The sequence below is a fragment of the Sorex fumeus genome, unplaced genomic scaffold (assembly GCF_029834395.1).
Source record: "Sorex fumeus unplaced genomic scaffold, SorFum_2.1 ptg000086l, whole genome shotgun sequence".
Classification (NCBI taxonomy): Eukaryota; Metazoa; Chordata; class Mammalia; order Eulipotyphla; family Soricidae; genus Sorex; species Sorex fumeus.
The window spans coordinates 35,896,816-35,968,904 of record NW_026606143.1 but is presented as its reverse complement, the minus strand read 5'-3'; the positions used below and the strand labels follow the sequence as shown (position 1 = coordinate 35,968,904).

The following is a 72,089-nucleotide window of genomic DNA, read 5'->3' as shown; positions in this document are numbered from 1 at the left end:
GGAGCTTGCTTAAAGTGCTTTACATATGGGAGCCTTGGGTTTGATCCCCCAGTCCAACACCACTGGGAGGGATCCCCAAGATCTGAATTGAAAGTAGCCCCCAAGCACTGCTGTGTGTGACCCTCCAAACCGAAAAAGAGAAACCAAGGTGGAACACCCATGATTGGGAAAGGGCTGCTCAAGTATATGCAGGACAGGGTAGAGGGAGTGAAATGAGGAAATGGAAATTGAATATCAAGCCTTGTTCGGATCCTACAACCACAGTCATGTCGTTGGCCGGGGAGGGAACCTCCCCAATAGCTCTGGGGACTTCTCCTAGCAAGAGTTCAATGCTGGAACCCAAGAAATGTGGTGCTGTTTGTGTCTTGCTGATGTAGGCAGGCAGATAGGGAAGGCCCCCTCCCAAGGCAATGGCAGTAAATCTCCTGGGAAGTTAATAGTCCTGAGCTCATGGAGAACTGGTGCCAGTCCATAACAGACCCTGAGGTGGCTGGACCAACGCCCTCCAACAGAAGCTCCTGCAGAAACAAAAGGCCAGGAAAGGAATTTCAATGAAGACCATCACCACTCCCAGCCCCCTTGGTAACCTCCCTAGCAACAGGCTTTTACCTAGTAGAAGCCCCACGTGGGGGCAGGTTGGAGAAACCCTATAAAGGCCACCTTGAACAAAGGAAGGGCACACATATGCTGCCCAAGCCCATGTGCTGCTTGCACCCACGTGCCGAGCACACGTGTCACCCACATCCCCCCTCTTGAGATGTGGACTTTCATGCTTTCGTGTCTAATGCTGGCATGTGTGTAGGGGCTCTCTCTGCCCTTGGAGAAGCCCAGGTTCTCACCTGACCGCGTTACATTCTCCCACTTTCTCTTCCTCCTTCCCTGCAAAACCTCCAAATAAAAAACGTACTTTTCCCTGTCCGTCTACTCCTGAAATTTCTTTCTGCGAGGCACAACAAGAACCCAGTAACCGTGGGTCCCGGGTGGCAGAGGCGCATCGGGAGTAACAGTCTTTCTCCACCCCACTTCACAGAAGCCACCCATGAGGCCCACCGACATCACTGCGGTACTGAGGACCACCAGCGCCATCCAGCAGTGCTGGGGGATGGGGGGGGGAATGAGGTGCCAGGCACTGATCCTGGCCCCAAAGCAGTATTTGGCCACCAGACACAATATGCGAGGTATTGTTTTTGATCACCGGGAAGCCTAGCAGCTTTCAGCGAAATGTGAATGATTTGCTGCGTGTTTCCTTAAGAAGGTTCATCTCATGGAAAACGGGAGAACGCTGGACACCTGTCACCTTCCGGAACCACTGAGTTTCTTCTGTTTACTCAACGGCAGACCCGAGACAGGAACTAAGCATCCTGTTTATTCCCCCAAGGGCAACACAATAAAACCCCTACAAGCAACCCTCGCAGGAAGTCACTGCTGAGAAAGAAAGAAATCGAAATAAATATCTCCTGGACTCGCTGTTTTCTTTCTGCCAGTTTTTCTGCTTCCAGATTATTTATCCTACTGTCTACTTGCTTGTGTCTCTGTACACGTTTCCTCTTGTCCATTTTATAGCAAACCTCCCAGTTCTCGTTCTAGTCCCTGTCCCCTGAGAGGCCCTGTGGTCCAGATGCTGATAGGCATGTACTTATTAAGTCATTTAAGCTCAGTTGCTTTAGCTGCCTGGACCTCAGCTCATCTGTAAAAGGGGACTAAGTGAACCTGTGCTACAAGGGCTTAAAGAACATCATTGGGGAACACAGGTAGAAGCAGCTAGAATCTAGGTTGCTTCGTTCTAGTTTTATGTTTCTGTCCTGACCCCATCCCATAGATCCTGTTCTCCTCAGTGTCTAGCCATTTAAAGGAAAAGGAAAAGACGACTAAAAGAAACAAAAAAGAGTTGGGCCAGAGAAATACTACAGTGGGTAGGGCGTTTGCCTTGCACACGGCCCAACCAGGTTTGATCTCTGGCATCCCCAGCCAGTCTCCTGAGCACTGCCAGGAGTGATGCCTGAGCACAGAGAGTGCGACTTTCAGCCCTCTGTGGTCAGGTATGTGCAAGCACCACAACTAAAAACTGTGTAAAACCTGGATGGGAGCATCCAGGTCCTCAGTCAAGTGTGTAAGCACCGCAGCCAAGAGAGTTCAGCCACGCTCATCACAACAGACAGAAACGAAAGGGGAAGGAAGAGGGAAAAAACTTGTTTTTGTGTGGGAGCTACCCCTGGCAATGCTTAGGGGTTACTCTTAGCTCTGCACACAGGAATTACTCGTGGTGGTGCGCGGGGGACCATATGGGATGCCGGGGATCGAACCCGGGTTGGCAGTGAGTAAAGTAAATGTTCTACCTGCTGTGCTATAGCTCAGGCCCAGGGAAAAATCTTTGATTTTGGGGGGGTTGGGAGGTTTTAGGGTCACACCTGGCATTGCACAGGGGTTACTCCTGGTTCATGCACTTAGGAATTACTCCTGGTGGTGCTTGGGGGACCATATGGGATGCTGGGAATTGAACCCAGGTCGGCCGCATGCAAGGCAAATACCCTACCCGCTGTGTTATTGCTCCAGTCCCAGTAAAAACGTTTGAAAAGTTCTCACATCTGGTATCTCATTCTAATCTCACAGCAATATAAGGCCTTAAGAAAACCTTAGCCCAAACATGATTGCCACTCAATGCCTCTTTTGCAAACCACAACACCCAAAAGGAGAGAGAGAACAAAAGGGAATGCCCTGCCACAGAAGCAGAGTGAGCTGGGGGCTGGGGGGTGGGAAGGATACTGGGACCCGTGGTGGTGGAAAATGGGCACTGGTGGAGGGATGGGTACTTGATCATTGTATAACTGAAACCCAAGCACAAAAATTTGTAAGTCTACAACTGTACCCCATTGTGTTTCACTAATAAAAATTAAAAAATTAAAACAAGAAAACCTTAAGATGTTTCTGTCATGACATAGACAGATTGCACTCATCTATGGAATATAAAGTAACAGAATGTCTTAGTCAACACCCAAGAATAGCAGATATAAATACCAGGAGGTTTGCTCCACAGCTAGGAAGCCAGTCTCACATGCTGGGGGAAAGGGCAGCTCAGATAGAGAAGGGAACACCAAGTAAATTGTGGTTGGAGGACCCACTCCGGATGGGAGATGCGTGCTGAAAGTAGACTATAGATTGAACACAATGGCCACTCAATACCTCTATTGCAAACCACAACACCCAAAGGGAGAGAAAGAACAAAAGGGAATGAAGGGAATGCCCTGCCGCAGAGGCTGGGAGTGGGGGGGGGAATGGGAGGGATGCTGGGTTCATCAGTGGTGGAGGGTGGGCACTGGTGGAAGAATGGGTACTTGAGCATTGTGTGACTGAAACACAAGCATGAAAGTATGTAAGTCTGTAACTGTACCTCATGGTGATTCACTAATAAAAATTTTTTTAAAAAAAAGACATTTCTGTCATTTAACAAGGAGGATTTAGACCCGTGATCACTTCCTTGCTGTGGGGCTCTGAGCGAAGCATTGCTCAGGATTATGGAGCTTAGAGGCTGATGAAGGCGTCACTTTCAGGCCCTTTTTATCATGGGTGCTGAGGGTATCCTTGGCAGATCACTCTCAAGTGCCTCTCTCGTGGCTGCTCTCGGGATGAGACTCTGAGTCTAGTTAGGCCCTCCTAACTCACTGATAAACACAGTTAAGGGTGCCCATCGTGCTGTAAGCCTGGGAGCGATTCTGTCACATCTGATGTCTAGGAGAGCAAAGACTATTTCTCTAAGCACAAGTGAGACCTAGGGCCAGGCATGGCAGAATGATAGGACAGCAGGTAGGGTTTGCCTTACACACTGCTGGTAGGCGTTCGATCCCTGGAACTCCTGATGGTCCCCCAGCACTGCCAGGATTAACCCCTGAGAACTGCTGGGTGTGACCCCAAAACAAAACAAAACAAACAAGCAAAAAGAGCAAAACCGGGCTGGAGCTAAAGTATAGCGGGTAGGACATTTGCTTTGCATGCAGCTGACCCGAGTTTGATTCCCAGCATCCCATATGGTCCCCCAAGCACCACCAGGAATAATTCCTGAATGCAGAGCCAGGAGTAACCCCTGTGCATTTCCGGGTGTGACCCAAATAGAAAAAAAAACACAGACTCAGGCCAGATGTAATGAGATTGAAACAGCTTCTCCTGTGGGGATTGGCAGGGGCCCGTCTTGCTTCCCTAGAGAAAATAGCAGCTTCAGTCATACCGTGGGGCAGTAGTACATCACCTCTACCTTTTGTAGTTCTTATCTTGAATGGTGACTGTTTTTTAAAACCGGGGGGGGGGGGAGGTTATATCATTTAAATTTCTTTATGTGTAAAAAACTGTTGTAAGCAGAGGGTTTTTAAATGATCTTATGAAAGGTAGGCAACTGAAAAGCATTTTGAACAGTTCTGTCTCTGATATGGTGTGGTAGGACAAGGGGACTCTGAATTCAGTGGCATGTGAAAGATAAATTCCCTGTGTGTTTCTCAAATCCATTTCAAGTGTGTTTGACTAGAAGAACTTGGTCTGGGATCTATATTTCAGACATGACTTGGAGTTAATTTAAGGTGAGTCTCCTTGAAGCAGTAAAAAAAAAGTAGAGTTTTTATATGGAGTGAGAAATCTATGGGTAATCCTGTTTCTAGCATCTTCCTTAGAGAAGAACATGGTGTATTATTTTACAGGCCAAAGAAAAGGGGTGTAATGTGAGGTGTGAAGCTTCACTTTAGTTATTATGAACACCTAGAGTCTCAGGTGTATTTCAGCTTTTTTTTTGTCTCATAAAACTGGTTGGAAAGAAAATAAACGTCAGACTTTCTCAAGAAACCTGATGCCATTTTTATTGGTTTTCCCATGAGATAATACTCCACTGTTGGGAAGAAAATCCAAGAGACATAAAAAATTGGAAAATAGTTACAGAAGTTCCAATCTTACACTTCCAAAACTTTAAGAAATTTGAATTTAATTTTTTTCTGAGCTGAAACTCTATCCAACCCAACACTGTGGCAGCCTCTGGGTTGTATGAAAGGAAAGGATGTTTATGTTTCCAGACTAGCTTTCTTTAAATTGAAAATATGCTCCTAATTAAGCAACAAGCTCCTTGATGGTAGAGACCATTGCTTGTTATCTTTCGGATATCCAGGGCCTAGAATTGAATCTAGCAGGGAGTGATACTTCATATAAATGGTCTTGGCTATGTTACATCAAGACCATACCTTATTTAGATGTGAATACAATTATATTTCTGGTCATTAAAAAGAATATATTCCCCTCCCCCCAGTTAATAAGTTTACAGCGTACAATCCTGGCATATATCATTTTAAGATGATCAAGGTTAACATCACCACTGATGAATCATGATGGTAACATCGAGCCTGTGGTAGGCTGAATAATGGTTCCCAAAGATATCCAGGTCCTAATCTGAACTTAATGGCAAATGACATGCGGGAAGGGGGGATTTTGCTGATGCAGTTGTGATGGGTGAGATTATTTTGAGTTATCTGGGTGGGCCCAGTGAAATCACAAGAGTCTCTATAAGAAGGAGCAGAAGGCAATGTGATGCCAAGTACTCATATAGCCACCAGCCAAAGGAACATTGAGAGTCTTCAGAAGCTATAATTAACAATTCTTCCTGAAGCCTTCAGAAGGAACCAGGTCTTGATTTTATCCCCCAAGACTAATTTCAGACTTCTGTCTCTTCTGAATTGCAAGAGAATAAATTTCTGGATTTTTTTAAGCCCATGGGTTTCCCTGCCCCCATTTAGCCACAGGATGCAGAGATGACCCCAGATACTGCGCCAGGCTGAACTTCATCTGGGATAACTGGAGGGGAGAGGACAATTCCGTCTGCTTGCCTCAACAGAAGCCCAGCACCCAAAACCCTCCAAAACCCAATCCCCCCCATGCTCATGGCCAATCTCCAGAGGCTCGGGTCAAGCCCCTCAATCATCCAGAATGATTCATTCTCAAGCATGAGAATGAATCCACTGAAAACCTCAGGCATGCAGCTTTTGTAACCGGAACTTCCAGGTTCTTGTGGTTTGGGGAATACCAACCTTCACCCATATCCCTGTCTTCCCGGGAGCCCAGCGGCCATACCCACAAACCACATCCGGCACCATTTAAACTCATTAATGGCCATGATCCAGAGACTTACCAATAAATCTCGCAAGAGAGCTGAAAGTTGTATCACCCTATCTAATATCTCAGAATCCCTAGAGTGTGCGGCCACAAAAGCGACCACACAAGTTTTTATACTCTACTCCACATGACAGGCTTGGGTGGTGGTGGTGGGGTAACTAAAGGGAGTGGGAAGGTGTTATGGTCGTGGGATTGATGTTGGAATACTGAATGTGGTAAATTACTGTGAACTACTTTATTAAAATAAAATAAAATCGCTGGGGGAAATAATGGAGGTGATATCAGTTTATGACACTATATTTTAGGGCTAACATTTTACCCATCATACATTTCTGTTGCTTTAGATCACCCGTCACTATAATTTATTATGGCAGCAAGTAATATATACCCTTGAACATGGTATGATGAGAACAACACCTCACCTCTCTGAATTTTTATCCAAATTCCCTAGTCTTGTAGTAAAAAGATACTGATAATCCCAAATGTAGGAACATTCTACAAAATTTCTGACCAGTATTCTTTGAAAAGTGCTGAGGTCATATAAAGAAATGTCTGAGAAACTGTCACAGTGAGAGGAGACTTTGAAATCATAATGACTAACTGAAGTGTGGTATTTTAAATTGGATTCTGGAATTGAAAATGACAAGCAGAAATAGTAGTAGAATCCAAATAAAGTCAGTAATTTCAGTCATAATATTGTACCTATCCTCATTTCTTACTTTTGTAGATGTTATTCATAAGGGGTCCCAGGTGAAGGGTATATGAAAACTTTTCTGTAAATGTAAAGATAATTCAAAAGAAAATGTTTAAGAAGAAATCTATGCTTGTAAGATGTTTTCTTGTCAGGCATCTGTTATTGGAGGGAGAACTAATTCAGGGATGTCTTTCAGGCTATCTAGGGTCTCATTGGTTGTATTCTCGCAGGAGAGAGAAAGAAAGGACTGGAAAGAAATAACTGATGTTAGAGGGAAGGTGCCACTGGGTAATGCTGTCTTTATGTTGTCTTGGAGGATAGGAGGGGGAGAAATGCCTCTATATTTTAAGGAGGCAGAATCACGGCACAGAACAATTCAGTAGCAAATAGTATTCATTGAAGTATTTTGGCTTCCTCAACCTTACAAAGAGTAGAATATAAAGAATTTCAACAGAAATTGTCTAATACTCAGGTGACTGATCAAGAAAGTTTAGTTAATTCATCATGTTTTTTAAATACACATATTTTAGGCCTGGAGTGATAGTATAGCAGGTAGGTGTTAGCCTTGCACTTGGCAAGCCATGTTCAATCCTCAGCATTCCAGCACTCCCAAGCACTGCCAGGAGTAATCCCTGAGAGCAGAGACAGAAGTAAGTCCTGAACACCCCTGGGTGTGACCCCGAAACAAAACAAAATAAAAATGAAAATAAACCCTTATATTTTAATTCAGATAAGAAGTTTTGGTGTTACTGAGTAACAGATAGATTTTAGTCTTCATAACTTTTCTAATTTTGAGCACACTTTTTTCTCACTCATACACCACTAAGGTTGAACTCAGGTTTAGAGCATTTGCCTTTTCTAGGGTTTTCTATTTTAGTTTGCCTTTCTAATGGTCTTGTCTTCTTTTTATTTGTTCGACTTCCCATGTGTTATCTGTTGCTGATTATGAATTGCCATAAGATAGTGGATTAAAGCAAAACAATTTTATTCAAAATATTTGTGAATTAAAATTGGAGTGATAGCACAGCGGTAGGGTGTTTACCTTACACGCAGCCAACATGGCTGACCCGAGTTCGATTCCTCTGCCCCTCTTGGAGAGCCCGGCAAGCTACCGAGAGTATCTCGCCCGCACGGCAGAGCCTGGCAAGCTACCCTATTTTGTTACTTTATGTTCCCCAGATGAATGCGATCTTTCTATGTCTATCCCTCTCTTTCTGATTCATTTCTCTTAGCATGATACTTTCCATGTAGTACCACTTGTATGTAAATTTCATGACTTCATCTCCAGGTGTTTTCTTAGACTTGGGTCTGACTTATGACTTGGCGTTTTATTCTACTGGTAACTTCCAGTGGCACAAAACAAAACTTGACTTTCAGAAGACTGCCCCTCACCTCTCTCCTAAGTTTCCAAGTTCCACGGAAACTCACAGAATGTTACAAAAAGAGAAGGGAACTTGAAATGATCCCAGCATAACAGGATCTGGATATAGTCATCTGTCTTTTTCCTGCTTTAGTACTAAAATTGAACATCTCTGATTCTTCTCAAGCAAGGGTTGCTGCATTATTTTCAGCAGCTTCTCCATGGTGGTGTCACAACTAAAGTATTAAAGTCAGCCAGTACCCGCTGACTTTCACCAAAGGACCTTTAAAAATATAGCTTCACCTGATTCTTTGTGAATTCTATACATTCCAACTATTGGGGATTCATCATCTTAGTTCTCATCCAGTCCTCTTAATGATTTCCCTCTCTGCCTCCAGGATTGAGCTTTCATTTTCATTGACTTTCTTACTCTCCCTATAGCGAAGTCAATATGCCCAAACCAGATAGAACCTTTCCCTCTAGATTGGCTTTTGTCTGGCCTTAGTCCTTTATTTTCTAAGTTACAAGCCTACAAAAAGCCAGAAAGCCCCATCTCACCCCACCTCACTTGCCATCTTGGATTTTTCCACTGCCTGTATCCACTGCCTACATTTGTAATGGGATTCTTGCCCTGTGTTGTTGCAAAATCATTTACCTGCCATGTGATCTGGGACAACACCCAACTGTTGTCATGGATATCAAAAAGCCGTAATTAATTGCCTTTCATTCAGCTTCAGGTTGGTCCAATTGCTGCTTTGATTCCAAACTTGAGATTTCAGCCTTTCTTTCTTTCTTTCTTTCTTTCTTTCTTTCTTTCTTTCTTTCTTTTTTCTTTCTTTCCTTTCTTTCTTTCTTTCTTTCTTTCTTTTCTTTCTTTCCCACAAATTAATTTTTTAAGTCACCATGAAATTTCACATTTATCCATGATTAGGTTTCAGGCATACAACGCTACAACACCAATCTGTTCATCAGGTCCACTTCCTTCTACCAATGCCACTCCACCCCATTTGCCTCTCTCCCACCACTCTGCTTCTGAGACTTGTGTGTGCACATGCGTGTATGCACTGTGATTTATAACATTGTTGCTAATAGGATTTCATATATTACAATTTATCACATTTAAGCACCACCTCCTCCTTCCTTCCCTCCACTATAGATGTTGCCCTAGCCCCCACAACTGGCATGTTTCTTGCTGAATACCAGTTCTCATATTCTTTGCTTCCATTGTCTCTGGGTATCATTATTCCATCATTATGTTTCTTTACATCCTGAGCCCGGCAAGCTACCGAGAGTATTCGATATGCCAGACACAGTAACAACAAAGTCTCCAATGGAGACGTTACTGGGCCCGCTCGAGCAAATCGACGATCAACAGGAGGGCCTTTATGAAAGAGTTTATTCTGTTTCATGCTAAGTTAGCGAGAAGAAGAGAGAGTGGCGCAGAATGATCCAGGCTTCTTTCTGTTTCCATTTCCTCCCTGGTTTCTTAACTTTTTCTGCCAGATGATCCTGATACCTAGATCAGCATTTCTCAGACATGTGTGTATGAATACCTGGGGTTCTTGTTAAAATGCGGATTATGATTCAGAAAGTCTGAAGTGGGGCCTGATTTCTGATTTCTTGCAAGTTCTTGGTGTTGACTCTGCTAAGGCTCATAGACCACTCTCTGGACAGCAAGGAGCCGTGCAACAGTCTCCTACCTGTTTCCTTGCCCCACCTCCCTCTGGAGAAGGGAATGCCCAAGTACTCCCATGTTACCATAACCTGCACTAGTCACTGCTGTACTGTTGGTCCCAGCACAGCAGAGCAGTGGAACACCCCATTCACTTCATAAAAAACACCAAATCTTGGGTTCTGTCCCCAGGTTCAGATTCATATGCTCAGGGTATTACAGGCAGCACCTAGTATAGCTCAGTTGCCCCTAAGAACTGCTGATAAGGGGCTTGAATACCCTCCCCAATACCCCTGGACCCAAGCACAAAACTGTCAGGGGGAGTGTCCCCTAGAGTGGGCACAGGGTCCCCCAGCACCACTGGAGAAGAACTCAGTTAAAGAAAAGAGAAGAATCTCAGGCAATTTTAGGTTATAAGAAGCAGTGTTTTATAGGCTTCAGTCCAGGATGAAATCTTACACATAACCTCCGAAGCCGATTCAATCATCCTCATTTCTTATTTATTACTCCCCTTCCAAACTTTTGCTCCAGGCAGACTGTCTGTCAGACAGACCCAGAGCGTCCTCTTCTCTTTGCTCGTGTTTCACTTATGGATTCTACTCACACTACACTTAAGTTATTGTCTGTGTGCATGTACATCCCTCTCCCCAGGATGCCTGCTACTGGCAGGTGTGCTACCCACAGCAGGCTGGAAAGTAACTTGGTCCCCACTTTCCTTGATCTGGTCACACCCACTTTCCTCCCAAATCGACCAGTCACAACCTCACTCAGAATAAAATCACACAGAAAGCCCACTTTGGGGACAGAACAGAAATTGTGAATCTCGTCCTTGAAATGGATGTTGGAGTGGTGCCCTGCCCTGACACACCCGAAAGGCTGCTGAGTCACACCCCAATTCTATTCGGGAATTGAAGTCCTGCGGATGGGGACTGTGTATTATACTTGTCCCTTGTCACCTCATCTTCTCTATGAAATAAGAAGCCAAGCACGTGTCAGTGTTTGGTGATCTGCCGGAAGGTGACACATAATGGCAGGGATGGAAAGAGTCATTACAGCTAATTAGTTGAGGCTACATCAAAATTCTCTAATTAGCTTTTTAAGAGATCTTGGCTCACAGAAAATATCAAAGCTCAATATATCTTCACTCCTACAAGAGCCTTAGGACAGTCTGTAGTGCTGTGGATATCACGGAACGCTAAGGGCAGTCATGAGAAATCAGTGTCTATCAGCACTGACTTCACTTCCTGGGAAAGAAGCTTTTATTACCCAGTGGGATTTAAGGAACCTGATTGATTCTGTGCATAGGGATGTCTAAAGAAATAAAGAGAAAGAACAGCAAAAGCTGTCTTTGTGAACCAAATATATGACCTCTAGTCTAAATTTCACCAGAAAACAAGACCCATTACGATCTCCCCAAACCTGCCTCTTGATACAATTTCCAACCCTCTTTCCCCACATCCTCTTCAGACCTGAAAGTCCTTTCTGGCCTTGGAGATGTTCCTGATCAATGCCACCTTTCCTTTGTTATGCTTCTGTTCTAAGTATACAATTTTCTATACTCCAAAAGTCATGTCAAACACTCACTCAACCCGTAAGATTAAATGTCACCTTCCCTCAAGAAAAGTTAGTTGTTTTGTTCCAGGGAAGGGACAAAGTCTAAACTGCTATGACTAATTTTTAGAATTTCTATTTAAATAAACTCAAGCAACTTTTAGAAGGGTGACAAGGCCCAAAGATCTTTAGATCTATTATAAAATTATAGCTCAGTGCTGGCTCTTACTGTTTAAAAAAACTCAGACAATTGAATGACTTACTAAGAAAGTGTTGAATTTTTGTGAGTTTTGACCCAACTCATACAAGGTATTTCTCCTAAAAATTGCTCAAGAAGGGATTTCATGTGGATTCTGCAAATGCTTCTGTCTAGGCTAGATTAATAATTTTGCTTCTCAAAATTGCTGTGACTGGGTGTTGGAAATGTGAGATCTGGATTTTACTTAACTTCATAAATTATCCCTACTTTAAAGATCCCATTAAACTCAAGAGACCAAATAACTGAGACTCAGACTCAGATAAGAATGGAGGAAGAAAGACTTACTACAGAGGGGGATTAGTGACGACAAAAATCAATGCCAGAAGCAATCATTGTCATTGAAAGAAAAGTAAATCACCAGTGAAGAAAGTCACAGCAATTTCGTGTTTGTTTTGGGGCCACATCAGGGCTTACTCCTGGCTCTATGCTCAGTAATCACTCCTGGTGGTTCTCAGGGAACTATATGGGATTCTGGGGAATCGAACCCAAGTGGGTCACATGGGAGGCAAGTGCAGTACCTGTTGTCTCTTCAACCCCCCAGTCACAGCAAGTTTGAGAAGCAAAATTTTTCCTCTAGTCTGGACAAAAGCATTTGCAGAATCCACATGAAATTTCTTCTTGCACTATCTTTAAAAACAGACCTCTGACTATGTTTGAAGCAGTGAGGACCATGAAGGTCTTATACAGCCATTGTACCCTTTTGGCGTGTTTCTCTGGCTCTTTCACTGTGCCTGGTAGATATTCACCAAAGGCCTTTCAAGTAGCTGGTTCTCTCATAGGAGTAGAACTCTTTGAATACCAATTTGTGGTCACTCTTCTGAACTTACTGCACTTTTCCAAGGGGAAATCACCAGAATATTGTCCCTCAATCACAAGAGCAATAATATAGCAATAGAAGCTAATACTAATTAAGCATGTAAGATGTATCAACAACTCTGAAGTCTTAATATGGATAATTTTAACTTCACAAATGATCCTCGCTCTGTAGATGAGGAGCTTTAAACTCAAGGGATCAAGTCACTGGCCAAGGTAATAAAAGAAGGAGGCAAGATGTAAGCACGAAGTTCAAGTACAGGACTCAATCTAGCACCTACGGTCACGGTCACGGTCACGGTCCTCCCGTTATTCATCAATTTGCTCGAGCAGGCCCAGTAACATCTCCATCGTGAGACTTGTTACTGTGTTTGGCATATCGAATACGTCACGGGGAGCTTGCCAGGCTCTGCCGTGCGGGCGAGATAAATCTCGGTAGGTTGCCGGGCTCTCCGAGAGGGGCGGAGGAATCGAACTCGGGTCGGCCTTGCTGGCCACTTGTAAGGCAAACGCCTTACCTGCTGTGCTATCGCTCCAGCCCAATCTAGCACCTAACAGGTACCTAATCAGCTGCTAGCACCTAGTCAACACCACTAAGCTTATGGTTATTGACCCATTGCTGGTAAGAGCTCCAATGAGCAGCTCTTCCTCTCCATAATGGCAGTGTTAGATACTACAGCTCCTAATGTACAAGCCCATCGTAGTCATGGAAGAAACGTGGCACTCAGTGTTGTAAGCTGTCACTGAAAATTGCCATGACAACGTACTTGGAGGATTTCTGGGTGAACCTTGGCAGGGTGACAAGTGCAAGCACTTTATCCCTTACACATCCTCACAAACTAAAGCTTCCGTGCAAGCCTCTGTTAGTTACTAGATTCCCGTGATGACCACGGAAATGCTGGCGCCACAAAAGTGTTGAAGATACATCACTGCAGCATGTAATTGCTGGCTAAAAATCTAAGTTCAGTCTTCATACTTCTTTCTCAATAGAGTCTTTCCCGGCACCTCATCACTGTTAAAACACCTCATCAAGTGTTAAAAGATTTTGAGATAACAGGAAGAGACCACTCTGCCATGCAAAAGCAGGGAATTTTATTGCTAGCTTGAGCTAGGGTCCGAGTCTCATCCAACGCAGTGGAGTCTTGACAAGAACCCCGACTCTAATTTTTGTCAGTATTTTATACCATAGGGTTACACAAGCTTCCATTCTTTGCTTATATACTGGTTTATTTTTAGTATTAACCCTCCTGATTTGGTGCTTGTTGATTGGTTGAGCCGTCCTGCTGGGTCCTGGGACTTTTCAAGGGGGGGGGTCTGGTTGGCTAGTTTCATTAGTTCCCCTTTCCCAGAAATGGAAATTTAACTCAGTTTCAGGAACTGGGCTTGCGGCCTAGCTGGATTTGCTTCACTTTTGCCGCCTGTCATAGCGTTGTTGTTGCTTACTGTGTTTCTCGTTTCATCATAAGTTATTTCTTTTAACTCAGGATTCTGTCTGTAACTCTTTACAATTCATTTTCCTTCTGGCGTAAGAAAATTTGCCAGGAAACATGGCAAACATAGCATCGAAATGCCAATTCGTGTAATTTTGAGATCCACGGGGCTCTGGAAAAGACTACTGATCTTTGAGCTGCCCTTGGCTCTTGATTTCCTTGATTTCCTCTATCCCTGGTAAAGGAAGTAGGGTTGGCTGTAGAAATCTGCAGCAAAGATCAGGTGTGCCTTCTGCTTCAGTTTTTCCCAGGTTCGACTGAATAGAAGGTCGAGACAAGAGGTCTATGCCTTTTCCCCCTTTGTTCACCAAAAAAGTCACTATCCTAAGAGGTAGTGGTAGGAGAACTGAGTGAGTGGGAGCGTTCACACATGGACAGCTGTGCATCTGGGCACATTTAATTCACAGGGAGTTGCCCCACAAGTCCTTTCACCAATTTTAGCATGTCCTAAAGTACTGAGAAAGAAGAGAAAATGGGGCTGCGAGTCCCAACTCGATTCAAGGGCATGGTAGCAGAGAGCTCTCCGGTGCCTTTTACACACATGTCTCTTCTTAAATACCTCTGAGAGCTTCTGCATCTTCAATGGGAAGCCAAAGTCACTACAAAGCCACCGGGACACCGCAGAAGCCACAGTTGGCGGGGTTCACATCTGGGGAGAGCAGGAGACTGGGCAGTGATCGAAGCGTCCAGCAGGGGGCTGGCATTCTCTGTCTATGAGTCGTCCAGCTTCCTCTTCAGAGTCTCAGCTCCGCAGAGCTGCCGTTTGCTGGTGTGGCGATGACGCGGGAAGCCGTCTGCCTATAGGATCAGAGGCCTCCTCTGTGCTGTTTTTTCCTACCCACTTTAAACCTTCAGATTCTAACTATCAGGAAAGGCAGGAAAGGCTGTGTGGAAAGAGCTGACCAAAAGTTCTTAGTGAACTGCAGCCAGGCCGACTCGGCTGAGAATGGAGCTAGAAAGACTGACTACAGGGAGGGATTAACTTGAAGCCTTGGGGGGTCTGGGGGGACGAGGGCTGAGTTTGGGATGCTGTCGGGCTGTGAGCTGACTGGACTCAGAGATGTGTTGCATTGGTCACTGGAAGGCCAGAGCAGCGCCAGCCTCAGTAGAGTGACAGTCGTGCCCGAACCCCATCATCTCCATGGACTCTGAGCATTTGTGTAGAAGAGCAGGAAGATCCCGGCATAGACCTTGTGCTCACCTTCAGCCAACTGCAGAATCGAAAGTTCAAGAACCAGCAACTCAAGACACCTCTTGGGTTAGCCAAGAGTCGAGAGGATGGCTCTGAATGAATCCTTCCTCTGGCACTTGAAATCGGACGCCTGGGTGGCCTACAATGACTCCAATCACAGCACGGACGTCCTGGAAAATGATGACTGGTTCCACCCGGAGATCCTCTATGTCATCCCTGCCGTGTACGGGGTCATCATCCTCATAGGCCTCGTGGGCAACATCACCCTGATCAAGGTCTTCTGCACGGTCAAGTCTATGCGCAGTGTGCCCAACCTCTTCATCTCCAGCCTGGCTCTGGGAGACCTGCTCCTCCTGGTTACCTGCGCGCCGGTGGATGCCAGCAGGTACCTGGCCGACAGATGGCTATTTGGCAGGATCGGGTGCAAGCTGATCCCCTTTATCCAGCTCACCTCTGTGGGGGTGTCAGTCTTCACACTCACAGCTCTCTCGGCAGACAGGTAAGCACTGGTGCATGCGAGGGACCGGCCCTTTGAGGATGGGACAGCCGAGTTGCCCATGGGACAGACGGTGCTGTTGACACACAGGAAAGTTTGACTCAAACTCAGATTCCCTTTCAGGCTTGTTCTTGCTTCAGGGAAGACTTCTGGTGTTTGGCGTGTTGGGTTAAGAATAAAAAGTGAGTGCCTGGCAGGGACACAGACAGAAGGGTGGCAGGCAGAGGACCCCTGGAACCCAGGGCATCATTGCCTTTTCAGGGGACGAATTGATTTAGCATTGCCTTTTTACTAACTTTTTCTCCCAGCAAAATTAATTGACCAGAGAGAAAAACAAGCACCTCACCCCCATTGAGTTTCAACCCGAGGCAAATGCTTTTCAGAAGCAATTGGGAATCGCCAGAGAACAGGGAAGTTCCCCTGTATTGCTTCTTCAAAATAGCCCTTCAGCAATCCAGGAGACATGCGACTTTTCCTTGAAATTCATTTTCCTCGGATGGTTTCAGTATTGTCACTGCTGATGTTTGTCTTTGACTGCCTGTAACTCAGCGCTTTGCATTTCAGACTTCCCAAATATCCCAAGTGAAATCAAGCATTATTTGAACTTTGTTTCTGAAGAAAACTGGATATTGAGATGGATATCTAATATTACTATCTTTTTGGATGTGTTTGGGGTTTGCTTGTTTTGTTGTGTTGTGTTGTGGGGAGGGAGAGGGAGTTTTGTATAGTGTTTTATTGGGGAAATATATATATATTTGTGAAATGCATTTCTTATATGAACATATGGCCTAAAATTCCCGTTGATTCATTCTGAAAATTTATATTTACTTTCTGAATATATTTATTCAGAGCCTCTCATGTAAAAAAAAAAGAAAAAAACGCTTGCTTGGACTAACCAGTCAGACAATATCTTCAGGTTATTCACACTAATGCTGAATGTGTCTTACGTACTTCTGACCTTCTGATATTGGACACAGGCATGACTAGACCCTCAAACGCATCACACTCCATGTGGTTAAAATAAGAAACTGGTACAGTAAATCAGAGATGATAAACTTTTTAAAAGCCAGTTGTACGTTCGTTACAGACTGTTAACATTATCTCAGGATTTGGGAGTGTACCAAAGAAGGCAGAGAATCAGCTCTTGAAAGTGTTTGTTTTTTTGAAGAAAATGCCCCACGTTTTAATACACATGGTACTGCAGTCTCGTTCTGCAGCGACTCAGTTCCCAGGTGATCTTGCTTTGTGGAGTGATGGACAAATAAAGATAGTGCTATCAGACATGTTATGGACATGTGTTTAGACTTAGCTGTGTGTTTAGACTTAGCTCAGCACACATGACATTGCCAAATTGAGAAGAACTAGTCCAGAAAGGTGGCTATTACACTGCATTGGCTGGACAGGTCTTGTCTCTTCCTTTATCTGCCCTGCACGTATTTGTTCAGGAGCTAAGAACCCTAGGCAGGTACAGGCATTGAGGCAAGAGAGGAAAACTTTGCAACTGGCACAAGGATGGGGGTCCATTACCCATGGCCCGGGGCATCTTAGAATGATGATGGTTTTCTTGATGGGAAGATGAGACATCACTGGCTTCCAGGTTGGAGACTGCAGTGGTCCAGATGGTGTTTTCTGTTTTCTGGGCTGAGGGGTGGAAAGGAGGGTTAGAATGGGGTGGGTGTGGGCATGAGCTCGGACCATGGAAAGATGCAATTATGTGAGCCTCCTCTTGGCCTTTCAGTGTAGACCCACTTCAACACCAGCCAGAAGGCTGTGGCAAAGGCTAGTGGCACCCTTTGGTATACTTTCACTGTGTTCAGGTTTATGGAGACTGCACTGCGAGATCAGAAAGTAGTAGGTTTTTGCTAAGTGGGTTAACTGAGTCACGGGGAGTGACAGTATCTCACCACTTTCAGCAAGGATGGATATTGACTTAGTTGAATAAAATAAAACTGTACTTGGATGGGGACGGGGTTGTATAGTTAAGTGACCAACGGCATGAATTTTTTGGAATTCAATCACTGGCAACCCTCTATCCCCTCCCGAAGAAACAAAAAGAAAAGAGGAATATGGGACTGTGCTGTTCTATTCATCTCATTTTTAAAAGCCATCAGGGTCTTCTCGTGAGGTTGGCAGGGCAAATATGTAACATGCACTTCTACAAGGTGTGAGCTGTGTCAGCAAACTGAGCAAGTACACAGATGTTACTCTACATCTTCATAGTAGCCTGAGCACCTCCCAGGTGGAGACAGGGAACTGTGTCAATTTCCAGGGATGTCTTTTATTCACCTTTCCAGTTAAGGCCCAACCCTGAGAGAGCCAGTCACTGCTTTGAGTCCAGTCCCCACAGATTATTTTCTCCAGTTCTTTAATCTTCTATGAATGGAACCATCTTTTTATGCTGGTGTCAGCATGCTTGTGACTGGCGCCCATAGCAATGATTTGCTCTCTAATTGCTGTGTGCTCATCATTGGATGAGTATATGTCAGTTTCTCCCCATTCTAGTCATGCTGATGGACTTTTAAGTTGTTTCCAGTTTGGAGTTGTTAATAACCTGCTATGGAGATTCTGATGTATGCCTCTGGGAAAGAGAAATGACTTCTCTTGGGTGTATGTCTGACAGTGTAATTGTTGTACCCTATGGGACATATATTTAGTAAATACCATCCAAGTGTTTTCCAAAGTGGTGATCTGCATTCAATAAAAGGGTGAACTGGAAAACTCTCCAAACATAATGATTTTCACAGTCTCGGGGAGTTTTAAAAATAGATTCGGGATCAGAGAGATAGGACAGTAGGTAAGGCGATTGCCATAATTTCAAACCTGACACTGTATGTAGCCCCTCCATGAGTGATTTCTGGAGAGCAGAGCCAGGAATAAGCCCTGAACACACCTAGGCAAGACCCCAAAACAAAATAAATGAAATAATAAAAGTAAACAGATCCTTAGCCTCCACCCTCAATTAACTGCATCAGGCTCTGCGAGGACATGCAGCAACATCTTCTTCCTGTTCCTGCTCCCTGTATTTGGACAGCAGTGCTAGGCCTCATCCCAACCCGCCTCTTGCAGTTCTCGCCTTCCCCGGGTGACCTTGAACCTTTGTTAGTATAAGAAGTAACATTTTTTTTCTAGAAACGTTTATACTGCTGTCTCTATGTCAAAGGCAGACATCAAGCTGGTTCCAGAAACCAGAATTTGAGTTTCACACAGCTGACAAACTGCAGGCTTGCATGCAAGCTCTCTCACAATCAGGCCTCACCCTTCTCCCTCCATGCTGCCTTCCTTCTCTTTGTATCTTTCCAGGTCCTGGTGCACGGTGGTTGCACAGTCTCCTTTCTGGCTTGGTTTCCTTGCTTATATTGGGTCTCGCCCACTCTCCAGAATGTTTCCTCCTTTTCTAAAGACTCTACTTTCAGGGCTGGAGAGATAGCACTGCGGGTAGGACGTTTGCCTTGCACGCGGCTGACCCGGGTTCGATTCCCAGCATCCCATATGGTTCCCCTGAGCACTGCCAGAAGTAACTCCTGAGTGCAGAGCCAGGAGTAACCCCTGTGCATCCCGGGTGTGACCCAAAAAGCAAAAAAAAAAAAGACTCTACTTTCCATCCTAGGTGATGTCTGGGCTTAGGATGGGCCTCAATAGCCCTGCATTTTGGGCTCTTTTCTGCCGCTGCTACCTATATGAGCAAGTTGGATCAAGTAATTGAAATCTCTGACCTTTAGTTGAATAATCTAGCAGAGCTGAGCTAGATGATTATTTCTCAGGCATGTCCCAAGTTTTCAAACCCTAGAATTTTTATCTATCATCTTGCCTGTGGGTCAGAATCTGGTTCAAATCTCCTTATGCTTCTCAGTTGGACCATTCTACCCCAAGTTTTCTGACCTTCTAGAGACGAAGCTGAAATGATCTGAGGCATTAATTATCTTGAGACACCTTTCATCTTGCCAGTTGGAAATATGGCATTCATCTTTTTAAAGCCTCTCATATATTCACTGCTTTACCTTTTAAAGTAGATTATTATAAATGTTGAGAGCAGGAATTTTTTTTATATATATATTCTTACATTTTCTCCTGAGCCTCCCATGCTTTCTTACAATGAATGGGTGATCAATAAATATTGATTAATTAAACATACAGTTAATTTATGCATGCTATTTTCTCAGTCTTAATATTCTCTTTCGGTAATCTTTGAAAGCATATTATGAAATAGGTATCATTCAGCCACCTCATTCTTATTCATTCCTCTCTGTTAAACTTTCATAAATGAGGGAAAAATTATACTTTTTAAATCAGTAAATAGATTGGGGGTATAAACAGATGGGTGGGTAGTTGTAACAATGGATGAATGGATGAGAGGGTGAATATATAGGTGAGTGTATGGGTGAATGGATGGATAGGTATATTTTTTACAAATTTTTCTTTCCTGTGAGAGGCTCATTTCTGTGTAAAGTGTTGTCTTAGCTTTATGAAATTAACAAACCGAATTGGATCCTCAACAGAGAAAAGGTAAAGAGGATTTGCATTTTCTTTTCCATTAAGTGTAAAATTTAAGCTGGATTTAATGTTCACTGCATATAATGTCCCAATCATATTATGTCTATTTCAGTATTATTAGTCAATGTTCTTTCTGCTAGAATGGAGCTGGCAGAATGAATCCCAAAGACAGACTTTTGCTGTAGTATGATTCTTCTGCTATTACATGGAAAATATTACCTATAACTTTTCCACTCTTGCACTTAGAAATGTGCAGAAACAAGGGAAAGTACTGGGCCTGAGTGATAGTACAGCAGGTAGGGCATTTGCCTTGCACACATCTCACTGGGATTCGATCTCTAGCACACCATATGGTTCACTGAGCATCACCAGAAGTGACCCCTGAGTGGAGAGCCAGAAGTAAACCCTGAGCACCAACAGGTGTGGCCCAAAAACAGAAAGAAAGAGAGAGAGAGAGAGGAAAAGAAAGAAAGAAAGAGAGAGAGAGAAAGGAAAAGAAAGAAAGAAAGAAAGAAAGAAAGAAAGAAAGAGGAAGGGAGGGAGGGAGGGAGGGAGGAGGGAGGGAGGGAGTAAGGGGGGAAGGAGGGAAGGAGTAAGGGAGGGAGGGGGGAAGGAGGAAGGGAGGGAGGGAGGGAGGGAGGAAGGAAGGAAGGAAGAAAGGAAGGAAGGAAGGAAGGAAGGAGGAGGGAGGAGGGAGGGAAGGAGGGAGGGAGAGAGGAAGGGAGGGAGGGGGAGGGAGGAAGGAAGGAAGACATAGTCTTCCGTTTATGTAAGCATATTGAAATATATTTTCTCTGATTTAATGGCAGGAAATTTGTGAGATAATATAGTTTTCAGTCTTTCTTACTATCCAAGGATGCATGGTCCAGCATGGTGACTACTAACCATATGTGGTTCTTTACATTTAAATTTAATTTGAGGGTCTGGAGCAATAGCACAACTGGTAGGGCGTTTGCCTTGCATGTGGCTGACCTGGGTTCGATTCCCAGCAATCCCATATGGTCCTCTGAGCATTGCCAGGAATAATTCCTGAGTGCAGAGCCAGGAGTAACCCCTGTGCATCTCCAGGTGTGACCCAAAAAGCAAATAAATAAATAAATTTAATTTGAAATAAAACTCAAAATTCAGTTTTATACTCGCTCCAGCTGTCCATCAAATGCTTATAGCCACGTGTGAGTCTATTAGACGGTGAAGATAAAGAGCAGTTCCATCACTGCAGAAAACTATGGTGGACGATGAAAAGGGGAGTCTGCTTTGATCCTTGGGGTCCAAATTTCTTTCCCAAGAACTATATTAACTGTTTTTTATCCTCCCTGTAAAAAGCAGTACCAGGAACAAAGCAGTACTAGGGTGCCGTCACATGCAAAGCAGTACCAGGGTACCGTCACAGGCGAATGTCACATGCTTCCCAGCTGCCCTTGCTAATGGTAAGATATCTTCCAGCACAATATTCTGAAAAATAAAAGAGGGAAGAAACCAGGCAGCCTGACAGAGTTCCCAGTGACAGGCTTGGGGCATGGAAGCATGCAGTGGTGAGACTTGGAGACCTTCTGAAGAAAGCATGTGGGACTCATGGTCCAGGCCTTGCCCATGACTTTCTGTTCCTATATCAAGATTGCTGTCACAGACACTGCTCACTGCTCACTGGCTCTCACATGCACCTCCCAGCTTCTCCCTTGTCTGACCTCTTTTCCCCTTCCCCTGTGGCTAGCCCATCCATGTCTCCTGGTCCTTTCTACTCTTGGAGGCCTAGTTCTAGTCTCCTGTCATCCATGGCACCTCCCAGATCCTTTGCTTTAGCTAATTACTTCTCCTTTCCAAGGCAGTCTGTTAACAAGGGAAAGTCTTCTAATTTGCATGACTAGGTCTTTTTTTTTTTTGGTTTTTTGGGTCACACCCAGCGATGCTCAGGGTTTACTACTGGCTCTGCACTCAGGAATTACTCCTGGCAATGCTCAGGGGACCATGTGGGATGCTGGGAATCCAACCCGGGTTGGCCGCGTGCAAGGCAAATGCCCTACCCGCTGTGCTATCACTCCAGTCCCGACTAGGTCTTTTTAATAGCTCTGTTTTCTACCTCAGGAGCTTGGGGGGTGGGGGTTGTGGATGATAGCTATGCCTTCTATAATACCTTACAGCTAGTTGAGGACAATAAGACAGCGTAGTTGATGCTCAGGACAGTGACAAAGCAATCAAGTCTAGCCTACAGGAAATCCTCTTCATGTCCAAACAAACCTTGGTTTGCCAAAGACTGACAGAGGTGCGGGAATTTGTTCTTGTCACACCAAATCAGCGTAGAATCGGACTGGAAGGTCCTTGACAACCAAGTTACTGCAGAGGAGTTAGAAACTGATCTTTAGATTTTCATCAAAGCAAAGTGACTCCAGGTGCCTTCTCTGAACCTAAAGCTATTGCCCCCAATCCCGCTGTCTCAGGGAACATTTCCTAAGAGACAACTCCAAGTTGGTTCCTTTAAAAGGGACCACCTCCATGATTCTGATGTCGGTGGGTCCCACAGGTGAGCTATATGAAGCAGGGAGGAGAAATATTTGGTCACTTTCTCCCCATCCACCTCTGCCATCCAGGACCCAAGGTTACTGGGTTCTCGTCTCGCCTCACAGAAAGGAATTTCAGAGTAGACAAGCAGTGAAATTACAGTTTTTATTTGGCAGTTTTGAAGGGAAGGAGGGAGAGGAAATGGGAGAGAGTGGAGAGTAACATGCTCAAGAGAGAACCTGGCTTCTCCAAGGGCAGAGAGAGCCCCTACACACCTCCCAGCATTAGACATGAAAGCACACATTTCAAGAGGGAAGATGCGGGCAGCACATGTGCTCAGGCATCACATGTGCTCGGCCATGTGGGCGCAAGCAGCGCATGGGCTCGGGCAGCATATGCGCGCCCTTCCTTTGTTCCAGGTGGGTTTTATAGGGTATCTTCTCAGGATGTCTTGGTCTGGAATGTTCAGAAGTCTTCTCTGGGCTGAATCACTAAAGTTGGGTTATTCGAGGAATTTCCTTCATGGGGAGGGGTCCAATCTTCTCAGGGTCCTGTGCCTGCGCCAGGTGAGGGTCTTCTCAGGCCTTAGTTCCTATTTTCTGTAATGTTGGCCTTTTGCAACTTCAGAGCTATTACTTCCCAGGAAATGTACTGCCATCGCCTGGGGAGGGCGCCTTCCCTAACAATTCCACAGGCTTTTTTAGTCCCCGTTCACTGATTGTGAGGAGATGGGCTCTTTTTTTTTTTTTTTAATTAGTGAGACACCATGAGGTACAGTTGTAAACTTACAAATTTTTTGTGCTTGGGTTTCAATTATACAATAATCAAATACCCATCCCTCCACCAGTGCCCATTTCCTGCCACCACGGATCCCAGTATCCCTCCTCCCCCTCCCCCCCCATCCCACCCTGCCTCTGTGCCAGGGCATACCCTTTTGTTCTCTCTCTTGTTTTGGGTGTTGTGGTTTGCAAAAGAGGCATTGAGTGGCAACCATGTTTGGTGTATAGTCTACTTTCAGCATGCTTCTCCCATCCTGGGAGGATCCTCCCAACACCAAGTGTTACTACATGGAAAGTATCATGTTAAGCGAAATGAGTCAGAAAGAGAGGGACAGACATAGAAAGATTGTATTCATCTGGGGGAACATAAAGTAACAAAATAGGAGACTGACACCCAAGAATGGCCGAGATTAGTACGAGATAGGCTCTTTTTCACAAAGGAAGACTACATTTAATTTCTTGGGATGCATCTTCCTTGGAAAATCCTTCTGTTTGGAGCATCTTACCAGAGCTACCTGTTCCTCACGCATTCGTTATAACACAGATTCCTCAAGCCTGTGCTACCTCTTCTATAAGACAGTACTGGTGGTCAGCTGGGACTCAGCAGTGCTGGAGAGCAGATGCAGGGGATTGGGACAGAAAAGAGGAGGAGGGGAGAGGGGGACTTGCCAAAGGTGGGCTGAGCAGAGGGAAAGAGCAGCAGAGAACTTTGAGCCTGCCTTTGCATGCCTTACCTTTGAAACACATAGACTTTTATGTAACTCGTAATCATTTCCAAAAACTGAATATTCATAGAGACAAAAATTAAAGTCACACAGTGTATCAGGAAGCAGCATAGCCTGAATGACTCCCTGGTGTGGTGTTGGAACTGTTGATGATAACATCTTGGAAGACAGAGGAAGCTGTTCTTTTGCACTTCTCCTGGTGTGTGAGGTTTGCATGACTTCTCTCTTAATTAAAACACAGGATTTGCAAAAGAAAGGACCCCAAATGTACCCATTCCAGTTCTTTTACCACCATTACCACCCTCTAACAGAACAAAGAAATTCTATCTGTTCTAGCTAGCTTCTAAGTTCTGTGTTTAGGATCTAATCTTGATGGACTTGGAAACTGCTCAGAGGCTGCTGGTTCATTTCATTTATTTTTATTTATTTTTTTTATTAGTGAAACACCACGAGGTACAGTTATAGACTTACAAATTTTTGTGCTTGGGTTTCAGTTATACAATGATCAAATACCCATCCCTCCACCAGCGCCCATCCTCCACCACCACAGGTCCCAGCATCCCTCCCGCCCCCCATCCCCCCATCCCACCCTGCCTCTGTGGCAGGGCATTCCCTTTTGTTCTCTCTCTCCTTTTGGGTCCTGTGGTTTGCAAGAGAGGCATTGAGTGGCAATCATGTTTGGTCTATAGTCTTCTTTCAGCATGCTTCTCCCATCCTGGGGAGATCCTCCCAACACCCTTTATTTGGTGCTCCCTTCTCTATCTGAGCTTCTTTTTGCCCTAGCACGTGTGGCTGACCTCGAAGTCATGGAGCAAAATTGCTGGTTCATTTTACATAGTAAATGTCACCAGCCACAGGTTGTCATTTGTCCCTGAGCCTAGTAAAAACCAATACTATTCCATCATCTCTGGTCCCCTTACCCAGGTTGACTGAGGTGTAATTTACATACAGTACTTCTTTTTTCCATAAGTAGAGTCCAATTTATATTCTGGGACATGTGTAATTTTACAGACTCTGTTTACTCTGTGATAAATACTGTGCTGTTTCTTTTACAGAAAGCACCAGCTTAAGTCCTTACAAAAGTATAAAGAAGTGGTATTCTTTTTTTAAAAAAAATTAATGAATCACCATGTGGTACAGTTACAGACTTACAAACTTTTGCGATTATGTTTCAGTCATACAACGATGAGTACCCATCCCTCCACCAGTGCCCATTCTCCACCACCAACGATCCCAAGCATCCCTCCCGTCACCCTCCCATTCCTCCCACCTCTGTGGAAGGCACATTCTCTTTTTCTCTCTCTCCTTTTGGGTGTTATGCTTTGCAATACGGGTATTAGGTGGTCATCATGGTCGGTCCATATATACAGTATGTTTTTAGGAATACACTTCTCTAAGTGTCACTGTCACTGTCCTCCCGTTGTTCATCGATTTGCTCAAGCGGGCCCAGTAACGTCTCCATTGTGATGCTTGTTACTGTGTTTGGCATATCGAATACGTCACGGGTAGTTTGCCAGGCTTTGCCGAGAGGGCGAGATACTCTCAGTAGCTTGCCGGGCTCTCCGAGAGGGGCGGAAGAATCGAACCTGGGTCGGCCAGGTCGGCCACGTGCAAGGCAAATGGCCTACCACTGTGCTATCGCTCCAGCCCCCACACTTCTCTAATAGTTGATAAAAATAACACTCCCACCACAACGTAGAACTTCCCTTTTCTCTGGGTGTAAGGAAAATCCCTCATCTCTCTGTGTTCTTCTCAGGCTCGGCATGGAATCAAAGGCCCTTGGATGGGTTAGACAAGGAAAAATCAATTGCACAACGTATGAATGGAGGATAAACATAGCTCTGAATTCTAAAGCAAAATGGGGTAAATCCGGAATATTTACCCTGGCACATCGAGAAGAGAGGTGGGGAACTTTCTATGATAAGAAGGGGAGCACGGGGCTGGAGCGACAGTACAGCAGGTAGGGTGTTTGCCTTGCACATGGCCGACCCGAGTTCAATTCTCCTCATCCCACATGGTCCCTCAAGCACCGCCAGGAGTAATTCCTGAGTTCAGAGCCAGGAGGAACCCCTGAGCATCGCTGGGTGTTACCCAAAAAGTAAAACAAAAGGGGGAGAAGCATTCCACTTTTACTCTGACGGTAAAAAGATGAGCATCACTCAGAGTTAGAACATTTAACTGATAAACCTGCACCAGCAAGATCCCCTCGAACTATATTCTCAAAGGAGGAATAGTGACTTTTTTTTTGCTTTTTGGTTCACACCTGGCAATGCACAGGGGTTACTCCTGGCTCTGCACTCCGAAATTACTCCTGGCGGTGCTCCGGGGACCATATGGGATGCTGGGAATCGAACCCTAGTCAGCTGCGTGCAAGGCAAATACCCTACCCAACTATGCTATTGCTCCAGCCCCCAGTGTCTGCTTCTTTAGCCAAAGAATTGAGAACAGAATAGTGAAATTGGTGGGTCTTTGTGGGGTGGCTTACATGAGGCAGGGAAGAGAGAGACAGTCACTTTTGTCACTTTCTCCCCATCTACCTCTTCCACCCCGAGGCCCTGTGGGAAGGACTCTGCAATGAGCCCCTGCAGCACAGGCCAGAGCCCCACCAGCTCTGCCAGGTGACCTTCAGGCCACACCTGTCTTCTCGGCAAGGGATTTAATCCCCACCACCTAAGATTTCTCTCCGGGAACTACAGACTCAGGCTGGAGCTAGGAAGAGTGCTCTTTGAAGGAAAGGAAAGTCAGTCCTAGACCTGACCCAGGGTTTCAGGTTCTTGTCCTAGCTCTCAGAAAGGAATTTCAGGAGTGGATGAGCAGTGAAGTAGAACAGATTTTATTTGAAGGGTTTTTTTTTTTTTGGAAGGGGAAGGAGGGAGAGAAAGCGAGAGAGTAACACACTCAAGGGAGGAGGCGAGCTTCTCCAAAGACGGAGAGAGCCCAGTCCACGTCTCAAGAGGGAAGATGCAGGTGACACGTGTGCTCGGCCATGTGGGCACAAGCAGTGCATGGGCTCTGTGCACACTTCCTTTGTTCAAGGGGGCTTTTATAGGGTTTCTCCAACCTGCCGCCAGGTGGGGCTTTCTAGCTAGGTAAGAGTTCGTTGCTAGCGCGGTTGCCAAGGGGGTTGCCCGGAGTTTCTCTGACAGAGATGAGGGTCCTTCAGGTGTCCTAAATCTCTTTCAGGTCCTTAATTGTAGTCGCTATCTCTGCTGAAGTTTGTGTCTCTGCAGGGTCCAGCCTCCTCAGGGTCATCACTGGTGCCAGGAAGATCTTATCAGGCCTAGGCCTTAATTCTTGCAGCTTCAGTATTAATTGGATTTATTACTTCTCCGAAATTCCGTTGCCATGGGCCCTCTCTTATCTATCTGCCTGCCTCTGAAGAAATTTCTTCACATCCTAGGTCTTTTACTGCTTTTCTTTGAACTTAAAATAACTTGCATTCTTTAAGTCAGGGTGGCTGACTTCCCGAGTCCCACAGTCCTCATTCCAAGATAACGCTGGTCTGGTCGGAAGAAGCCTAAATGAGCATATTGATAAAAGTTCATCTGTCCCCCCCCCCCCTTTTTTTTTTGGAGGAAGGGTGGTCAGACTAGTCCCTCCCCCCTCCCCTCTATCTCCAGAAATCCTCTCATATCCCTTCGTAGTTTATACAATTTTTCTACTTTCTGCTCCTGAAAACCTGTGATTATCCCCCCACCCCACCTCAACCCTACCCCCCCCCCCAGAATTCAGGGGTTATTCCTGGCTGTGTTCAGGGGACACGGTTACCATAGCCACATGCAAGCAAGTAAGCAAGTTCCTTACCTCCTTACTATCATTCTGGCCCCACAATTATTTTTTGGGGGGGGGTCACACCCGGCGATGCACAGGGGTTACTCCTGGCTCTGCACTCAGGAATTACCCCTGGCAGTGGTCAGGGGACCATATGGGATGCTGGGAATCGAACCCGGGTCAGCTGCGTGCAAGGCAAACACCCTACCCGCTGTGTTATTGCTTCAGTCCCAAGGCCCCACAATTCTTTAAATAATAAAAATAAGTTTATGGATTCAATGTTAAATAGGGAAGTAAATGTCTAAAATATACTTAGGAATCATATATCTGACTTAATATCACCATAAATTACACATTCAAATAAGCTGGTAAATTCCACAAATATTCACCAAATCTAGAAAAGTGACATCACATTCATTAATTAACCGCTAGGCACATATCTGTCCTGCTTGTTTCCTTATATATTTTGACTTTCATTCTCATTTGTCTTCTCTTAAAATGATGGTTGTTTAGTGGTGTGATTAAAGCTGACTTGTTAATGAGAGCATAGAGAAGCTTGTTTCAGTTTCATAACTCATCATTGCTAATATCATATAAATGTTTCGGATTGTTTAAGAGAGCTGTTTCAAGCTTCTTTTCTATATTTCTGTAAAATTTCACTCATTTCAAGTCTTTAGCTGTCTTGAATAGTCTTAAATATTCATTTCACTTAGTGATACTCCTTAGCCTATCTGCCATAATGTCTTTGCATTCTGAGTTTTGTGTTATATTCATCAATGTCTGTATTTTGTGGCTATGCATAACCTTTATACAAACACAGTTCCTCTTTGTAATTTGGCCCCAGGTTTCTGACCTTTACAGACTATGAGATAGCCTTGATTTTGCTTATGTATTGGATTTAGATCTGCCCTCTTATTCCAGGGTATTCGTTGGTCTCATCTGTTCCATGATCTTTTTTTTTTTTTTGCCTTTTGGGCCACACCCAGCAATGCTCAGTGGTCACTCCTGGCTCTGCACTCAGGAATTACTCCTGGCGGTGCTCGGGGGACCATATGGGATGCCGGGAACCGAATCCGGGTTGGCCGCATGTTAGGCAAACGCCCTACCCACTGTGCTATCGCTCCAGCCCCTATTCCATGATCTTTTTTCCTCTCCTTTTTTTTCTTCTTTTAATAAATTAATTAAATATTTTAATTAACCTATTTATCACCTTCTCCCACCTCCTCACTCTGTTATAAATTTGCTGATTATACTAACTCAATATTCTTTTAGGGACTGCTCTACAATTTACAACATGTATCTTTGACTTATTAGAATTTATTATAGAAGCTCTCCACTTTGTAGATAATGAATGCACAGATAATAGGACATTTTAACTTCACTGACATTAACTCCTATTTTCTGTGGTGGTGGTGGTGGTGGTGATGTGTGTGTGTGTGTGTGTGTGTGTGTGTGTGTGGTGATTGTTGTCTATTTTAATTCCATCTAATTTAAAAATCCACAGGCATTAAGTTTATTGTTTTTCCGTACTTTACACATATTTATTTTTAGACTGAGATTTATTCATGTATTTATTATTTCTCTTGTTCTCCATTCTTCTCTGCATCTTTATAAGTTTATCTGAGATAATTTAGTTCTTTTCCAAACCCACTTAAGTATTTCACTTACTCTAAATCTAAACAGGCATTTTATGGTGGTTTCTTTGTCTGAAAATGTCTTAATTTCATGTACTTTGGGGCAGGATATTTTTACTGCGCACAAAATTCTAGGCTGGCAGTTCTTAGGTTTCACACGTGAAGCTAAGATTCTTTTTCCCCTGACTTGCTCTAAAAAGCCACATGCCACTTTTATTGTTGCTTCTTTAATATTATTCATATTTTCTCTTATCATTGGTTTAGAGTAGATTTATTATAACACACTTGGCTGTGATTTTTTTTGTATTACTTTTCCCTGCTTGAGAGTCATAGTTTTCTTTTTCCTTCCCTTTCTTTCTTTGCCTTTCATTTTTGGGCGGCCACACCTTGCTGTGCTCCGAGTTTACTCCTGGCTCTATGCTCAGACATCACTCCTGGCAGTGCTCAGGGGACCATATGGGGTGCCAAGAATCAAATCTGGGTGGAATGTGTGCAAGACAAGTGCCCCACCCACTGAACTCTCTCCTGAGCTTTCTTTCTTTTTAGTTTTTAAAAGAAATGTATTTATATTATAAAGTGATAACTTTGTCAAGTTGTAGCTTGGGACTTCTAGTCAGTTTTTATTTATTTTTCATTTTATTGTTGTTTGTTATTGTTTTCAGATTTTTTTTTGAACCACACTTGATGATGCCCCGGAGTTACTCCTGGCTCTGCACTCAGAAATCACTCCTGGCATACTCCAGGGTCCATATGGGCTGCTGGAAATCTAACCTGGGTCTGCCGCATTCAAGAAAAGCGTTCTACTGCTGTACTTTCAATCTAGCCCTCTCAAAAAATTTTTTTATTTTATTTTAGTCAATATTTTAAAGTTCTCCAACATTGTCCCCATTCATCTTTAAATTATTAGAGATTCTACTCCGTTCTCAGTCTCTCTGTTGCTGCTTAAAATTTGACAGATGACTGGTTAAAGAAACTTTGGCGCCTTTACACAATGGAGTACTATGTAGCTGTTGGAAAAGATGAAGTCATGACATTTACATACAAGTGGTACTACATGGAAAGTATCATGTTAAGCGAAATGAGTCAGAAAGAGAGGGATAGACACAGAAAGATTGCATTCATCTGGGGAACATAAAGTAACAAAATGGGAGACCAACACCCAGGAGTGGCCGAGATTAGTACCAGGAATTTTGCTCCATGACTTGGAGGCCAGCCACACGTGCTAGGGGAAAAGGCAGCTCAGATAGAGAAGGGAGCACCAAATAAAGGGTGTTGGGAGGATCCTCCCAGGATGGGAGAAGCATGCTGAAAGTGGACTATAGACCAAACATGATTGCCACTCAATGCCTCTCTTGCAAACCACAGGACCCAAAAGGAGAGAGAGAGAACAAAAGGGAATGCCCTGCCACAGAGGCAGGGTGGGATGGGGAGATGGGGGGTGGGAAGGATGCTGGGACTCGTGGTGGTGGAGGATGGGCGCTGGTGGAGGGATGGGTACTTGATCATTGTATAACTGAAACCCAAGCACAAAAATTTGTAAGTCTACAACTGTACCTCATGGTGTCTCACTAATTAAAAAAATTTTTTTTTAAATTTGGGAAATGTCTGTAGGGAAAATAATGCTGAAGAACAGCTTCACTTCCTTCTGTGCAGGCTTCTGGGCCCTCAAATCCTTACTGCCTTGGCATTCCTCTGATGTTTTCAAAGAGACTTTCAAACTTTTAATTTTAGAACAGTTGGTCAACAACAAGCTAGTGAACCATGATCAGAAGTAAGAGTCCTGAGACTGGAGCGATAGTACAGTGGGTAGGGCGATTTTTTTTTATGTAAACAAAATTTTATGAGTTTCTATTATGTGACAGCAATTTCCTAGCTCTCTGGAGGAAAATCAAGATAAATAGATATGACAAAGTCCCTGAATCCCAGGAACATTATCTTAGTAAGGGAAAACCATGCATCTCCTAGCCTGTATGGGCGTTTGCCTTGCAAGCGGCCAACCTGGGTTCGATTCCCGGCATCCCTTATGGTCCCCCAAGCACCACCAGGACTAATTTCTGAGTCCAGAGCCAGGGGTAACCCCTGAGCATCGCTGGGTGTGACCCAAAAAGAAAAAAAAATGAAGAAGAAGTAAGAATCCTAGAGAACCTCTTTCAGAGACCTGGAAGAATCAGAACTACCTAATCAGACCTGTGCTATCAGTAAATAATCATCTCAGCAGTTTTGAGTAGAGCCATGAGCTGTGGCTAAGCTCGGAGTGAGGAAGGCGAGAGCAGTAGGCACTGCCAACCCTGCAAGTACATCAGAGCCTTGGGGGAACTTTAAGCTAGGCCCAGACTCTGAGCCCAGGAAGCAGGTGCTGGAGCCGACAATTAGTGGTGACAACTGAAGTGTCATAGGACAGAAAAAAAAAAAAATGTTCCTTTTAAGATACTTTCCTTTAAACTTTATTGCTTTTATTTTTTCTCTCTCCCTTTTAAAAATTAAAAAAAAATTATTGTATTGCACTCAGAAGAGTTGGCTAGGCGTCATAGCTGAAGGTCACATAAACGGAGGGAAAATGCAAAATATTTGGCTTAGAAGACATTTAATATCAGTATAAGAATTCACAGTGACAATAATATGTCCATGAGACTCACTAATTTCTTTGGTCTTCAACATATATGTAGCATAATTACAGATCAGCTTTAAGGTTCATGAGGTTTCTTTTTTTCCCCCTTTCCTAGTTGTTTTTATTCTGAGAGTATTTCAAACCAGGGTCATTAAAGAAATGAAGCAGTCATGAAATTTACATACAAGTGGTACAATATGGAAAGTATCATGCTAAGCGAAATGAGTCAGAAAGAGAGGGATAGACATAGAAAGATTGCATTCATCTGGGGGATATAAAGTAACAAAGTATGAGATTAATACCCAAGAATAGCTGAGATCAGCACCAGGAGGATTACTCCATAACTTAGAGGCCAGCCGGGTATCCTAGAGGAAAGGGCTATTCAGATAGAGAAGGGAGCACCAAATAAAGGATGTTTGGAGGATCCTCCCAGGAGGGGAGATGCATGTCGAAAGTAGACTATGGACTGAACATGTTTGCCACTCAATGCCTCTTTTGCAGACCAAAACACCCAAAAGGAGAGAGAGAACACAGGGGATTGCCCTGCCACAGAGACGGGGGGATGGGGGGATGGGGGTGGGAGGGATATTATCCATGGTGGTGGAAAATGGGCACTGGTGGAGGGATGGGTATCTGATCATTGTATAATTGAAACCAAAGAACAAAAAATTGTAAATCTACAACTTTAAAAAAAATAAAATAAAATAAAGGGAAAAAAAAAAAAAAAAAAAAAAAAAAAAAAAGAAATGAAGCTTATGTTCCCTAGGTTTTTTAAATTCAATTTAATTTAATTTTTTAATTAAAAAAATTATTAGCGAAACACCATGAGGTACAGTCTTAGACTCACAAATTTTTGTGCTTGGGTTTCAATGATCGAGTACACATCCATCCACCAGTGCCCACTCTCCACCACCAATGATACCAGCATCCCTCCCACCCCCCATCCCCCCCAATCCACCCTACCTCTGTGGCAGGGCATTTCCCTTTGTTCTCTCTCTCTTTTTGGGTGCTGTGATGTCCCCTAGGTTTTTATATTCCATCACTGTCCTCCCGTTGTTCATCGATTTGCTCGAGCGGGCCCAGTAACGTCTCCATTGGAGACTTTGTTGTTACTATGTTTGGCATATCGAATACATCACGGGTAGCTTGCCGGGCTCTCCGAAAGGGGTGGAGGAACTGAACTCGGGTCAGCCATGTTGACTGCATGCATGGCAAACTCCCTACCACTGTGCTATCGCTCCAGCCCTTATATTCCATACTTCTATATAAAGCAGACCCCTACAGAAACATAGACCTACATGTCTGTACCATGGAAGAATGCCACATACTAGCCAAGTAGCATATGTACTTAGCGTTTTTTTATGAAAGGAATTTTTGTTATATAAGTATTAAAATGGAACAGAGTTTGTCACCTCAAAGTCTGCCTTTTTGGCATGAGGATCATTTTAGGCCGATTAGTTTTAAGTAACCGCAGACAAAGGAGTTCTGAAAAAAGAGTTCTTTTTGGTAAGAGTCATTTTCATATTTATGGGAAATCTCCATTTGCAAGGGTGCCCCTCTCTATACCAGGAAGGAGAACAGGGATTAAAATTATCAATAGAGAAGACTCTAAAATCTGGCTAGTGAACATAACCAAAATCTCCCAAAGGTTTACTGTGCTTTGTGTTGGCTAACTGTCTGCCCCAATAGACCCTCTACTTCTCAGTAGCTTTTGTCCCTAGCTGAGGATGGCATTTAAAATGATGACTTGGGCCATTTCGGGGAGTTAGTTTTTCTGGGGCTCTCCCATGTCTCCAGGAGATACACTTTGTTATTAAACTTCTGTTTGTTTTTCTCCTACTAATCTGTCTTTTATTACAGGGGGGTTCTCAGCCAAGAAACTACAAGGGAAAGGGGAGAATCATTCTTCCTCCCCTACAGTACCAGTTGATTCCTATTTAAGGGTTTTACGTGGGCATGGCACACTTCCTCAGCCAGATTTTAAATCCTTAGTGGCCAGGGACTTTTATATCCATTGTGCCAAGCAGTGTCTGAGATACTGAATTAGTACTTAAATGTGATGATAAATTGACCAGGATTCTCAGCAGCGAGTATCTGATACTGGAAAGGCGATGGTAGTGGTCAGTGGACTATAGCTTTTATTACCACCCTTGATAAGTTTTAGGAGCAGAAAATGGCAACTGGCCCTCCTCCCAGCATTTAAAGAAAGAACAATAGCGTGTGGTATGGAGGTGCAAAGAACAGAAATGACAGTTACATGCAGTTACATTCCAGCCTCCATCCAGTGCATGTAGACTGGAAGCCAGCAGACTCCTGTCTCAGGACAGATAATAAGTATTTCCAGCTTTGGGGCTCATACAGTCTCCGCTTCTGCCACTCAACTGTCATCGCAGCACAAATATGGCCTAAGACCCTACATAAAAGGACACCGTAGCACTGTAGCACTGTCATCCTGTTGTTCATCGATTTGCTCGAGCGGGCACCAGTAATGTCTCCATCGTGAGACTTGTTGTTACTGTGTTTGGCATATCGAATACGCCACAGGGAGCTTGCCAGGCTCTGCTGTGCGGGCGGGATACTCTCGGTAGCTTGCCGGCTCTCTGAGAGGGATGGAGGAATCGAACCCGGGTCAGTCGCGTGCAAGGCAAACGCCCTACCCGCTGTGCTATCGCTCCAAATGGCCACGACATAAACAAATGTATGTGACTCTTCCAATAGACCCTTATTTAAGAAAAACTAAATGTAACTTTTATGTAATTTTCACCTGTTACAAAATATTCTGCTTTCTATTTCCCACCAACCATTTAAAATATAAAAACCAGGGGCTGGAGCAATAGCACAGCAGGTAGAGCCTTTGCCTTGCACGCAGCCGACCCGGATTCGATTCACAGCATCCCATATGGTCTCCATTGTAAGACTTGTTACTGTGTTTGGCATATTGTATACTCCACAGGAGCTTGCCAGGCTCTGCCGTGTGGGCGGGATACTCCCGGTAGCTTGCCAGGCTCGCTGAGAGGGACAGAGGAATCAAACTCGGGTCAGCCGCATGCAAGGCAAACGCCCTGCTGCTATCGCTTCAGCCCAAGGCATTATATATTATATATAAGTCAGAGAAATTGAGGACACAGTTCTAGGCTTCTGGTTTTAGATATGGACTTGTTCAATTAAATAAAAAGATGTAAGATCAAGATGACACAGCCTTTACTCTTAGGATATATGAACCTCTATAACTTCCAGAATAGACCAAGATGAAATACCAACAAATGCCTGGGATTTAGGTATATTTTGACCTCTTTTCTAAACAAGTACAGGGCCATGCAATCTTCAGTGTTCAAGGGATGCTTTTCATTGGATGTGTTCATCTGGGAAGAATGCTTGATACTTGGCTTCCTTTAGGTGGGATGTGTTATGGCCCAGCACCTCTGAGGAAGCATCCCAGAAACCAGGGGTATTGCCCTCCAGTAACCACCTGGGCTCCTGGAACCTGAATGAACATGGTGACTGGAGGGACCAGCTAGTATCTACGGAGCACTGCTGCGAGCAGGGCACTGGGCATCTGTGTGAGTCAGCGTGCTGAAGCCATAGGTCGGAGATCAACAGGGAATTTAATGCACTGACTCAGTGGAAGCGACAAAAGGAAATTGGGGGGGAAATATATAAGAATATCACATGTAGACACATTGTTTTCTTGTATGGATGTTTTTAGAATTTTCTACTGTCTAACTTTTTTGCAGTGAACTGTTAACACATCTATACTGTTTTTTAACTGAAAAAAATGTATTTGAAATGAACTAACTGCTCTAGACTAGCTTCCTGGCAGATGATTTTGCTGACTCAAAGCAGTGTTTTTCCATTATTTCTGTTATTTCCATTAAGATATTGCCCAAGTCTCATGGTGATGAATTCAACCCCTTCCTTCCTTCCTTCCTTCCTTCCTTCCTTCCTTCCTTCCTTCCTTCCTTCCGTCCCCTCTTTCTTTCTTTCTTTCTTTCTTTCTTTCTTTCTTTCTTTCTTTCTTTCTTTCTTTCTTTCTTTCTCTCTCCATGGGGAGGTAATCCCAAGCTGTACTCAGGAGTTCCTAGAGGCTGATCCCAGCAATTGTGAGCCAACTAGGCCATTAAGCTGATGTTAGGGCACAAGAACTCAGTGTTGCTCAGGTCTGCAGTGCTCATAAGCTCCAGTACCATCCCAACAGTGTTCAGGGGACCATGTGGCGTCAGGGAAATAAGCCTGGTGTGACATGTACAAGGCCTAACCCCTGTACTATCTCCCTGGCCCTTTTTATCTTTGATATTTAATTTTTAGAGGTGACATTTAGTAGAGCACCATATTCAGTAAGGTTAAATTCAAAAGCATTGAATTTGACGAGTTGACTGACTTTGAGCCCTGATTCTTATCTGTAACTTTAGGCAAATCTTGCTGAACAGGGATCACCTTTCTGATTTGCAAAATAGGGATAAAGATTTCTCCTTTCAATATACCCTAGGACTGTGGTAATTTTGTAAGGACAGAAAATATTTTATGCTGACTTCCTTATGAAACATTTGAATTCCTAATCAAATGAGTGACCATCCCATTAGTATGACTTTGATTTCTGTTCATTAGGATGCTGAGGGGTACTGTTAGAATCTTGACCCATTTGCATTCTGGGGGCTGCTCATTCCTATGCAACAATAACCTTTTCTTAAAATAGTGCCCCCTAGTTTTCAAAGTGATTTTGAAGCACCTCCCCTAGGTCCTCCTGAGAGCAGGTAAGGTGGATAACCTAGTTCCATTTCACAGATGAAGGAAGTGGAGATATTTGGGTCTTGCTGTTGACAACCTGAACTCAGGGAGTAGAGAGAAGAGCAGGGGTTAAGACACTGGCCTTCACAGCACCCAAAAGGAGATAGAGAACAAAAGGGAGTGCCATGCCACAGAGGCAGGGTGGGATGGGGGGATAAGGGGGTGGGAGGGGTACTGGGATCAGTGGTGGTGGAGAATGGGCACTGGTGGAGGGATGGGTACTCGATCATTGTACAACGGAAACCCAAGCACAAAAATTTGTAAGTCTACAACTGTACTTCATGGTGTTTCACTAAAAAGAAAAAAAAAGACACTGGCCTTGCCCACATTCGTGGCCACGTGAACTTCATACCATATACCCTACCTATACTCCAAGAGTACCTCACCACATTTGATGGGGTTCAAAGTAGGAGGCAACCAATCTTAGAGGGAAATATTTTTTACAGATACACACACACACACACACACACACACACACACACACATATATATATATATATATTGCTGGAGCTATAGCACAACCAGTAGGGTGTTGGCCTTGCACGCAGCCGACCCAGGTTCCATTCTTCCGTCCCTCTCAGAGAGCCCGGCAAGCTACCAAGAGTATCCTGCACGCACAGCAAAGCCTGGCATGCTCCCTGTGGTGTATTAGATATGCCAAAAACAGTAAGAAGTTTCACAATGGAGATGTCACTTGTGCCCACTCGAGATAATCAATGAACAATAGGAGGACAGTGCTACAGTGCTCTCTCTCTCTCTCTCTCTCTCTCTCTCTCTCTCTCTCTATATATATATATATATATATATATATATATATAGCACAGCAGTAGGGCATTTGCCTTGCATGCAGCCAACATGGCCGACCCAAGTTTGATTCCTCCGCCTCTCTCGGAGAGCCCAGCAAGATACCGTAATGTCTGCACTGGAGACTTTTTGTTGTTACTGTGTTTGGCATATCGAATATATCACAGGACCTGATATATTCGATATGCCAAACACAGTAACAACAAAAAGTCTCCAGTGGAGACGTTACTGGGCCCGCTCGAGCAAATATATATGCACACAAGGCTCGACTTCCAATAACATGTTAGTGAACTCTTATGGGCTTAATGGCACCTGGAGGGAATACAACAATCCTTAACCTCTTTCCTCTAAGGATAAGTTTTGTAGCATTTTCAGTGTTTTTTCATAACAATACAAAATATATTATTTTGGTTCTACTTTGGGGCAGGGATTGGGGTTCGGGATAGAAACACTGGAAATATGGTGGTGGGAAGGTATAATGGTGGTGGGATTGGTATTTGAACATTAAATGGAATGAAATATTGTGAACTACTTTATAAAATGAATCTACAAAAAAAAAAGACACTGGCCTTGCATTCAGCAGACTTTAGTTCAAATCCCTGGCACTGCATACGGTCCCCAGAGAACTGCTAGGACTCACTCCTCAGCACAGAGCCAGCATCCCCTAGCACCACTGAGTGTAGCACTCCCAAGCCTCCATCAGAAGTCAGAGAGTCCATCTGAACTGTAGAATCAGATTTTGCCCAAGTGTTCACCTTGTGACCTGGGGCAAGTCATTGACCTTCTCTATGCCTCAGTTTCTCCAGTAAGAAGCAACTGGCAGCAATCGTCTGACAACTCTGGTATGTCTAGTCAAAAGGACTCAAATAGGGGAGTCTAGAGAAGAGGTGGGACTCGAACTAGGCACCTAGTCTGTGCTACAGACGTTTTGGTTAAATAACAAGAGAAGCAGTGGAGACTGCTGGCTCCGTCTCTCTCTTTCTCAACCTGGCCCCATCACAACACTAGCCACACCCCTGCCAACAGGGACAGCTACAAAACTGGCTCACCTTGCATTGAAAAGAAAAATCTCAAAAGGCTTTGCAAATACAGCGCCATTAAAATTTTTAATGAAAGTTTAGACTAAAACATTAAAAAATATTAATGTAGCATGATTTACATAGTTATTCATAGTTGAATTTCAAGGACACAATGTTCATCAACAATTCCACCACCAGTGTCAACTTCCCTTCACCAATGGTTCTCTCCAGCACCTCAGTCACAGGCATCTTGAAGTTTGTTGTAGTTGAGTTTGTTTGTTGTAGTTGGATTGTTGTAGTTGGGATCTCATGCTTACAGTATTATTATGGGCTCTTTAATTTACATACCCACACACACGTAATTTTAAAATCTGAAGGATTCATATATAGGATAACATTTTGTGCCTGAGTGATTCTGATTTGGCAGGCAGGGGCAAACTCACAAAATGTTACTGTTTATTACTGAGATGATTTAAAAATTTTGTTTTATCCCCAACAATTTGAAAGCTTTTTAGAACCTGAACTTGTCACTGCTATTTTACTTTCTTTCTCTCTTTTGCTGTGGAGTTGAGAAACTCTCTAAGCACTGAGATGAAGGTGCTGTGTCCTGGCCACACATCTAACAATCACTGGAGTCCACTTATCTGATCCAGGCACGGGAGGTCTCAGTATGAACACAGCAGAGGCAATTCTCAGAAATGGGAGTTGGGGGGGTGTCATATGCCCCAGCCTCCACAGCTGCAGGTGGCACCCTTCTGGAACGTTCCCTCAGGGGTCCTAGGCAAGTTTCTGCTCCCATGTCCTGGGTAGAATGCTTTATTGGCTTCTGTCCCATCCAATCCTCAATTCCCCACTCCTTCCCTATGCTTGGGATTCCTTGATAAATATGCTACTTGCACACTAATCCTGGGTTTGGGATTTGTTGAAGATGAAGGACATCTCACGGAGATGATTTATGACCCAGAGTTTGTTTACCTTCCACTCGGAACCTTGGGGGTTTTCTCTGTCCTTGCCTCCACCTCCAACCTCCCCTCCCACCGTGCAGTTTCCTGTGTATCTTCTATGCCATGTAGCAGAGTTACTGCGGGCCATGCCTCTGACAACTTGCAAATACGATTTATTAATGTTCTTCAAAGTTTGTGGCTCGTAAATTGATGGCAAAAGTCTAACAAGCTCTCGATATATGCTCTTCGCTCCACGACGGGTTTGAGGAATGGCCTTCCACGCCAGGCGCCGGCACCTACTGAAATGCAGCGGGGTCACTGCTTTCCTTTGTCATTTTCAACACGCTCACCCACAACTGCAGTTTTTCACCCGCCTTCTATGCCTTCTGATGGCTCCCTTACAGCCTTAGCCCTGAAGAGGGAAAGTAGATCATCCTGATGAAACCCACGGGGGGCCCCAAGGTCATATTTTCCCAGTTCCTTTTGCCGAAGCATTATAATATGTCCATCACTGCTTGCCTCTACTTCCCATTTCTATACCCCAACTGCTGTCACTCTCAAGTCCCAGACCTGCACTTCAGAGACCTCCCCCAGCCTCCCTCCAGCCTGTTGGATTTTAATTCTTCCTTGATGCCCAGATTCCATGGTCTCGCAAGGCTTCTGAATTCATGAAAGCACCTTCCGGGTACCTGTATGGAGTGGAGAGACAGGAGACTCAGGCTCAAGGAAGAACAGGAATTTTGTGTCTACCTACAAACACTCTCCTTATTTCTTTGGGGTATTTTTTTCCTTAATTCCAGTGCCCTAAGGCTCAAGTTGTCTGGCCAGCCATAGGACCCTCATGATAGGAAGTAAAGAACCTGATGGCAGGCTGAGGAATTGGCTGCCAGTCTCCAGTGCTTCTATTTATGATCTTGGATAAGTTACTTCACCTCACTGCCCTTATCTATAAAAAAAATTCTATCTTCCACAGAGAATTGTTGTGGTAAAAGGAATCACTGGAACAAAACAGAGCAAAATTACCTAGTAAGCTCTCGGTAAGTTTTTTATTTAATTTTTATTAGTGAGACACCATGAGGTACAGTTGTAGACTTACTAATTTTTGTGCTTGGGTTTCAATTATACAATAATCAAATACCCATCCCTCCACCAGTGCCCATTTCCTACCACCACAAATCCCAGTGTCTCTCACATCCCCCCATCCCTCCCATCCCACCCTGCCTCTGTGGCAGGGCATTCCCTATTGTTCTCTCTCTCCTATTGGGTGTTGTGGTTTGCAAAAGTGCTCTCGGTAAGTTTTAACTATTACTTTTGCTACTGTTTATAGAATCGATCTAATTAAAATCCAGATAGAGAATGGTCTTATTCCTCTGCAATTTATTGCAAAGAATGAGTTCCCATAGGTAACTTCTAAGTAAGCCTTGGAGGGAAGTAAATATACAGATATCTATAAATACGTAGTCTTTGCCCCACAAAATACCCACACCATTTGCCAGAACATAACCATTCCTTTACTTCTTTCTGTAATTAGAAGCTGGGCTTTACATCCAGGAAGGTGATTGCATTGACTTCCGCATCAAGAAAAGAGCAAAGAATTGAAAGGCAGTCTCCTTTCCAAAGTACTGTTTGCTCTCAGGGTGTGTGTCTAGGGAAAGAAGATGATACGGGGAAATTGTGATTCGCTTCAGGGATTTACTCTGGGATGACCTACCTTGGACTCTGTGATCTCTATCTTGGTCTCTGAAGAACATGAGAAAAAGCCAAAGAGAGTCCCTTGCTCTTCCTACCGCACTGTGAGCTCCTCTGCTTTGGCCTCCTTCCCAGGGAGGAAGAAAGATCTCAGCTTCATAGCCTTAAGAAAGCCCCATCCCACTGACATTTTAGCTAAACTTCTGGAAAATAACGTCTGGGACTATGGGCTCCTCAGTGTGGTTCACCCTTTTCAGGACAGGTGCAACCTAATCTAAACAAGTAAGAGAGGAAAACAACAAATTTCCGACTGAGATTGTTGCTCGCTTCAAAAGAAGGATGATGAGAACTGGAGGATGGTACAGCAGGCAGGGAGATTGCCTGGCATGCATCCAACCTGAGTTTGATTCCCAGCACCCTATAGAGTCCTCCAAGCCCATCAGGAGTGATCCCTGAGCAGAGCCAGGAGTAAGCCTTGAGCACTGTCAGGTATGGCCCCAAAACAAGTCTCCCCACCACCAAAAGCGATGAAATAGAAATTGGTGATAGGTCAAACCTGAATTGGGACACCCATCTCTGGGAGCCCATATCAGAAGATCCCTGATCCCAGTTCTGGCAACAGGAGTGGGGGCGAACCATGAAAAGGGCTTGGCACTGCATGGCACGCACTCCTTCCCCCTGCTTGCAGCTCCAGGAGAGACTGCATACGGATGCAACAGTGAGCTCATTTTAATTAAACTAACCTCCCCAAGAAGCAGGTGGCTTAAAAATCATTACTTCTATATCAGAACAGAGCAAAACCAAATTCCCACAGATTGTCAATGACACCGAAATTTGCAAGCTCCAAAGAACAACACATCTAACAGAGAAGGCACTGCCCTCCATCCTGGGTCGTTGCTAATCAGAGAGCACGCATTCAGTCACATTGAACTTATAATCAGAGGGCGGACTGGGAATGGAATTGGATAGCACTATTTTTAAATTGCTATTTTGCTGTAGTTCATCTTTTCAAAATTCTGTATTTTAGTGTGTTTTCTTCCTATCCAGAATCAACACCAATTACTGGCTTTTGTTCTCTATTTCTAGTGTACCTATCTTTTCATTGCTTGCTTGTTTGTAATGTTTTATTTTGCTGGACTCTGGCAAGTAAGATCCTCACCGATCTCTCCTAGATATTTCACCGAGTATTTCATAAGAACAATAACACTGTTCTACAGAATTTCATTGCAGTAACCACACCTCATGCAATGAGCAATACTTCCTTAATACATTCTAATATATAATCCATAGCCAAGTTTCTCCCACTATGCCCAAAGTGCTTTTCAAGACATGGTAAATTTAAGTCGAAAATTAGGTATGTAGGTTACATTTGGTGGTTATAGCTCTTTCTTAGTTTTACTAATACATAATGAACATGAAGCATTGCATATATTTAAGTTATGAGCCATGATCTGGTATCTGTGCATATTGTGAAAGAGATTAGTTGATATATCCCTTTAATTTCCTTTAAGGTAGAAAATCTTGCATCTCTTGATTTTCCTTAAAAAAAAAAAAGATTGGGAAGATCCGCCCAGGATGGGAGATGCATGCTGAAAGTAGACTATAGACCGAACATGATTGCCACTCAATGCCTCTTTTATATATTACAGCACCCAAAAGGAAAGAGAGAACAAAAGGGAATGCCCTGCCACCGAGGTAGGGTGGGATAGGGGGATGGGGGTGGGAGGGATACTGGAATTAGTGGTGGTGAAGAATGGGCACTGGTGGAGGGATGGGTATAACTGTATCGACCACTGTATAACTAAAACCGAGGCACAGAAATTTGTAAGTCTACAACTATACCTCATGGTGTTTTACTAATAAAAATTTTTTTAAAAAAGAAAAAGATGTTGGCTGTATTGATTGTATTGATGGGCTGGAGCAATAGCACAGCGAGTAGGGCATTTGCCTTGAATGTGGCCGACCTGGCCGACCCAGGTTTGATTCCTCCCACCCCTCTCGGAGAGCCCGGCAAGCTACAGAGAGTATCTCGCCCTCACAGCAAAGCCTGGCAAGCTACCCGTGATGTATTATATATGCCAAACACAGTAACGAGTGTCACAATGGAGACGTTACTGGGCCTGCTCGAGCAAATCGATGAACAATGGGAGGACAGTGACAGTGACAGTGACAGTGATAGTGACAGTGACAGTGACTATTGATGAATCCAAGCCAGTTGTCTTGTAAATGTGCTGGAATTGAATTATTGAATCTCTGTTTTTTCATTGTTTGATCCAGATTTTCTTGACAAGGATACTGCATAGGCAATGGTAATTTTTGGTTTGGTTTGATTTGGTTTGGTTTTTGTTTTTGTTTTGCTTTTCAGGTCACACCTAATGATGTTCAGGGATTACTCCTGGCTTTGTACTCAGGGATTACTTCTGATGGTGCTCAGGGGATCGAACCCAGGTTGGCCATGTGGAAGGCAAACACCCTACCTACTGTACTATCGCTCCAGCCCCAGTGGCGTATTCCTCCCATTGCAATGTACCAGAGGCACTCTATCTCAGATTGTCCCACGACTGGAAATGCTGTGTTTGGTCAGGGCCACTTTATGAATTTCATGAGCCCTAGGCACTGAGACCTCTAGGAGACCCTTTTGCCCATTAAAAAAAATGAGTGATTATATTTTACAATAGTTTTAGTATCACACTGTCCACACTGTCCTCCCGTTGTTCATCGATTTGCTCGAGCGGGCCCAGTAACGTCTCTATTGGAGACTTTGTTGTTACTGTGTCTGGCATATCGAATACTCTCGGTAGCTTGCCGGGCTCTCCGAGAGGGGCGGAGGAATCGAACTCGGGTTGGTCATGTTGGCTGCGTGCAAGGCAAAGGCCCTACCGCTGTGCTATCGCTCCAGCCCAGTTTTAGTATACAGATAAATATATTCAAAGATGTTTTATGTTAATTTCCCCCCCCCCCCGGATTTTAAAAGAAATTCTAAGGTATTGTGGCATTCAGGCCTTATCCCTACTCTGCCTAACTTTGTCTTGGGTTTGCCTACTTTATTAAAAGGTTCTTCAGATTTCCTCATCCTAAGGTACATTATCTCTTTGCAATTATTTGGCAATTCATGGGAGGACTCTGAGATTCTATGAACATCCTGTTCCCCTAAAGCCTCTCTGTCTTATATTTTATCATTTTTTTCTGAATCCGTTGTCATACTGATGGTCTTGAGAAGTTATCTTATGACTGATTTTATGGTCCAAGACCATAAAAGTCATTAGTACAAACATACTTAGAGATATCTCTGTGCATTGGAGTCTACATTAGGGCCCAGAGAAAATTGGAGTATATTAGAAAGGTGTGGGAAAGAGCATTGAAATTATTTAGCCTGGAGAAAACAGAAAAGGATGACTATAATCTGTTTCGTGCTTAGAGATAACGGTTGGATGGGCACCAAGGACCAGCAAGTTTTCCATTTGCCAAGTAATAGCTCAAAGGAAGATAAGATTCTATTGCTCTGGACTATAGTAATTTTACAACTCAGCTACTAACTGCCTTTCGTTTCTTCAGAAAAGTTCTTGGTGTTATTCTCAGGGGAGAAAAATGTCCATAATTGATAGTCTTGTCAATCGTATTTTAGATATTCACATTCTAATTTAAATGAAAATATTTCAATCATTTTAGAGAACATTTAGCCTCTTTGGTTTTCTTTTTCCTGAAGCCCTCTCTATAGTATTGTGATGGAGGTTTTAAAATGCTGTATGGTGGAGAGTCTTTGGTAATTTGATGGCAGACATGGTGACATATATTTGAGTTGGGGAAGAGTCTGTACTCCTATTGCAAATACAATTGTTGTAAACATGCAATCCTCAAAACTTTTTTTGTCATTTTCTTCCTTAATTTTAATCTTTAAAACAATTCTCTCTGCTGCAATAGCCCCGATCATTCTCTAATTTTTTTTAAAAAATAAATGAATCACCATAAGATACACAGTTACAAAGTTGTTCATGGTTGGGTTTTAGTCATACAATGTTTCAACATCCGTTCCTTCACCAGTGTACAATTTCTCATCACCAATGTCCTCACTTTCCCTCCGCCCACCCCATATCCCAGCCTGCCACTATGGCAGGAACTTTTCTTTTCTCTCTCTTTTTTTCTCTTTCCTTTTGGGCATTATGGTTTGCAACACAGGTACTGAGGAGTATATATCCCCTTACCTACTTTCAACACTCAGTTCTTGTGCAGAGTGGTCATTTCCAACTATCATTGTCATAGTGGTCCCTTCTGTATTCTAGCAAAAACTAGTTTTAAAGGAAAAAATTGAAATAGTTTTATTCAACAATTCCTGATAGCTTCAGTAGGCAATTATGAAAAGAACACAGGCTGAAATTCTAAGCCCTTAAAGATAAGAAAACTGGGACCGGAGTGATAGTACAGCGGGTCGGGTGTTTACTTTGCACCTGGACAACCTGGGCTCAATCCCATATGGTCCCCCAAGCACTGCCAGGAATAATTCCTGAGTGCAGAGCCAGGAGTAACCCCTAAGCATTGTTGGGTATGACCCAAAAAGAAAAAAATAAGAAAACTGCCCATATTTGAATACAAGACACACCTTTCCATGGACATTTACTGGTTTGGGCATATAGAATACCGAGAATATCCCGCCTGCATGGCAGAGGGGGCAAGCTATCTGTGGCGTATTCGAATACAGTAAGGGACCACTCTAATCGCTACAGGGACGAATGGAGACATTACTGGCGCCGGCTCGAGAAAATCGATGACTGATGGGATGTCAAATGATCAAGTGATCCATGGACAGTTTTCCAAACCTGGATATAATCAACAACTTCTACTTAGGAAGTAGATCCATGAAACATTACAGAGAACATTTTTACCTTTTCCGTATTTGCATAGGAAAAATTAAGTGGAGATGTTTTCAGAAGTGGGAAGTAGTTGTGTTGATCCTCATTATCAGTGAAGTGAATTTATTTGTCTATGGAATCATGTTTCTCATGGGGTGTGTAAAAGTGAATTTGGATAAAGAGACAAAACTGGAAGACATAGTACTAATAAATTAGCAAAATATCTGCCTGAATCCATATTTTGAAATATGTAGTATGCAAAAAAGCTACCTGGAGCATTTTTTAGTGACCCAGAAAAAAAGAAAAGAGAAAAAAATTGTAAGCTTTTAACCATAGTAAACTTATAGAAAGCTAGCAAATAATTCAAGATAGAGCATAGTAAGACTAGAATTAAAAAGGTCTATAAACCTGTCATAAAAGTCAGACAGTTTACAGATGGAAAATGGCTCAGTAATAAAGAGTATGCAATTATGTGACCCTGGGTCCAGTTCCTGGTACACACACTTGCATGTACACACACACGCACACACACACACACACACACACACACACACACACACACACACACACACACCAAACAGATTAAGAGAAAGAACAAGAATCACTGATGGCTAGAATAGTCAGCAGAATCTTCATCAGGCTGAAATTTGGAAAAATAAAATTCAAATGAATGAAGAGAGTAGCCTGGAGTATTTTTTAAAAAGGAGGATGGCAAAAATGTCGTGGAGAATTTAGGAACAGAACAGAGAGAACTGTTTCATGAGAACAGTAGAAAGGTGACATTTCTTTTTGATGGTAGCAAATCAGATATGACCTTTGCAAAATGATCCTGGTGGGGAAAAATATGATGATAACCTTAAATATTTTTCATATCTAATTGTTCTACCTAAAGATCTTTCATTGGTGAAGAAAAGAAGTCATTCAAATTAACTCAAGTGAAAGGGGGATTGAATTTTTAAGGCTGTGATAGAAAATCTGAGATTAACACAGCAGGTAGGGCGTTTGCCTTGCACGCAGCCAACATGGCTGACCCGAGTTCGATTCCTCCGCCCCTCTCAGAGGGCCCAGCAAGCTACTGAGAGTATCTCCCCCACATGGCAAAGCCTGGCAAGTTCCCCGTGATATGCCAAACACAGTAACAACAAAGTCTTACAATGGAGACTTTACTGGGCCCGCTCGAGAAAATCGATGGACAACGATGAACAACGGGAGGACAGTAACAGTGACGGTGACAGTGACAGTGATAGGAAATCACATGTACATGCAAAAGTAGTTCAGGGCCAGGAACCAAGTAACCTCTGTGAGAATTGGGGCTACAAAATTGAGTAACTCCTCTTAAGCAGCCTCATTTTTTCTTTCTCTTATTCTGCCTACTCTGCTTATTCATCTTATACAAGATTAAAATATGGCTGTGCTTATCCCTTCATTGGGAAAGGGATACACACACACACAGCATCTTTCATCCACACACACGCATATACATAACATCTTTCATCGACAATATTCTGTCAAATTCTAGTATAACTGATCTAGACAAAGATTTTAGTAGCTGGCCTAAAGACTTTTACAGCTAGCTATACTCATTGTATAGCTAGACTGATCATCCACCACAGTTCAACCCGTCATATCTCCTACACAAGAAACAGCCAGTGAGGTCTCTCTGTATTGGAAGCTCAAAAAAGAGCAAATAGACTGATATAGTTCATGCTTTTTAGAACCATTATACTTTCAGGGGACCTTTGGTTCTGTGTGCATTTGGGAAGGGCCTGTTTTACTGTTTCTAGAATGATCTGCCCCCAATTTTCTTTTGAAAGAGCTGTGGTACCCAAAAGAGATGCTCCTACATTGCATGTTAGTCTTCTGCCTCTGAAACTCTTCAAACTTCAGTTTCTCACCTGTAGAATGGGGATGGTAGCATCTACCTGTTGGATTGTCTGGAACAAAGATGAGATCATGTAGGGGTTATTCTCTGCATACCATGAGGCAAAAGTATAGCAAATGTTATTGCTCTTATTCTTTGATATTCATGAATAATACATGACAGAAAATTATTTGCAATGCACATTTACTTATCTTTTAATTACAAAAATGATATGTAAGCATATTTGAATATTTTAAAGCAAATCCTAGACATTACATGATTTCACTGGTAAACATTTTAGGCTGTATTTTTAAGTCTAAGACCTTTTGAAAACACCACTGTCATATCCAAAAAAAAAAAAGTAATTCTCTGATACCACCTACACAAATCAATGTTTTATTTTCTGCAACAATTTTATTTTATTTTATTTTATGCTTTTTGGATCACACCCAGCAATGCTCAGGGGTTACTCCTGGCTCTGCACTCAGGAATTACTCCTGGCGGTGCTCGGGGGACCATATGGGATGCTGGGAATTGAACCCGGGTTGGCTGCTGTGCTATCACTCCAGCCCCCTGCAACAATTTTAAAACTTTTTATCATTAGTTGGTGTAAATCAAATTCCAAGATAAGTCCATCCACTGATTGCAGTTCATTGACACTCCTCATACATTTCAGTTCATCTCTAATTATTCCCTCTGGTTTTTTGGGTCATAGATGTACCAAAAAAACGGGGTGGTTGTTGTTACTGTAGGCTATTCCAGTTCAGGACTTGGATGACTATATCACGACATCATTTAGCAGGCTCTTCTATGCCCACATTTTCTTAAAACCTGTGCACGGATGCAGAGGCATCATTAGACTTAGATTCAAGTGACTTTTCTGGCTAAGATACCAAAAGAATTTTATATTATGTTTTATAAGTTTAAAAGTTATGATTCCGCTGGAAGAAAAAACCTCAAGTGCCTGAGAGCAGATGACTGGTTAAAGAAACTTTGGTATATCTATACAATGGAATACTATGCAGCTGTTAGAAAAGATGAAATCATAAAATTTGTATACAAGTGGATCAGTGTGGAGAGTATCATGCTCAGTGAAATGAGTCAGAGGGAGACAGAGAATGGCTGCACTCATTTGTGGAATATAAAGTAACATAATGGGAGACTAACACCCAAGGATAGTAGAGATAAGGGCCAGGAGGATCACACCACAGCTTGAAAGCCAGCCTTACATGTTGGGGGAAAAGGAAGCTGGGATAGAGAAGTTACCATTAAGTAAATGATGCTTGGAGGGCTCACTCAGGGTGGGAGATGCGTGCTGAAAGTAGACTATGAACCAAACATGATGGCTACCAAGTACCTGTATTGCAAACCATAACACCCAAAAGGAGAGAGAGAGTAAAAGGGAATGTGCCTGCCACAGAGGCGTGGAGGGGCTGGGGTGGAGTGGCAGGAGGGATACTGGGAACATCAGTGGTGGAGAATGGGCACTGGTGGAGGGATGGGTACTCGATCATTGTATGACTGAAACATAATCATGAACGTTTCTAAGTCTGTAACTATCTCACAGTGATTCATTTTAAAAAACTGTAATAAAAAAGAAAAAAGTTATGATTCTTAAATAGCAGCTCCCTAGTTTCCATGACATTTGTCACAAGAAATACAAGATTCCCAAGAGAGAAGGTAGTAAGCTGTTCAGTCCAGTTTCTGACACATATAGCAATCTACTTCACTTGGGGGAATTAATGGTATTTATGCCTGGTACCTGCTAGAAGATGCAGATAGAAGTTATAATTACCACTTCATCTCTAATCAGTTTGTTAGAGTCATAAACATCTTTGGCTGAAGAGGCTCACATATTTTTAATTCAAGATATTAATTCCTTGTCTACATTTTCATCTAGGAATAAAAATGTTTTTAAATGGGGACTGGGAGATAGTATAGTATACAGGGCACTTGGATTATCTTGGTTAACCTGAGTTCGATCCCTAGCATTCCATACTGGCCTCTGAGCCAGGAGTGATTCTTGGGTGCAGACCCAAGAGTAAGCCCTGAATACCACTGGATTTGGCCCCAAAACCAAAAATAAAATGAGTTGTTTCTAGAGAAAATGCAGAAGAAAAAGAGTTTCCTTTGAATGTTTGCTTTTTGCTAATTGTTTAAAATGGACTGATAAAATGTATGGATGGTAAAGATAACCCCAGTATATTGAAGCAAAACCTAATGTTCTGGAGTTCTGGAAGTCAGGAGTGTCCAATAAATATACAACAGCCTTTTCTGGCTTGGGAACCTAAGACAGATGACACTGGAAATAGTTGTGTCTACATATTCTAAAGCCATTTGGGAGAATTGACTTAGTCTACACACACATACATACACACAACACGCACACACAATGGCTTTGTACACACTGTGACCACCTATATTAAATGCACCAGTCTCAGGGCTGGAGTGATAGCACAGTGGGTAGGGCGTTTGCCTTGCACACCGCCGACCCGGGTTCAATTCCCAGCATCTCATATGGTCCCCGAGCACCGCCAGGAGTAATTCCTGAATGAAAAGCCTGGAGTAACCCCTGAGCATCACCAGGTGTGACCCAAAAAACAAAAAAATAAAATGAAATAAAAATTTAAAAAAATAAATGTGCCAGCCTCAAGTCAGGGACAGTTAGACAACCATAGGTCTCTCTGAGTCCAATGCATGTGCCATATTCTTTTTCCCTAGTCTCACCACTTAAGAAGAGTTACGACTCAAAGACGTATTCCCTTTCCCTGAAGAGAGGAGGAAAGTAAGTTAAAGTGTCAGGGTGTGGCCAAGAATGATAACTCAATGAAGGGTTAATCACCAATAACAAGTGAAATAACTGCTCCCCACACCAACGTCTTACTACAGCACATCACAGGTAGAACCCAATGTCAACACAATGTCACAGCAGTGGTAACTCTCATATTCACTTGGATCCATCTCATATCAAGTGTGTCACTAGTGTGGCAAGTCATGTTTAATGGAACCAATGTCACAGGGTGTATGCAAATCACAACACTAGGTAACAAGATGGAGAAGGACAGGTTCTTTGGCCACCAGAATGACTAATCTCTGGGAGGCGGGGTTGAGAGGGGGTGGTCTCAGGTCATCACATTGCTGCAATGGTGAGAAGGGGTGGAGTAAAGGGGAGAGACATGAGACTGGTTGATGTGAAATTCATCTGATGAAGATAGGTGTGCAGCCTCCTGTGGTAGGCATTGTCTGGTGAATTGGGGGCGATGTGGGATGCCCTACTCAGACCTCCCTTGCAGAAGGGACTTACTGTCTACCCCTGAGTGATATGACTGACAGTGATATATCAGTCAGCTAAAGCCCACTAGCTTTCAAGCTCTGGTCATGCTCTTCTTGATGGGGAAAGGGAGTGTCGTGTGCAGGAACTGAACCAAATAGTTAACTAAAGTCACACTCTTTACGGGTAGCCCAAGCCAATGACTGAGCAAGGGGTGTTACAATGGTCCAACCATGTCCATCCATACAGGACTCCTGTTGAACAATCTTCACTCCTGGACTTCCCATGGGGCTCATGCCGGGTCACCAGTTGTCTCACTTTATTCGGACTGAGAAATTGCTCAGGAAGTCAGCTTTTCAGTGTGAAGACTGGGAGATTTCTTCTAAGGCAAAATAGTAGAGTTGGACATTTTGACTGATGTAGACTCATTCATATCTGCATCAGGATCTGGAAGATGCTTCTGTCCATCCTGATTGATGCCTCCCCTTTTATCATTGATATTACTCCCCACTCAATCGTTTGTCCTCCAGACCGTATCTCAGTGTCTATTTCCCAAAGCACTTGACCTAATGCAGGGATACCTCAATGAAGGATTGAAGCCCGGAAGGACCTACTTACTGCAGAGAAGGTGAGGCAGGAGAGTAGGAGGGCAGGGGAAGGGTTAATCTGAGAATAATAGGAATGCTCCCATGAACAACTTTCTCAGCCTTTGAAAAAGGGTAGGTGATAAAGTAGCAAATAGTCAATGACTAATGTCAATGAGGAAAAATTATATTTGAGCTCTTGTAATGAAGGCTTTGCGAAAGAAAAAAAAAGCCAGTCTTCTTGTACCCCCAATCCTTGTTTAAACATGCTTTGTTATTAATTCGTAAGATTTAAGTAGGAAAATGAAAAGAGCTTCTGTGTTTCTGAGAAGTCTTCAAATTGAGAGAAAGAAGCGTGGGCAGACTGTTACTTCTGGAGAAAGAGAAAGGCAGATTTCAGGGCCAGAACTGGGTTAAAAAATTTAAGGAGGCACTTACTGTTGGGGGAGGTATGAGTTTGGAGGAAGCACTTGCATGAACCAGAGAGTGAGCAGAGCTTCCTTAAATTCTACTCCCAGGGGCCTGGCTTGCTTCACATGAGGTCTGGTCCTGGCATCACTCATAAGAAATAAACAACTGACAGAGAGTGTTCCCTCCTTCCCGCCACAGGTACAAAGCCATTGTCCGGCCCATGGACATCCAGGCCTCTCATGCCCTGATGAAGATCTGCCTCAAAGCTGCCTTGATCTGGATCATCTCCATGCTTCTGGCCATTCCAGAGGCTGTTTTCTCTGACCTGCATCCCTTCCATGAAGAAAGCACTAACCAGACCTTCATTAGCTGTGCCCCATACCCACACTCCAATGATCTGCACCCGAAAATCCACTCTATGGCTTCCTTCCTGGTCTTCTACATCATCCCACTGTCAATCATCTCTGTCTACTACTACTTCATTGCCAAAAATCTGATCCAGAGTGCTTACAATCTGCCCGTGGAAGGCAACATACACATCAAGAAGCAGGTGGGTTCCGCGGATGGTTTCATTGCCTCCTGGGGAATGTGGGTCCTTATCTGCCATTTGCAATTCACTGACAAGTCTTTAGTAGTCACATCACGTGATTCTTTCTAACAGATCTGGTGACAGGACAAATGGAAACCTCGAGTTACAGAAGCTCAGTTCTTTGCAAAACTGTACTCTTTGGGGGGGGGGGGGGGCGGAGCAGTGGTCCCAAGCAGTGTTCTGGAGCCCAGATGTCACTAAGTGATACTTGGGCCTGGCAGTCGAGTGCTTGGTGATCACAGTGTGTTCAGCTCTGCAGGGGAGGGGGCATGTGGTACCAGGGATCAAACTCAGGGCCTCATGTATGCCAAACATGTACTCTGGCTCTTTGAGTCATCTCCCCAGCCCTTTAATCTTGTACTCTTATTAAAGACCTAATTTGGGGAGTGATTGAAAACCTGAAAGATTTGGAATATATATTTTTTTTTTCGAAAAATGTCTGGCAAAGGTGACAGTGGGTTCTTTTTTTCCCTTTTTGGGTCACACCCAGTGATGCTCAGGGGTTACTGCTGGCTCTGCACTCAGGAATTACTCTTGGTGGTGCTTGGGGTACCATATGGGAGGCCAGGGATCGAACCCAGGTTGTTCACATGCAAGGCAAACACCCTGCCCACTGTACTATTGCTCTGGCCAGACAGTGGTTTTTTGCTTTTTGTTGATGCTTTTAATAAAATAATGAGACTCAGGACAATGTGATTTATTTAAACTCCAATCACATCTTTGGGATAGGAAGAGTGTTACCACAGAGAGACAAAACAACCAAGAGCAGGAAAATGAGGCTGGTGGAAGACAAAGTCATTTGATTCCGATGGGCTTCCATGAATCTGAATTCGAGGTATCATGACTTTACTTCTCAGACCTTCCATTTTCTGATCCCTGGCTTAGGGTGGAGCCTCATAAAAGAGCCTGCATAGAGTCTCGTAGTCCACCTGAACAACTGAACACACTCCTGTCAGGCCTGTAATTTTACCCTTCAGCTCTGGATGGTCACCACAAGGACTTCTGACTCAACTTCTTTCCCAGCTCTTAACCTGCTAGTCCACATTTTATTTCTATGGAAAAGCAGAATGGTGCCATCCCTTTCTGTGGAGGGCTGACTCCTTGAGGGGGCATCACTCTGCCATGGGCCTTTATTTGGTCTCAATGGCTGGGAGAGGACAGTGCTCAGGGACATGTTTCCTGCTGAAAAGCTCTCTCCGTGAGGAAGGTCACTGGGACCCTAGTTGATCCAGGAGACCATAGCTCCCGTCTGTAGTTCCCTGGGGGGGGGGGGGGGGTTGGGGGGAAGCCCACTTTATTGAAGAGTTTGTTTCTAGAGTCCAGTACAGAAATAAATTGAGGTTGAGAAACAATTATAGGAAGTTCTCTAGGTTTGGTGAATGGGGAAGAGACAAACTGTTTCTGTTTCTCTCTCTGTCTGTGTCTCTCTGTCTGTCTCTGTCTCTCTGTGTGTTTCTCTCTCTCCCCTATGGAGCAAAGAAAGACACAAGGTTTTGTAGCCGCTAAAGCACACCAGTGTTCCCTGAGAAGGGGGCACCTCTGGAACTGCCTTGTGTGGTCCATTTGAGCATGCCGTCAACGGTGTTCGTGAGACGCTCCCTACATTCTGTCTCAAGGGCTGTTGATTGGGCTTCTTCATTTCTGTGTTCCTGGCTCTAATTTTTCTTTCTTTACTCTTTTCCTCCCATTTCATGGATTTCCTCTTGTCCCCTCTCATATGCTGTGGCTTTGTGAGCTGGTTTCCCTTCCTCCTTCTCTGAATCTTTGGCTCTCTGCATCCTCCTGTCCCCTCACTGTCACTGCATCTGTCTGTGTGTGACTCTCCTTAGATCGAGTCCCGGAAGCGCCTGGCCAAGACCGTGCTGGTGTTTGTGGCTCTCTTTGCCGTCTGCTGGCTGCCCAACCATGTCATCTACCTGTACCGCTCCTACCACTACTCAGAGGTGGACACCTCCATGCTCCACTTCGTGTCCAGCATTTGTGCCCGCCTCCTAGCCTTCACCAACTCCTGCGTGAACCCTTTTGCTCTCTACCTCCTGAGCAAGAGTTTCAGGAAACAGTTCAACACTCAGCTCATCTGTTGCCGGCCTGGGCTGCTGGGTCGTTCTCATAGCACTGGCAGAAGTACCACGTGTGTGACCTCCTTCAAGACCACCCACCCATCTATGGCCACCTTCAGCCTCATCAATGGAAACATCTGTCACGAAGGGTATGTCTAGACTGACCCTTGACCCTGTCCCTTAGAGACCTCTGTCTCTTTTCTTTATGGTTGGTAAATAACTCTCACACCTGGGCTCCTCTCTGTACCCTCCAAATATCCTTTGGAGGTTCGTAAGTGGTGCCTGTGTATTATGTTGAAAGGCCCACAACAGTCCAGGTGCCATTGCAATTTGCGAATACTGCTACTGATGGAGACCAAACGTGTCCCATTTTCAGATAAAGGTAAAAGGTAAAGGCCCTCCCGTTGATCGTCGATTTGCTCGAGCGGGCCCAGTAACGTCTCCATTGGAGACTTTGTTGTTACTGTGTCTGGCATATCGAATACTCTCGGTAGCTTGCCGGTATTATTCTGAGCCACCAATCTCAATGTCCAGGTGTGACCTCTGAAGTCATAGAAACCACACACTCAACAAGATCTCAGTAACAGAAACTGTGTACTAAGAATGCCCTGTGTGCAAGGTCCCACCTTGTCACATCTTTGTTAAAAGTTTGCGCTTTTAAAATGAAAATTTGGGGCTAGAGCGATAGCACAGTGGGTAGGGCGTTTGCCTTGCATGCAGTCGTCCTGAGTTCGATTCCCAGAGCATCCCAAATGGTCCCCTGAGCACTGCCAGGAGTAATTCCTGAGTGCAGAGCCAGGAGTAACCCCTGTGCATAGCTGGGTGTGACCCAAAAAGCAAAAAAAAAAAAAAAAGAAAGAAAGAAAGAAAGAAAGAAAGAAAGAAAGAAAGAAAAGAAAAAGAAAATTTGTGGGCCAGAGACATAGTACAGGTATTAAGGTACCTGCCCTGCACACGGCTGTTCTGAGTTCAATCCCCACATCACATATGCCCTCACCCCCCAGCACTGCCAGAGTTGATTCTTGAGCATCAAGCCAGGAGTAAACCCTGAGCACTGTTGGGTGAAAAAAATTCAGAAATGTTATTTGAGTAATTTTACAGGAATATTTCTAATCACAAATGAAGGAACTTTTATTTTCACTGGTCGTATGAAAAGGCAACTTTATGAAAGAGCCCTGCCTATGAGAAACAGTCCTTAAATTGATAACGCTGAAAGTCAGTTTCAAACACATCAGCGAGTGAGTGTGGGTTGTTTGTAAAATATCTGTTCTCAGGACATGGACAAACTTGCGCATTTGAAGCAAGTTTTAGGCAAAACCGTCACTGACCACCTAGGTGAATGTGGGTGAGGGGTGATAGCTAACAATCTGACCATTAACTTCATGGAGTTTCTTCGTGCATTTCCCAACTCTAAGCTTCCATGGTGCAGTCTCACTGGAGAAAAGTTTTTTAGGGAAGAAGTTGAGGATAATAGCAATTTATTTGTAGGTGAAAATTTACAGCATTTCTTCTCCATATCTGGACTTTCAGCCAAATGTTGTTTATTTAGATTTGGCTTGTCTTTGTTGGCTGCACTGAAGCAGTAGTTTTGTGTGATGGAAAAAAGGACTTGATCTAAGCATACAGAGAAGTATGCTTTTATTAAACATAGGCTTCACCTAAAGTGTGTGGGAGGAGATGGATACACTTTCTATAAAGTTTTTTTGGGGGGTGACTGTTACCTTTAAGAACTGATCCTTGAAGAACTGATTGAAAGACAGCTATATAGTTTCTACTTTTAAAGTGTATTATTGAAATGGACCATGTGCAGAAAAAGACCAGGCTTAACTCTTTTTTCCTGAGTATAAGAGTTTGACAATTTTACTTTAATAACCCCCCCCCCAATATTTACAGCTAAAGCGCTGAATAATTCTGACCAGTTGCAAACAGATAGTCACATTCAGATAGTCAAAATCTGGGCGGGGGGTGGAGGGCTACAGGAGGCAGAGTCAAAATCTGGAGTGGGGGGTACAGGGGGGTACAGGGGTACTTGCCCTTACACATGGCCAACCTGGATTCAATCCCTGGCACCCCATACAATCTCTGAGCCTGCCTGGAGTGATCTCTGAGCACAGAGCCAGGACTGAGCCCTGAATATGGTCAGGTGTGGCCCGCAAACGAACAAAAATCTGCCGATGTGCTCTAAAGTAACTCCCTTCCGTGCTAAGAGGGTTTCAGTTCTGACTTTCCTCTCTCCAAAAGAGAAAGAACTGTCATATCTCTAGTTCACAGGACACCTTACGAGATTTTTGTCTATTGATAGGAGACACAGTGCATAGCGTTTTCAGAGCTGAGGAAGTTATGACCAAGACAGTCATAAAGATCTGTGTTCACAGATGCATTGGCTGGAGGGAAAGCCAGCCACTTCTGACTGCTACAGCCACCACTACCCTGTGGCCACTTGCCTTCCTAGAAGGTCATATCTCCATCGCATGGTCTGACAAGGCAAGGATTTTCAGCTTGCCATCCCAACAGTATCTAGCCATATGCCCTTGACCATCAATTTCCCCTTTTTCCCTCCCCAATTCCAAAATGAGAGAACATTGCTCCGGCTCCATCTCCTGCTCTCGGCCACTGAATCTCTTCGTTGCTTCTGGCTCTGCCACAAAGCATTTCCCCGCGTGCTTCCAGCAACTGCAAAGTTGCTACCTCTGCCCCTTTTTGGATATCCTCTACCACCACCCAGCCTCTGTTCACAGCAGCACTGTGAAAGGCTATCTATCACTTCCAGGGACTCCTTGGGCCCAGGGAATGAAGGTAGTCCCCTGGGCTTGTTGCCTTTGGAAATTCAACAGAAGCACCCAAAAGAAAACATCCAACATCAGTTTCCATTCCTCATCACCTCTCCTCAACCTTCGTGCACCCATTATTTTAAATTTTTGCTCCTGACTTCCACCCTTAACTTTCTTCAAAACTCTTGGGTATCCATGTCTCTGAGACCCATTGGTTGCTAAGGTGTACAGCATTTGGGGCTACCAAAGGATTTTTTCACCCATCTCTGAATTTACTTCCTTTTCGGGAGTTGAGTCTTCTGGTACCACCGTGGCAAGGAGGGTATCGTGCCTCTCTCCTAGTTTCTGAGTTGGGGGTGGGGGCTGAAGTCTAGGAGAGCTGTGCTTCCTTGGGCAAATCTTATCGGTTCTGAAATGAACCAGTCAAGGCGGCCTTCCCTAGCCAACCGGAAAATGATCTTATGACTCCACTGTTGGATGGACTCAAACCTTCTTACTGGTATTGCAACCCCTTCGCTAGAAAAGTCAGATCTCCACTTCACCTCCAGAACATAAAATCCTGGGGAGAGAGAGACAGAGAGAGACCCAAGCCCCCAGGTGGCATTACCCTTCTGCTAGGACACAGTGTGGCAGGGACTGGAGCTAAGACATTTCACGCCTGGCTTCCAAAGATAATCACGTTTAGCGCTTATGTCTTTGGCAAGGGAAAAAAAAATCAATTTTTGCTGTGGAAAACCATCTGTGTTTATTCAATTGACAGACACTACCTTTCAATCTATCTTAAATTGAGCCTCCCTGAGGCAGGCAACTCAACAGTGATAGATTAAGCAATAAACAAAGCAGTCTTTCCACCAGCTACTGCCGCTGGCAGGGAGACTGCAGCTGCCGTGAGGAGTGATATTCCACAGCAAGATGATCCCCCCCCCCCCCGCCCTGCCCCGCCCCAGCTTGGCACACTCAAAGCCCCTCCCTGTTGTTGGTTTGATGAGTCCCCATAAATGTGGATGGCTAAGCCCTGTTCGTCTGGCCACCCACAAAACCAGCCTTCCGCCTCATTAACAAGCCCCGGATTCCCCTCTTGGCCCCACAATTTGGTTTCATCTTGAGAGATGCAGGACCTGTAGGTCAATAAACAGTTTCAAGGCTACATCAGATGACCGGAGCTCAGTTCGGTCTAAAAATGCATAAGGAGCAGAACAAAATGAACTTGGCCATAGGGCATGGGCGAGCAATGAGGTTATGACGTCTTCATGTAAGCCAAAAGTCGCCACTCGTTATTGGCTTCTGAGTCTATCCATGTACCAAATGGCTGGCAATCAGAGAGATTAGCTTTGTTTGGGGACGACAACGTTGAATGATATCCTCAATCTGTAAGCTCAATGGTGTCTAAGCCACTTTTCCCAGAAACGAACTAGAAACCTTAGCCTGGGACCCCGGAGAACGAAAGCTGACTGACTGAGTAGGATTTGCCTCATCCTGGGGATATGGCCTTGCTTGTGTCTGCACAGGAAGGAGACCTTACCAGAGAATAACTTAGAATTAACTCTGAGTTGCTGGGAGGAATGTGGCACAGTTGGCATATTTCGGGGCTAAACTTTCAGAATAACAGATTAATAGTTGAACACACCCAAAAAAAATCTTCACCTCCCGGGCCCAGTCTTTGTGTGAGCGCTTCAGCTCTGCTTTATCCTGTACCTCCACAGACAGCCATCCTCTCAGGCTCTCAGCTCCTCCCCCTGAAACCCCTGCACCAAACATGAACAGCGCGAGACAATCTCAAGCAGCTTCTCCCCATAATTTTGACCTTCAAAGAGAACCTTTTTGTTGGGAGCTAAGCACTAATGCCAGCTGAATATATCTAGAACAATCAGCAAATAGCCCCCATGAAAACAGACTTTTCTCTTCTGAAGTTTCACCCTAGGAATGAGTTCAGGGGGCTGGGAAGATAGTACAGTGGGTAGGGCAACTTGCCTTGCATGGGACCAACTGGGATTCGATCCCCAACATCCCATATGGTTCCCTGGTTCTTTGAGCACCAGAGCAAGCAATTCCTGAGTGCAGAAGCAGGAGTTATCCCTTCCCTGGGTGTGACACCTCCCCCCACAAAAAAGAAGAAATGAATTCAGCAAAATTTACACACACACACACACACACACACACACACACAAAACCAAAAACTTCCACTATTGCACATATCAGCCTAAGTTCCCCTGGGTTGAACTATTGTATGTTCATGATTAATTTTAAAAATATTTTACCGGGGCTGGAGAGATAGCACAGCGGGTAGGGCATTTGCCTTGCACGTGGCTGACCCAAGTTCAATTCCCAGCATCCCATATGGTCCCCTGAGCACCGCCAGGAGTAACTCCTGAGTGCAGAGCCAGAAGGAACCTCTGTGCATTGCCGGGTGTGACCCAAAAAGTAAAAAAAATAAAATAAAATAAAAATATTTTACCTTTGCCTGGTATTGTTCAGGGTCTATAAATTACTTGTATGCTCATCGTTTCATCTAATTGAAGCCTTTCCTGCTGGCCATATAGCTATTATGCATCCCTTTCTATGGGAATTTGTAAATATTAAATTCACATATACAGTGACCATCTTTTATTGAATTAACAGGCCCATGGCTGTCACATACGAAACTCCCAGTATTGCATCTTATTTGACTGATGAAAGGGATTCCTTATTATGTGACCTGGTTGCATTCGTGGCCCCTTCGGTGCTGCTAAAGAACAGTGCTGGGCATCGTTTCCCAAGCTTGCAAGCTTGATTGTTGTCCTCAAAGTGAGCCTATTACACTCACTTGGCATAAGGAAGTGAATAATGTCATTGTTGGTCTTTTCAGGAGAGAGAGGCACTTCAACGCGAACACCATTCTGTATCACAAAGAAGTAGAAGTCTAAGAGGAGAAGGGTGGAAGCCCCAGAAGCAGAAACACAAGCCACACTGAGAGGATGCTTGGTTGGAGTTTTCTTGCTCTAGGAGAGCTGAAGAGGAGCTCACTTCACCAACAATATGCCAGATACGGAGTTCAACACATTTCTGTTCACTCTCGCAAGCACCGTCAAAAGTATTCTGATGAAGTGTGCTCATGGATATTCCTTCACAGTCCCAAGGTCACAGAGCACAGCTGAGTGACAGAATATCACTGTCTACTTGGACTTCTTTGAAGTCCATATTCATTCCATTGCTTGGTATTTCCTCACAAACATACCCTAGACGAGAGATTAGGTTATAGACCGTACTAGGCAGCTCAGTACCCTTCTCTAGATTTTTGTCCAAAGGCTGAAGTATCATAGAGTCAAAGAATATACACAACGCTCATCACACATGTCTCTAAGCACATAAGTTAAGGACTTGATACTAGCAGAACTGAAATACAATACAAAGTAGGTGAACAAGAAAGTCCCGTCATGTGGTTGCCCTCCAGATACACAACTCAATTAAAACTGAAGACATCGGAATAATTTCTCACTTGATTCTGTGATTAACCAAGGAAGTTAAAAAAAAGCATTGGTTGAAGAGGAAAAAATGGTATCAGGACGAAGTATAACCATCTGCTCCTACTTCATTCCCAAGAGTAAGATATGGCAGTGGATGGTTTCCTGGAAAATGAGTAGCTGAAGATATGAGTAGCCTGTAATAGAAAATTCTCTCCTGGACTAAAGCAAAGGTGATAAGCTCAGGAATGGATGTAGGCATCTGAATGCTGAGCCCTAATTCTCCTAGGATAAACCCAGGTATCACCATCTCCCTGCCCTCTCCCAGATCACATTTCTAGAAGACTACTCCCCTCACCCATTTAAAATTCATTCCAAGGTCATATAATAACATGAAAGAACTCACATAATTTTATGGTCTTTTATGCGAATTATTTTGGTGGACAGTGAAACCTCAAACATTCCACTACTCATTAATTCCCAGACAAGCTTGAAATTTTTTAGCGTAACCCAGGATTTCAGTGTTTAAGATACATTCTATAATGTGGTCCTGTTGTGGATACCAATTTTTCATCACTTGTTTCCAGTTTAGCTATTATCATTTATATACTGACATGGATAGACTGTAACATTAAGCAAGTAAAGTTTATTTTATTTAAAAAATCTTTCTGTTGTCTGGGCTTAAATGATTCAAACATAAATGGTCTTTTGTGTATTCAAGTCAGTTGGGCTTGGGGTCACTTCAGTGAATTGTAAAAAATCCATGTCACAAACTAATATCATTTTATGCTTTGGTTTTAAACACCATTCTCATATTTTATAAATTATCATTGCACTTGTTATTATTAATTGTAAATATTTATTGAGTTAAAATGTGCTTGGGGTTGAATAATTCAGAACAAGTTCCAGGTGTGGTATAATATAAATAATGTCATGGCTTGGCTTTCCCTAGACGCCTTAGACTAATAAATTATTTATGAAGTTCACAATATTCATGTAATGATTCAAATCCTTTTTAAATGTGTAAATGTAACTGTGTCACCATGTGAAACTACCTATGAAGTGTGTAGATTTGATTGTGTTGTTTTTCAAGAAATGTTTTCACTGCTTCTATCACACTGTACCTGATCCATGTGACACTGAGTCAACTCCAGTGAACTAGGCTACATATTCAAGTTATGGAAGTTAAACATGAATTTTGTTTCTTAATACAAGGCCTAATGTATGAAATGGGGAGACGCATGTGTTCAATGTTCAATAAAAGGACAGCTGCTGCATGAATATAGTCTGTGATCTTAAGCTGCCTAGTTCCTCGGTTCTTTGGATCATTTACATCAAAATCAGCAAGCTTGTAGCAAAATGTACATCCATATTGACTTGGAACATCAAGGGGTGAGGCCAAAAATGCAAGCTTGCATTTTTAGTCAGGACTCTGGCTGTTTCCACAGAACACCAAAGTTTTCTCTTTTTAATTTTAAAATAAGCAGTTGACCTGTTATCGAATAAGTAAGCTATTCTCATGGTTCAACACCCAAAACCTAGAAAGTTTTCCCAAAAAGTCTTAAGCTACTGTACTCTGCCCTTCCACACCTCACTTCCATCACCAGTCCCTGCAATAGTAACGACTATGATCATTTCAAATATATCTGTATACTCTCAGACACTCTCTGCAGTGTTTTTCTGCCTCTTACCAGCATTTTACACAAATGCTAGCATATTGTATGCATTTTGTCACCCCTTGCTTGTTTCACAACACGCCGTATCTTGGAGGCTTTTCCATACCATTATATGATGTTCTTCGCCATATGGTATCTCCCTCCTATTTTAGTTTTTCCACCCTCCTTGGTGAACATCTAGGTTGTTTCTGCTACTTTGTCAGTAGGACCCATGCTGTGATGAATAACACATTTCATGCATGAGCAAGTGTTACTGTAGGAAGAAATTAAAACGTCCAATTGCAGGGGAAGAAGAGCACTGGACTTTTATAATTTGGACAGGCAGTCCCAATTGCTGCCTTGGGGGGCTGGAGTTGCAAGTTTTGAAAGCCTTTGCTTCAAGGCTTCAGAGAACAAGAAAGGAAGCAATAATTGGTTGCAAATGGGGGATGTCCCAGCACCTGAACCCTGAATGAGAAGGCATGACTAAACCATCAGAAGATCCTTGAGGGTCACACTGACATCCAGACCAAGTGTGGGGGATTGTATAACCAGCACCAGGGGGTCACTTTGGGAGAAGCCTCTGCTTCCTAGATACCTCAGTATCCCTGCCACGCCTGCCTGCCCTCATTGGATGTTTGGCATGTAAAACCCACCATTTAAGCAATTCCATTTTAATTGCTTCCTGAGAGTGTCAATGCTTTACAGCTAAAAGCGATTCATAATTGTGCCTCAAGTAGACTCTCTATCTCTAGTTTTCCTGGATTAGATGGGACTAGAAGCAGACAAAATCTTTGAAAACACTAGGACATAAAAACCCAAATTGATATTTAAGGTTGATTCATGTTCTGGGAATGGAGAGATGGCCCCAGGGGCTAAAGCATGTTCCTTGCATGTGGTTAACCCTGTTTCGATCCCCAGCACAACCTATGGTCCCCTAAGTATTACTGGGACCCCTGAGCAAAGAGCCAGGAATGTCCCTGAACCCTGCTGGGTAAGTGGGCGTGGCCTAAAAGCCAACAAATTGATTTGACTTACCACCTCCTTTCCAGATAAACAATTCATCAGGCCCCCACACCCTTTAGCTACCTTATTTAAATAAATAACAGAAAGCACCCTGCTCAATAAACACTCCCCAATCCTTCTGGTACCCCTCTGGAGAATGGCAAGGTTCTCGGTGGAAACCATTGTGAGGGAAGGTAATTCTATACAGGACTATTCTGTAACTCTTTGTGGAGTATTATGGTGTCAGTCTCACAACTAAAGCCTGGAATACTGGTAGGAAAGTAAGGCAGAAGGAGTGAGAGTCCATCTACCTTTTAGGCAAAAAGTAATATTCACTTTACTTTGCATCCCCAACAGAGCTGCCAAACAGGGACCAGAGCGATAGTACAGAGGATAGGGCGTTTGCCCTGGGCTGAGTAGAGTTTGATCCCCGCTACACCATATCGCCCCCTGGAGCCCAATAGGAGTGATCCCTGAGCACAGAGGCAGGAGGAAGCCCTGAGCAACGTTGGGTGTGGCCCCAAAACGATTTAAAAAAATTTACAAAACTGCCAAACAACTTTCATCTGTTGCACAGTCACTCATCAGTGGTGGGCACGCATTCAGATGCCAGGACCAATTTTGCAGCGATCCGTGGGTTCCCTTTGACTGTACTGGGACTGGTTATACATCTTCCTAAGGAATGAAGAAATGACTCCCACTCTATGAAGGAGGCCGCACAGTTCCCCCCAGGGCCTAGGAGAATCGGAGGGAGTCATCTGGCCGGGTTCTAAATGAGTCCTTGTACTGGGCCTGCAGGGGCTCGAGAGGGTTATTGTGATGGGAGTGTTCATTGGGTGTGGACCAGATCCAGGAAATAGCAGACCTCGGGGTGAGGATGTTACAATTGCAAAGATTCCACCAACACCACCACCGACACCACAGGCGCACGCACCCCCAGGGCTCAGGACTGATTTCCATCCAGAGCACGTCACAGCCGTGTGGGGGTGGGGTGGGGGTCACGCCCCCTGGAGGAAGGTGTGGCCTACTGTTGTGTCAGGGGAGCGCCGGCTGCACCCGGACCTCTGATGGAGACCCAGCAGCTGAGAGAGGACCCCTGTGATCAAGAGTTCACTTTGAGGTAGGTAGTGGCAGATTAGGGGGGCTCGAGCTGGCCTTCTGGGGCCCACAGAGAAGGTGTGAAGTGGAAGGGAGACGTGGCTGCACGGGATTGGTCAAATTCAGGTTCCTAGAGTGCCCCCACCACCAGCCCTGTTGTGCAGCCGAGGCTGCAGTGAGGCATTGGGTAGGAAGGCCCCTAGGGCCTCAGACTATCTGGAGTTGAGGGAAAGTTCGTAGGGATGCGGACTCTCAGGAGTCCGGGTAAAGTAGTCCTGAAAGTAGACTGATGCTCCCACCCCGCCTGCCCTTGGCCAAGGCATGGCCATGACGTCATACAGGTCGACGGCTCACAGGCCACGTCATAATCAGGGGCGTTACTTGTGGGCGGAGGCCCCAGGAGCTGGAGCTGGCCTGGCCCTCAGGCGTGGAGATCAGTCCAACCCCAGCGCTGGCCTCACCCAGGTTTGAGCGAGGGGCCCTTTCCCTTCGGGGCTATGGGTGGCAACCAGCCCCCAGGCTGTCATCAGGCGGGGCGAGAGGGAGGGGGTGCGCCCCCTAACTACTTCTCAAGCAATGCAGGGACCTGAGGGTTTGGACTTGAGGCTGGGGGAGGCAGGGGCACCCCGTGAGGAGAGGGAGAGGGGGGACACTGGGGCTATGTTTCAGTGGGGTTCCCGACAATCTTATCCCCTGCCCCTCAGACACATTCCCCCACCCCAACTACCAGCCTGGAGGAACCTCATTTTGCTCTCACTTTAATTAGATTCTAATCCCCACTCCCCATTTTGATGAAGGCACCATGATTTACAATACTGCTAACGGAAGTTTCATGTATGGTTTATTTTCCTTTTTTCCTTTTACCAAGGTTTCACAGTTGACAGTAGTATTGAACTCTAGGCTGTTTTACAGTTGCAGAGCTACTGCACCAATCCCCTCCCCAGTGTTTCCAGATCTTTCCACCAGTGTCCCTGTCCCTGGCTCCTCTCCTCCCAGATCTGTTGATCTATTGACCACGTCTCAGGATTTGCTTCCATTGCAAACTGTCGCTGCCCCCCCTCTATTTTTATATGTCTGCCAGGTAGAAAGCAGCAGGGGGTGGGGTGGAGGTGGGGATGGCTTCTGAGATGAGTGTGCGGTTCAGTCAGTAAACGTGGTGCTCCAGGGGTGGGAGCAGGGAGGGTGTTTGCCTTGAATGTGGCCGACTAGGGTTCCATCCTCCGCATCCCGTATGGTCTCTGGAGCAAAGTCAGGAGTGATTCCTGAGAGCAAAGCCTCTGAGCGCAGCAGGGTGTGTCCCCCAACCAAAAACGAGTGGGGCTCCAGGACTGACCGGATATGGAGGTGGAGACCCAGCCCACTCACACACACACACACACACACACACACAAACACACACTGTCCTCCAATGTGCCCCCACCCCCTCTCCTACCCCAGTGCTGGGAGGTAGTGCATTGTCTGCGGCTGACTTCTACTGGAAAGGCCTGGGGAGGACAGCATGGGTCTCTGGTGCTCGTTCTGTAGCAAGAGGTGAGCATGATGGAACAGGTGTCTCCCAGGCAAAGGCCCTGAGCAGTCATGATGGTCTCCTCCATGCACAGAAGGGTAGCCAGGGCCAAGGACACGGCTTTAAAGGCTGAAAGCATGATTTGCATGCAGATTAGGGGTCGGTTCCCACACCACTGCCAGAGGTACCTAACCCTTTCCCCAAATTAGAAAGAATAAAATTAACAGGACACACTGAAGGCGTAGCCCAAGTCAGAGTAGAAGACATTGAGTTCACCGTGAATAGGGCAGAGTGGGGCTCACCCCAAACCCCAGAGAGAGGTCCCATTCTACAGGAGCCTGGTCTCAGAGCACTGTAGGTTCATTCCTAGCCCAGGAGTGAGGAAATGGGGACCCACCAGCCCCCCGCACCCCCCGGGAGAGGGTGCACCCTGCCGCACTTGTTGCAGGCAGACTCAGGGCTGAGCTTGCAGGGCTTTAGTGGCTGAGAACCTGGGGAGTAGACCTGGCTGTTGCAGCTCATCAGAGGCACCTCAGGTCCTGGGCAGGGAAGTGTTAAGCCTGTCTGAGAAACAGGGGAACTGGTACACTGAGGACATAGGTGGTGAAGAATGTGCACTGGTGAAAGGATGAGTGTTTGATCATTGTATGATTGAAACTCAAACATGAAAGTTTTGTAATTATCTCACGGTGAATCAATTAAAAAATGAATCAAAAAAATTTAAAAAAAGAGAGAGGCTGGGGGCTGGGGAGATAGCATAGCAGGTAGGGCGTTTGCCTTGCACGCGGCCGACCCAGGTTCGATTCCCAGCATCCCATGTGGTCCCCTGAGCACTGCCGGGAGTGATTCCTGAGTGCAGAGCCAGGAGTGACCCCTGAGCATAGCCAGGTGTGACCCCCCAAAAAAAGCAAAAAAAAAAAAAAGAGGCTGGAGCCATAGCACAGCGGGTAGGGCATTTGCCTTGCACACGTCCAACCCAGATTCAATTCCCAGCATCCCATACGGTCCCCTGAGCACTGCCAGGAGTAATTCTGAGTGCATGAGCCAGGAGTAACCCTGTGCATTGCCAGGTGTGACCCAAAAAGCAAAAACAATAGAGAGCGAGAGAAAGAAAAAGAGGGGAACAGACCAAAGGCCAGGAAAGCCAGCAACAGGGCAGGGAGGGTTGTCTCAGAGGAGCCAACAAGAGAGGTCTTGCTCCAGGTACAGTGCTCATAGCTGGCAAGCTGCAGTGCTGGCTGGACACCCCCTCTCTGCTCCCTGAAGTTCTCAGGGGACCAGGTGAGTAAGCGAGGTGCACGGTGGGGTTCTAGAGTGGCCTCAAAGGCAGCGAAGGAAGGCCATGCCTGAAGCTGCTTCAAAGTGGCCCCTGACCCTCTTCCCATCATCTCTGCCCACAGCCATGCCTAGGGGTCAGAAGAGCAAGCGCCGTGCCCAGGAGAAGCGCCAGATTCTCCGTGCTGAGTGCCAGAGAGAAGCTGAAGCCATTGTAGCAGCCAATGAGTACTACTATCCCGTGTCAACCGTCCTCTGCAGCTCTGCACAGACCCCCAGCAGCCAGCCGGGCACCTCTGCTGGGTATGACCGGCCTCCGGGCTACCCGGATTTCTCACCCAAGGATTCTGTGACACAGAAGGCAGACATGCTCATGCATTTTCTGCTGCACAAATACAAACTCAAAGAGCCTATCACCAAGGCCGAAATGCTGAAATTCATCGGCAAGAGTTCCAAGACGCATTTCGCTGAGATCCTGCATAGAACCTCCGAGCGCATGGAGCTCGTCTTTGGCCTTGACCTGAAGGAGATCGACTCCACCAGTCACACTTACCTGCTCATCAGCAAACTCGACCTTGTCAACGAAAGCGACATAAACGACGAAAACTCGGACTTCCCCAAGAGCGGGCTTCTCATGCCTCTCCTCGGCGTCATCTTCATGAGTGGCAATCGGGTGTCGGAGAAAGACATGTGGGAGTTTCTGAATATGCTGGGCATCTATGACGGCAGAAAGCATTTCATCTTTGGGGAACCCAGGAAGCTCATCACCAAGGACCTGGTATATGAGGAGTACCTGGAATACCGCCAGGTACCCGATAAGGTTCCACCTAGCTATGAATTTCTGTGGGGCCCCAGAGCCCGTGCCGAGGTCAGTAAGATGCAGGTGCTGGAGTTTATGGCTAAGATCAATGGCACACCAGCTAGCACTTTCTCATCTCGTTATGAAGAGGCTCTGCGCGATGAAGAGGAGCGTATCCAAGCCCGAGTTGCAGCCAGAACTGCTGCTTCTGCCCTTGCCAGGGCCCGTGCCCAAGCCAGGTCAGAAAATCACCCCCGATGAAGCCCATGGTGATGATTTAAGGCTGAAAGGGTGCTTTTGCATCATTCTAATCAGCAGGGGTGAATGTATAATATCTACCTTCTTTGTGGTGTTCTGAATACACTGCTTTCAAATGTGTCCTGTGTTCCTGGGTGTGTTCCATTTGTAAATTTTCTTTAGATTCCAAAGCTGTTAGGCCTCACGGGGCTTCTGCATTTGTGACTGAGTAGGAGAGTTATAAGTCTGCATTTTGACAAAGAGTATGAAAAGCTTTGCGTCTTTGTGACCCCACACAAGGAAAGGGAGCATTTCTGTAAAGGATGAGAAAGAAGAGCCACAGCAAAATCTTTGGCTAACGAGGTAGTGAGAAAAAACAGAAAAGGTAATTTTCGGTTTAACTATTAATACTCACTTTGGTTAAATTAGTAGAGACCTGAATTTACTTATTAGCTTATCCAAGCCAGAATCCATTTGTCCTGCAAGTGTGACTTGAGCACCGGCCATTTGGGGAGGTCTGGAGCTGCATTGACAAGTGACATTGCAGCCTCTGCCAGAAACATGGGGACACAGTACTGACCACAGGTCACAGAACTGGAAAAAGTTGGTCTATACCACTGAGCTTACCTGGGGCTTGGGGATGAGGGGGGATCTTTGGGACACCGGTGAAGAGAAGGGGTCATCCTGGTGGTAGCTGTAATGTGGGGATTCTAAATGCCTGATACAGTGTTAAAACTCACGGCACCAACAAAAGGGAATGCCCTGCCACAGAGGCGGGGGGGGGGATGGGGGGGATGGGGGGGGCAGGAGGGATACTGGGATCCATGGTGGTGGAAAATGGGCACTGGTGGAAGGATGGGTATTTGATCATTGTATAATCAAAACCCAAGCACAAAAAATTGTAAGTCTACAACTGTACCTCATGGTGTTTCACTAATAAAAATTTTTTAAAAAACTCACGACACCTCAAAAACTTGGGGGGAAATCAAAATGAAAAACCACACTAATCAAAAAAGTAGACTGGGGACATTGGTGGAGAGTAGTGGACAATGGCGAAGAGATTGGCGTTGGGACATTGTATACCTGAAACTCAATCATAAATATCTTTGTGACTTTGTAATTGCGGTGATTAAATAAAATATTAACACAACAACAAAAGAAGCAGAAGAAAGAGAGAAACATGGAGACCAAATAGGCTCAAACCCCTAAACCAGAAGCACCAAGGTGGGGGACATAGGGATAATGGTAGAGAGAAGTGGACACACTGTTTTGGTTTTGATTTGGGTTTGGGCACCACACTTGGCAATGCCCAGGGCTTACTCCTGGCTCTGCACTCAAGAATCACTCCTGGTGGTGCTCGGAGCACCATATGGGATGCCAGGGATCGAACCCGAGCCAGCTGTGTGCAAGGTGAGCGTCCTTCCTGCTGCACTATCTCTCCAGCCCAGCAGTGGACACACTGGTGGAAGGTGTGGGCTTGGAAGGTGGTTGACCAAACTTAAATGTGCCTGTCCAGGAGACAGGCTGGAGGGTGGAAAGGAAGTTGAGGACACTGGTGGAGAGAAGTTGACCCTGGCCTTAGGTTTGGTGCTGGAACATTGTCAAGCCTAAACTCAACTATGAGAAACTTTGTAAATCACCAGACCACCACCATGTCTCAAGAAAAGAAATTTTAAAAAATGTTTCAGGGGCTGGAGCAATAGCACAGCGGGTAGGGCGTTTGCCTTGCACGCGCCCAACCCGGGTTCGATTCCCAGCATCCCATATGGTCTCCCTTGAGCACCGCCAGGGGTGATTCCTGAGTGCAGAGCCAGGAGTAACCCCTGTGCATCGCTGGGTGTGACCCAAAAAGAAAAAAAAATTAAAAATTAAAAATAATAATAATAATGAATTGTTTCAAAGGGAGAGGTAAGAAGGAAAGAGATTCGAGGTAGATGCCCTCCAACGTAAATGCCGTCCTACATAGGCAGGTGGGCAGCTTGGCCAGCCTCTGGGTGAGAGGGAGCAGGGCTGCAGGGCACTGGGTGTGGGTGGGGCCTGACCATGCTGCACTTGGGGATCTGAGTCAGCAGGTTTCCTGCAAGGATTCTGCTAGGTACTTCCTGAGGGCTGTGTCAAGCCAAGGGCAGTGTGCCACACCTGATACAACACACACACACACATACACACATACACACATACACACACACACACCTGGGACAGGCTGGGAGGGACTTCCGGGCCTACCCACATGTAGGTAAGCTCAAGGTATTGTTACACTTTGTTTCCAGAGACATCCAGAGAAGGAGGGTGACTTGCCACAGCCACTGGACTGCCAGCCCACTTTGCACTGGTCCCAAGGCCCCCAGCCCAAAGTCTCTGTGGGGGCAGGACCATCACTCCCTGCACCTACACTTTCGTGTGTGTGTGTGAGGGGGCGACACAAAGGACAATAGGGATGGATGAAGACCAAGGGCAACTGAAATAGAGGAAAGTGGCTGGTTTCACACACCATTGGCTCAGGAGTGTGTAGAACTAGAGTCTCAGCCCCTATACCCACACCAAATGACTTCCTGAGGAAGTAATAGTATGGTGTTTACTTTGCTAAGCAGCAGGTTGGTTGACTCAGGGGTGTGTTTTTGTTTGTTTGTTTGTTTTTATCTTTTTTTTCTCCAGCTTGCCACACACATGAAGCTGGTACTCACAATTTGCAGGGTTCACACTGCTGGGAAGTGGAAGGGCCACCAAGACACCCCATCAAAAAGCTCTTGGTGCCCTCCTACTCTGCCCCTCTCAACCCGAGGCAGCTAGGGTGTGACCCAGCTCTTCTTCCAGCGCCATGATGAGTCACGAAACCGAGCTTCAGTTCGCAACACCCTGCTTGGAAACTGCATCAGCGCGGGAATTGTGGATCTGTGCTCTGCATCAAGACCAGACCAGAATCACTGAGCATGTGACCAGCTCGCAGGGGTGGTCAGATGGCCCGCAAAACGGGTTCACAGAAGCACATGCTCTGTCTCTTCCCCACAGAAAATTGTAGAGCAGCATCCACTGCTGCAAGAGTCAGGAAGAAGAGAGGGATGGTCCTCACTGTCCCTGCCGTCCCATTCATCCTCAGTACACACTGTCACCAACGCATCCCTAACCCCCAGTACACCTGGGCACCTACCTTATCTGCCAGGTTTGCAGCAGAAAAGGTGCTCAAGTGTTTGCAGAGGGATGTAGCCCGTGGGTCAGGTGCTTGCCTTGCACATGGCCAACCTGGGTTCAATCCCTGACACCCCATACAG

General features: G+C 44.7%; 2 protein-coding genes across 2 annotated transcripts; both read left to right on the top strand.

Annotated features, from left to right (window-relative positions):
* Window positions 1-14,992: 14,992 nt before the first annotated feature.
* Window positions 14,993-60,877, top strand: GRPR (gastrin releasing peptide receptor). Its single transcript, XM_056131288.1, has 4 exons — window positions 14,993-15,668; window positions 52,583-52,934; window positions 54,803-55,182; window positions 60,650-60,877. Exons 1-4 carry the CDS (start codon window positions 15,256-15,258, stop codon window positions 60,705-60,707), a joined length of 1,203 nt encoding a protein of 400 aa, XP_055987263.1. The 5' UTR covers window positions 14,993-15,255; the 3' UTR covers window positions 60,708-60,877.
* A 6,974-nt stretch (window positions 60,878-67,851) lies between these two features.
* MAGEB17 (MAGE family member B17) lies at window positions 67,852-68,844 on the top strand. Its single transcript, XM_056131140.1, has one exon. It carries the CDS (start codon window positions 67,852-67,854, stop codon window positions 68,842-68,844), a length of 993 nt encoding a protein of 330 aa, XP_055987115.1.
* The last annotated feature ends 3,245 nt before the right edge of the window (window positions 68,845-72,089 follow it).

What these genes read in the sequence shown, in the direction of transcription:
- GRPR (XM_056131288.1), top strand. Translation starts at nt 15,256, where the DNA reads ATGGCTCTGAATGAATCCTTCCTCTGGCACTTGAAATCGGACGCCTGG. An exon ending in ACAGCTCTCTCGGCAGACAG is followed by an intron (nt 15,669 to 52,582) that starts GTAAGCACTGGT and finishes TTCCCGCCACAG; the next exon opens with GTACAAAGCCATTGTCCGGC. An exon ending in ACATACACATCAAGAAGCAG is followed by an intron (nt 52,935 to 54,802) that starts GTGGGTTCCGCG and finishes GACTCTCCTTAG; the next exon opens with ATCGAGTCCCGGAAGCGCCT.
- MAGEB17 (XM_056131140.1), top strand. Translation starts at nt 67,852, where the DNA reads ATGCCTGAAGCTGCTTCAAAGTGGCCCCTGACCCTCTTCCCATCATCT.